Source organism: Musca domestica, unplaced genomic scaffold, assembly GCF_030504385.1.
Source record: "Musca domestica strain aabys unplaced genomic scaffold, Musca_domestica.polishedcontigs.V.1.1 12, whole genome shotgun sequence".
Taxonomy (NCBI): Eukaryota; Metazoa; Arthropoda; class Insecta; order Diptera; family Muscidae; genus Musca; species Musca domestica.
The window spans coordinates 4,468,825-4,540,913 of NW_026712155.1; the positions used below are offsets into that span (position 1 = coordinate 4,468,825).

The window sequence follows — 72,089 nt, forward strand, 5'->3', positions numbered from 1 at the left end:
TAAATAATCGAACATAGGCTGAGGGTATATATCTGGCGGCAATACCGACTGATACTTTTTAACTTGTTTTTTTTTCAATAGAATGAAAAAAACTCTAGAGGTCTTCCATTGAAGACATTCAGAGGATTTTTTTATAGGTCTTTCAAAACCTTTGGACATGAGGCATGTACATATCGATAGAAGCATATTAAAGGTGGTTAAAATAAATGGAAGGCTCTCTGAGATCTGAACTATAGGTAAAGTTAAATCTTAATGACTACTTATAAAAAAACACCTTCAGGATTCAAATGTAAATATGGAAAACATTTCTACCTTACTCATAAAGTTCCTGGCCTGTTCCTCGTAAAGAAGACCTTCATAGGTTAATATATTAATGGAGAAATGTTGAAGACCTTGCCTTCACAAGCCTTCTATAGAGATCGAAGATATTGACCTCTAAAATAGTCAGTTTATTTAGTCATTTCCATAAATTTCCATTTCCTAATCTCTTCGGTTGTGCACTCCTGACATGATTTTGCATTGCATATTTTTGTTTCTCATTTTCCATGATTTTTCTTCTATGCCAACTTGTCATATTTTCATAGCACCAGCAGTTTTGACACCGCCACCATTACCACCAGACAAGCCTTTAACTTGTTCGCTTGGTTTGTGGAAGACTCCTTTTGCCGCATGGATTATGGACTGACTGAACAACGAAGGATGAAGATTTTGGTTGTTAAGGTTCTCATCGTTTATGTAAGTGCAACTGCACACACACATACATACATAAATACACATTTGTCTGTGTATGCATGTGGGTGATTTTTGTGGAAACTAGAGAGGATTCTGGGTTGAGGTAACGTTTCATCGTTGCATATTATTTGTCAGTTTTTGAACTGTTAGTTTTCTTGTTGTTAACCATTTGCCATGACACTGATTGTACAAACGCACACACACACACACACACATGCATACAAATGCCAACGTGTGGACTTGGCCACAAAGTGTAGCAGGTTGTTTGTACTCCAATTTGGGATTTCTCCTTTCAGTCTGGCAATATCTGTCTGCCAGTTGTCTGTATGTTGTCCTCCCTGCCATTTCAGGCTTGAATGTTTCATCGTTTCTGTTTTTTTTTTTTTTGGTTTGTAGCTGAAGTCTCTATACCATGGTGGGTTCCCTTGCTCAAGATCTGGGCAAAATGCTGGCTGGTTGGCTGACTAGCTTTGGTCTGCTATGCTCGCTAGTCGCTTGAATTTGCAACATCTTGTACGGGTATTTTGTTTGGTTTCTGTTTTTTTTTTGCACCGAATTCACATGATCATGATATTTTAACTAAATGTTACTACATGACTGAACGAGCGTAGAGACCGACAGACAGCCAGAGTGAAAAATTTGAAGAAAAAAAAAAAAAACAACGACAAAATAGAAATGAATTAAACAAATTAGTTTTCAATGACAGTTGTATGAATTATGTGTGGTTTTAGCATAAATAAAGTTTGCTGTAAACATGTCCAGAGCGATGTAGTAAAGTAGTGTTGTAAGCGTAGCCTAAACGTTCCAACCAGAATCGTTTGCGGAGTTTGTTCCTTCTTTTTTTTCTCTGCTACAAATGTTGATTTTATAGTTGGATATGCAAAATTAATCAAATGTTGGTGGTGGTATGTTGAATTCAAAATTATACATGGGTTGAAATGGTATATGTCTGATATGTTCCACAAGATGTGAGTTGAGGGAGGCAAGATTTTGGAAATGGAAATTCCATATTACAAATGTGTCGTAAAATATAGAATTTATTCTTTGTTTTGTTTTTCAAAAGGATTTAATTTCATTTCTAATCCTCTGCTATTTCCAGTCATAACATCACCCATCTCTTCATTGTAGTCCTTATACCCTGCACCATTCTAACTCCTCCAAATATTAATGATGGACCCTACAAAATATATACAGGGTGAGATAAAAAACTGCAAAAAAGTCAAACGCCATAACTTATCCTTATGGAATGAAATCATAAAATGCCGGAAATAGCATCAAATTTAGAATAAGTTTAGATTTGTTAGAATTGGTCACTTTTGGCACGAATTATGGCCCTCAAACGGCCAATGAAACCCGAAACCCGCTGCCCGAATGTTGCGGTATTTTGGCGAATTCTCGGCGAAGCGCTTGCTTAAAGTGATCGACACTTTGGTATTTTTTAGTGCCAACCTTGCATTCCAAAATACTCCAGACACAATAGACCAACGGATTGGTATCCGGAGATTTTGCTGGACATTGTGCGCTGGAAATGAAGCCAGGAACCTCATTTTGTAAACATTCTTGGGTGATGCGTGCTGAGTGCCATGGTGCTGACTCCTGCTGGAATCGTCTGCGGCCAAAATGTTTGGGTGCCCAAGGCTTTAATATACCATCCAGAATATTTTCGCGATAATATGCGGAATTTATTCTGATGCCACGGTCGATAAATACGAGCGGAGAACGAGCATCGGCTGTTATGGCGGCCAACAACTCCACCAACATGGCCGGCGCTTGAGTTCTGGTAGCCAACCGAAGGAGGACATTTTCAGCTAACCTCTTTGGCACGATCAAACACGATCATTTTGTTTGTTTACAAACTGCTGGGCAACCAATGTTTTCTCATCGGAGCGGAGAAAACCAAATTCGGCAGTTCACCACTTTCGGCCAAGCGAAGCAACTCTTTAGCTGTTTTGAGTCTATTTTCTTTCTGCTGCGGTGTAAGTTCTTTCATTTTTTGGAATTTCAATGGCATTACCCCGAACTCATTTTTCAATATTTGTCGAATGGAATATTGCGATATAATAATAAGTCGCTCATTGAATTCATCCATTTAAATTTTTTATATAAATACTAAGCCTACCCTTATATAATACCATTTTTACATATCAATTCATATTTCCTCTTCCTCCATTTCGCATTCACCGATAGCCACCTGTAGCCGATCACATTAATTTAAATTGGCCATATTTACATGGTACCACAATCCATCAATTCAATCCATGAACACCGCCACATACCCTTGGTGTCCATGTCTACCACTGCCTGTCTGCCTGCCTGCCTTTTACTACGTATGAATGTTTGTTCGAATACGACATATTTAACGGATTGTAAAAACTTTGACAACTCGACGATTTATTTTAACAAGTTGGTAATAGTTTCATTTCTCGCCACAACAACAACAGCACGAACAAGAAACGTTAAAACAAAACCAAAATCGAATGCATAACTAGTTCATATTTCCATCTAAACAATAATAATTTCAATTAAATCACAAATTAAAATCAATGAACACAAATCGAGATTGAGGTTTGCCATAAAAAAAACAAAAAAACATTTTAAAGCGATTAGTTGCAAACGAACGAACGAAAATTCGTCGAAAAATCATGAAAATAATTACGAGTCCATACAAACAAAATTATTCGAATTAGTGAATGCTGGAAAATATTGAAAGGGTTATTTATTTAAAAAGAGAATTTATTATAAAGATTTGTTAAAAAAATTATTAGAGCTGATTTTTAAAAAAATGTCCAATTTTAATATTAAATTAATTTAGATTTTTTTTTTAAAATACCTTTGAAGGTCTATTGGAACAAATTAAAAATATATATTTTTGCAAAAATGGGAATTATTTACCAAGGGTTCGGAAAGAGCTGCCAATTTTTTACAATATCTTTCAATCAAATTCCAAAATTTTTTGAAATTATTTTTTGTTGAACTTTTATAGGGGGTGGAACCGATGGAGTGGGCCAATATTGTCAATTTCGTATCTTTCAAGAATCTGATATGAATGTTAGAACATCCCAAATTTGAACTGGGTTAGATAAAAAAACCGCAACAAAGTCAAACGCCATAATTTGTAATTTTTTTTTTATTTTATTGAATGAAAGCAAAAAATGTCGGAAATAGCATCAAATTTTAGAATAAGTTTAGATTTGTTAGAATTTGTCACCTTTGGCACGAATTATGGCCTTCAAACGGCCAATGAAACCGTCACACGGTGCGCGAATGTTGCTCTGCGGTATTTTGGCCCATTCCCGGCGAAGCGCTTGCTTGAGGTGATCGACACTTTTTTATTTTTTAGTGCCAACCTTGATTTCCAAAATACTCCAGACACAGTAGTCCAACGGGTTGGTATCCGGAGATTTTGCGCTGGAAATGAAGCGAAGAACCTCAATTTGTAACCATTCTTGGGTGGCGCGTGCTGAGTCCTGTTGGAATGTCCAAGGTCTGCGGCCAAAATTGCCAAAGGCTTTACTACACCCTCCAAAATATTTTAACTATAATATTCGCTGCGGTCGATAAATACGAGCGGAGCGACCATCGACTGTTATGGCGCCCCACATCATCACAATTGCCGGCGCTTGAGTTCTGGTGGCCAAACGAAGGTGCACATTTTCAGCTGACCTCTTTGCCAACAAACACGATCATTTTGTTTGTTTACAAACTGCGGGACAACGAATGTTTTTACATCGGAGAAAACCAAATTCGGCATCAGATATCGAAATTTTGAAATTTCGAAATATCGAATCAAAAAATTGTTTTCAAATTTACTTTTTTTTTTTAAATATTATTTAATAACCCTTTTTGACCAAACCCATGGAATAAAATCGAAAAAAAAAACGTTGTGATCTATTACAACAACCAAACATTTCCACCAACCTAACCCAGTGACTTACGATCATCGTCAAACAACAAATAACGCATTTATGGTCATAATGAAATCAATTTGACTTGCCTTTAAAGCGTATCATTACAAAATTGTCCATATTTCCTTGGCTAGATTTGGGGACGCACCGGCAAGCACATATGTATGTTACACATACGTATGTATTATCAAATGAATGTGTGCATAGCTGAATATGTGTTTGATACTGCAATAAGTTTGTTTAGACAAGTATGGCCACGGGTTATAATAACAACAATATTTGGAAAAGAGAAAAAACGAACTATGAAATATACAACTTCAAGTATCGGGAATTTTTACACCCAAAAAATATTCCTTTATAAAGTTTGTTTTTCTTTATCTTACCATATTTGTCTTAAGCGTATTCCAATCTCTTCCTTCTCTTCAAATTGTGTACATTGTTGTTATTTTTGCTGCTGCTGCTGCATTGTTATGATCGCATTCATGCTGATTGCAATGCGGCGTTAATTCGACTGCACCGCCTGAGTGATTTACGATATTCAGCGATGAAATCCCACCAAAGAAAAACAAAATGATCTCTGTGTGGCATGCCAACCTTCAATTGGGAATTACACACACACACCGTCGATGTTGCGCATCGGCTAATCGAACATTTTGTTTCTAAACAAATTGGGGAAATCATTTGAAGTTCGAGTAAACCAAAGAAACGTCTTGAAAGATGCAAGCAAGATATGTGAGAGAGTGTGTGTCCAATGTGTTCAGGCCATGTAAGATGCATTCGTAACAGTCTAACCAAATTGTTGCGTGTTAAAATTCCGTATGGTTTGGGGAGGAAGATATTGGAATATGAATGGAAAATCAATGCTAGACTTACTGACTCATTCGGGCGCAATAATTACGCCAAGATAAAAAAGGTGAAAATGTAAGGATTAGCTTATTGAAACATCTTAATGGAAACTCAAAGATTTTGTTTTATAATTTATTTTAGTCTTAGAAAATATTAGAAACAAAGGTATCATTAGAAAAAAATTTTGTCTAAATTAGGGAGATGTTCAGTAGTGCGAGAGAGGTTAGGTAACTCCAAATTAAAGTGGTCTTCTAATCCACCAAAAAAACGTAGTAGCCCAACCTACCTGTAGCATAAATGCTGTTTGATTTATTTAATATCAGCCCCATGTATTTATATATATATTTGCTCATCCTCATGGAACCCTAAATCAGTTTCCGATTTTTTTTACAAGTTCATAACTAGATGAAAACCAAAAACAATCGTAATACTTGTATTTCATTTATTTGGTTTTCATTGAAATTATTTTCGAAAACTTCTTGGTCAAATATAGTGATTTTTTTTAAACATCCAGTCAAGAATCAAACTTTGTTTTAATATTTTCAGAGACTTTCTGGCTAATAATCGCGGATTTTAATAACCATATTTTGCAACGACTTTCCAATGGTGGATTTTTTATACATATTTCTAAAGGATTTTGCTGGGCAAAAGTCGTCGATTTTTTAAGAAAATTTATCAATGATCTCTGAATCAAAAATTTTAGATTTTTAAGGGCATTTGTGTCGGGGAATCTTTTAACCGAAAATCGTGGATTTTTAAGAATTTTTATGGAGGGTTATATTTCGTATATTTTTTGTGGGGTATTATTGACCAAAAATCATGGATTAAAAAAATTGAACTTCTGACCATAATTCGGACTTTTTTAAAATAATTTCTTTCGAGGTCCTTCTGATCTGATTTAGGGGACCCCTTGTCTTCCTTTTTAGAGGACCCCCCGACGAAAATCGGAGATTTAGGGCTTTTTTTGAAGACATTCAGACCTAACATTCTCAAACTTTAAGTTCTCCTACCTCCTGACCGAAAACCGTGAATTTTTAAGAAAAATCTATTGAATTTCCTGAATATAATCGCAGATTTTGAATGAACATTTTTCGACGATCTCCCGACCGGAGATTTTTTTGTTGATTTTCTTAGATTTTTAAGGAATCTTAAGGAATTTCGAGGTTTTCTTACCAAAAATTATGAATTTTTAGGACCTAAAATTCTCAAATTTTATCATTGGTATGAACATTTTTCGAGGATCTCCTTAACGGAAGTCGTAGATTTTTTTAAGAAATTTTTTGGGACCCCCGGACCTAAAATCTTTTTTTCCAGGTCCTCCTGCGAAAAGTCATGAATTTTTAAGAAAAAAATGTCGGGGATGTACTGACCGAGAATTGCGATTTTTAAGAATATTCTTTGGAGGGAATTTTTGCCAAAATCATACATTTTTAACAAATTTTTCTCGATTACAAACTAACTGAAAATCGTGGATCGCTGAATATTTTTTTTTGAGGACTTTTTGAACTAATATGGTGGATTTGAAGATTTTCAAGGGAAAAAATCGTAGATTTTTTATGCATTTTTTCTAGGGCCTTGTGAAAGAATATTGTGATTTTTTAGGAAAATAGTGGAGTTTCGTCTAGGACCTCTTCTCTTTAAAGTGTAGACATTTTTTGGGGATTTTTTATTTTAATTTTTTTTTCACAAGTTTTCAACACATTGTTCGAGGGCCACCCGACAGACTATTGTAGATTTTTCGAGATGTGCTATTATTCGAAAAATAGTGTTTTTTTTTAAATATTTTTTCGAATGTATCCTGAACTAAAATTGTGAATTTTGTAGAATTTTTTTTTTTTCAGAGACTTCCTCACGAAAATCTTTGATTAAAAAAAATACGATAACACTTCGATGGAAAAAAGTTTTTTAAGAAAATTTTTTTGGGGACCTCCTGGCTGAAAGTCGTGTATTTTTTATGGGGGATCATTGACAAAAAAAATTGTGAGAATTGTCGAAGAATGCCGTACTGAAAATCGCACTTTTTTAAATAATTTCTTTCGAGGTTCTCCTGATGTAATTAGGAAACCCCTGTCCCCCTTTTTAGAGGATGCCCCGACGAAAATCGCAGACTTTTTTGGATTTTTTTTAACATTCTTAAATAAAATTCTCAAATTTTAAAATACTTTTTTCCCAGTAACTCCTAATTGAAAATCGTAATTTATTTAAAAAAAAATTCTTTCGAACTTCCTTTAGAAATCGTAGATTTTTTTTGAGAATAGTTTTAAGATTCTCTGGACAAAAAAAAACTACGTTATCGTATAGCTCCCATTAACTGTACCGGTTTTGTTATTGTTTTTGGCCAACATTTTTTCACGGATTTGTCCAAAAATTGGTATTTGTAGCTCATAACGGGATCTCACTCCTGTGGCACAACATGGTTTTTGCAGGTCCTCGTTTTCCTATAGCCTACATATAACGATACCTTCGGATATTCGATATTTGGACAACTTAGGCCACATTTTGTTTAAAATTTGGCATTTGAAGTTCGTAACGAGTTCTTGCGCTGGTGGCGGAACATTGTATATGTAGTTCAAGGTTTTTCTATTACGCCCACATAACGTTACCTTTGGATACGTCACCTATGGGATTTGTGTAAAAGTTCTTATTTGTAGTTCATAATGGTGTCCGAAAATTGTCCATATTGGTCCACGTTTTCCATATAACAGTACCCACCTTTATTTGTCAATTTAATGATCCTGGATCCATCATACAGAACTCCTACAAATGCGGTATTTAGGACTAGTATATATATATCAATACTTGTAGTAGAAATAAGTCTCTACACGTTCCTGTTTTAGTATGGGTTCCATAAATGCATTCTCCAATGGTACTTGCAGTTTAAAGTGGAAATCGTTTGAATCCAGATAATTTTATTCAACAATATTTTCTTTACCTAGTGTTGGAGGTTATTTAAAGTTCGACCAGGTCTACTTGTTACTTTTTATTTTTTAATGAAATTAATACTTTGCCATAAAAATATAAAAAAATAACTACCAAACGTCAAAAATACTCACTGCCAAATTACCAAATCACGATACTTTCCAAAAAATCACAATGCCACTTCATTTCTTTCTCTTCGCTTTTGGCAAAAATTTAGGTATTGATCGCATTAATCAAAGACAATACACGATTTGCAAATCATTTATCTACTGCGGCGGCTACTGCTGACTGACTGAGTGATCAGAGAAAAAAAAATCTTGAATTTCTCCCATTAACTTTAGAAATTATTAAACATTTTTTGCAGATTGTTGGTGCGTTCAGGTTGTTGGTGCTGCCATCCGCAATATTATCGAATTTCGCGTGTAATCGATTTTTTGCTTTTTGTTTTTGTTGTTTAATTCCAATAAACAAATTGTGAATGGATGTTTTGTGAGTTGTAGTTGTTATTGGGATTTTGTAGTTTCGAATCAACGTGTGCCATCATTTCCTGCTTTACAGTTGGCTGCTGTCCTAAGCTTCTTCAATATGTTTAAACGTTACGGAAGATAGTAGTTGTAAAAAATATTGGAAAAAAAACAAATTTCGATTTTAACATTGCAATTGCGTGTTGGTAACCCAAAACTACGTTACATTTAATTGACTACATTTGCTTTAACACAGACCGAAATGAACGAAATCCAATCGATGCTTATCAAGATGGCAAGATAACATACTGGAGCTGGGTAATCGAATCTCGGAGAGGGGTGGAGTCCAGGGGAAGTTCGGATGATGGGGAGGCCTTTTTTGGAGACAATTGTTCAATGGAAGCACTGGTCTTATAAGGACATCATCATAAGTCATTTAAAAAAGGAACTCACTATACAGGATGAGATGAAAATACTGCAACCAACTTCAGGCTGCTGTCATTTCTAAGCCACTCGTCCGACAGCTGTTAAAATTATTCCAGTGACAGCTCATTATATTGTTTACAAGCGTACAAAAGCATTTTGGTGAGAATTTTCCAATTTTCCAGAAAAAAGGTTATTCGTGATGGAATTTAAGCGTGATAGCGTGATTTCTTTATATTCGGCTGGAAAACCACAAGTGGCTATCGTTAGAGCACTCCAGCATTTAAATGTGAATAAATCTTTTGTGTCTCGGACCATCGCTCGTTACCGTGATACTGGTAGCGTAGCCCGACGTCAAGGAAGTGGACGGAAGAAAACAGCAACATCGGCATAAATGGTTCGAAATGTAAAAAAGAGACTTGATCGAAACCCGCTTCGCAGTGGCCGAAAAATGGATCGTGAGCTGAACATATCCCAATATTCTATTCGGAAAATATTAAAAAATGAGCTCGGGGTAAAGCCATTCAAATTCCAAAAAGTGCAATAACTTACACAGCAACAGAAAGAAAAAAGACTCAAAAGAGCTAAAGAGTTGCTTCGCTTGGCCGAAAGTGGTGAACTGCCGAATTTGGTTTTCTCCGAGGAAAAAGCATTCGTTGTCCAACAGTTTATAAACAAACAAAATGATCGTGTTTACTTGCCAAAGAGGTCAGCTGAAAATCTGCACCTTCGGTTGGTCACCAGAACTCAAGCGTCGGCCATGGTGATGGTGTGGGCCGCCATAACAGCCGATGGTTGCTCTCTGCTCGTATTAATCGACCGTGGCATCAGAATAAATGCCGAATATTATCGCGAAAATATTCTGGAGTGTGTATTAAAGCCTTGGGCTCGCAAACATTTTGGCCGCAGACCTTGGAAATTCCAACAGGACTCATCACCATCGCACTCAGCACGCGCCACCCAAGAATGGTTACCAAATGAGGTTCCTCGCTTCATTTCCAGTGCACAATGGCCACCAAAATCTCCGGATACCAATCCGTAGGACTATTGTGTCAGGAGTTATTTGGAAAGCAAGGTTGGCACTTAAAAATACCAAAGCTAGCGCTTCGCCGGGAATGGACCAAAATACCGCAGAGCAACATTGGGGCAGCGTGTGACGGTTTCATTGGCCGTTTGAAGGCCATAAATCGTGCCAAAGGTGACCAATTCGAACAAATCGAAACTTATTCTAAAATGTGATGCTACTTCCGACATTTTTTGCTGTCATTCAATGAAATTTAAAAATAATGTAAAAATTATGGCATTTCACTTTGTTGCAGTATTTTTATCTCACCCTGTAGATAGAAGATCGTCCAGTATTAATTAAATCTTAGTTGATTTTTTACGAATTAAGGTCACTGAAGCTTGTTTTACATATAAAAGATCCCTAAGATTCACCGACGTAGTCAGAAATGGAAAATGTGTTCATATTTTTGGAGCATTTGCTTGAAATTTTCATTTTTTGTCGGTTGGGCGCCACGAATCCAGAAATTTGTGACTACGTCTGTGTTCAGATGACTTCCATGGACACACGGATTTTTTTTCATAGCTGTGAGAAATAAATCAGGTTTTTCTCATAGCTGTGATAAATAAATCGTTTCGAAAAATTTTAAATAATGAGAAATGTAATCTGGAGAGAGAAAAATTATCCATCCTGACTTCTGAATAACAAAAAAAGGCCCCATCGTTTTCAAATTTAATTCTTTGGCCCATAATCTACTACTGTAACCAAACAACCACGAACCAAAAAACACAGAATGAAATGAGAAGTAGAAGATAAAAAAAAAACTGAACGAAAACAACGCAACGTTCTATTCAAATGATTTCTAGACAATAAATCAAAATTTGCTGTTAATAAAACATTGGCTAGAAATTCGAAAAATCAAAAAAAAAACTGACTGGCTGTCTATTGGGGGAAGAGAGGGTGCGGAAAATAAATCGAAAAGGTGTTCAGCAGCAAAAAAGAAAAAAATGAAGTAGAAAAGTAAGCTCTTACGATTCGTTACGCATTTACAGGATGACCCCATACCACACCTTTGGATGAAAAAAAAAACGAAACGAAATGAAATGTTAAGAAATAGCAATGGACGGCATGGATTTGGGAGCGTGCAGACAGTTGGGCCCCTACAAAATTTGTAAATAACGGGGCAGAATAGAAAAGCTAGAGTATAGAATGTAAATACTTTTTAGGAAAATACCCTACAGATGTCCAATTAAATATCACAATTTTTGACACATTTTATTGGACATCCAATTTAATGAAATTAAAAATATTTCAAATAACCAAATCGAAAATCATCTTTAATGTCATATAGGTACTTAATAAAACATGAAATTTGTAGTATAGCCATAAATACCGGCTGTAGCACACCCCTCCTCTTCGTGGCACCACACAGAAGTGTGAATAGAAAATTATGCTCGCACAAAAGTGTGAATCGGCACGGCAGTCAGCCAAAAACTTACAAACGAAATAAAAGGTTGGATTTTTGGTGTGTCTGTGTGTGAGTAACGAACGTAACAAATTGTGGGGTTAATTAAAAAAACATAAATCGTTTAGAAAAAGTTTAGATATTAAATGTCTGGCCCACCTCCTTCCCTTCTCTCTCTTTCTCTATCTTTCTATTGGTGTAAAAAATATTTAAGCTATGCGAAAAATATCGATTTACCCCAATAACCAAAAAAAAAAAAAAAATGTTTGCCTATTCAAATCAAACGGTGGCTTTGTGGTGGGTAAGCCGGTATGCAATTCCAGACAGATTTTAAATTTCTTTTGCCAATTTGATGGCATGAAAAATTTGTTTAAATGCTCATTTATTTAATTTATCATTTAATGTGGAAAACTTGTTCGTTGTGGACAGAGGTTGTTTTTTGTTGCTTGGGGAATTGGCCAGTGAGGCTTTCTCATTTCAAGTTGGAAGTTCAGGTTATAGGGAGGCCTTTTATAATGAGGTAATTGTTAAATGCAAGCACTGGTCTTATAAAGGCATAATCATAAGTCACTTGAAGAGGAACTCACTAATTTTTTTACGAAATAAGGTCACTGGAGGTTATTTTCTAAAACAGATCCCTTAGATTCACCGACGTAGTCAGAAATGGCAAATTTGTTGATATTTTTAGAGCATTTACTTGAAAATCTCATTTTTTGTCGTTTGTGCGCCACGAGATCGGACTACGTCGGTGTTCAGATAACTTCCCTGGACACACGGCTTTTTTCTCACAGCTGTAAGAAAAAAATCGTTTAGAAAAATTTGAAATAATGACAAATATAATGTGGAGGGCTTGTTTGTTGTTGCTTGGGGAATTGGTCAGTGAGGCTTTCTCGTTTCAAATTGTTAGTTTTTCAATTCAAATCATTAGTAAAATAATTCAGAACCGCTTTTTAGCCATCGCTAGAACGGTCATTCCTGCTGTACGTTATCCTGGGGGCTATTATCAACATTGCGGACCATTTTAGACGGTCATAAAATTGAAATATAGGAAGCAGCAAAAAATCAATTATTCCTTGTAGTGTCAATTGCCGACGGCGCCCAACGTGGGGCATATTTTATATTTAGGTGTGGATTTTTGGCAATCCTTCTAATCAGCTCTAGATGTAATAAAAATAAATAAAGCCAATATAACAAAGTTAAAAAGTATCAGTCGGTTTTGCCGACAGATGTATACCTGCTGCCAATCTTCGATTATTTAAATATGTTTTGACTTCTGTTATGGTTATTCAAGTTGTTGATCCTCTATGGAGTAGATTCAGGAACTATATTGATTACCTCCTTAACTTTATATGAAATATGTCATAATTTTTAGAAAATGTAAACATGTGCGTGAGGTACCAGGTTAAGTCGACCGAAGCATTCCATTTTCATACCTCATGTAACCATCTTCACACCAGACCTTGGGCTAATAAAAATATTGTGATATGCCTAATTTGAAGAGAACTGGATGCTTCTTTCGGATTTTATGATTGTTTTGGTTATTCAAAACATTCACCCTTTGTGGGGGAGGTACCAGAAGGAGTATTCCGATCTCTGCCATCATTATAACACACCTTGTGTTGATGGAAATATTCAGATGTGCCAAGTCTAAATGGAATCGGATGGTAATTTCGCATTTTATGAACATATATGATGGATATTCAAAATGTTGGCCTTTTATGGAGGAGGTACCAGAAGGAGTGGACCGATATGTTCCATCTTGGTACAAGATCTTGGGTTTATAAAAATATTGGGATGTGTGACATTTTAAGACAATCGGATTCTTTCATCATATTTTATAAGGGTTATAATTATTCAAAATTTTACCCTTTGAAGGAAAGGCACTTGATGGAGTGGATCGATATTATCCAATTTTGCACCTGACCTAGAACTGATGCAAATATTAGGATTTGCAAAGTTGGAGCAAAATCGGATTGATTGTTTCTCTTTCTGTGCAGGAACTATATTTTTTTAAAATGTCGATCGTTTGTGGGGAAGGTACCAGAAAGAGCGCACCGATATGTTCCATCTTAACCGTACTTTTACACCACATTTTATTAGAGTTGTAATTATTCAAAATTTTGACCGTTTGTGGGGAGTGGATGGAGTGGATGGAGTGGATCAAAATTGTCCATTTTCACCTTAACCTAGCACTGATGTAAATATAAGGATTTGCAAAGTTGGAGCAAAATAGGATTATCCTTTACCTTTCAATGTTCAACCAATTCGGGTTCTTAATATTAGCTAATATTGACCCCTATAACAGTACATTCCGATCTTCGATATTTCCAGCCAAATAAGCTGCAATTTGACATTCGGGATTTTCATCACAGCTATTATTCTCTGTATGAATTAGAAATTACTTTTGAGGGTGTATGCCAAATAAACAGAAGTTCGAACTCTCTGATATGGCGCCCAATCAGATGTGTATAAGGAGAAAACCTCATTTTTAATGAAACAAGATATGTTACAATTTAAGGTTTGAGCCCTTTGCATAAAAGAAAATATCGGGAAGATTATTAAGGCACAGCTAAAAAGAGAAGGTACGTATATATTTGGAGTCGATCTAACGATGTCCGTCCGTTTGTATGGCTAGCTGGTGCCCACGACAAAGTTTTTAATTCTATAAAATTGAATATGTCTGTAGTCTTCTACTAAATTCAAAATTCTTCTTCTTCATTAATAAAAAAAACTTTGCTTTTATAACATCAATAATAATGGTATTGAGCCTGACAATTTTCCATCCACAACAATCTTCACAATCGGTACAATACAACAGATTTCAACTAATTCAAAATAAAAATAAATATTTTTGATAAAAACCGCACAGCAAACCATCAAAATAAGTAATCCACTAATAAACAAACAGAAAATATTTACAAAAACAAATTCAAATTACCTTTTCATATTTTTTTACGATTTCAATTTAAATTGCTAATTTAAGATTTGATTTTATCTCAAGTCATTTATTTACTGCCGGCGAAAAAAAGAAACAAAGAAAAATATCTCAGTTTACCAATAAAATATATTGAATATATCGGAATACCAATTAAAAACGATTGTGAACTCGTATAAAACAAACGCCATTCAGAAAGAAGCTGAGCTCAGTGTTGTGACCGACAGAAAATGTCAAAGAAAAAAAATCAAAATCCAGAAAACACCCCAGAGTGGAAGCATCATCGACGGTCATTTAAAAAAAAATACAGTGTTACTTTTTTGTTTTATCTTTTTTATGATCTTTAATGATTGTTAAATATATTTGTTGTTATATTTTTTCATTGGATTTGTTGTTTTTTTTTTTTTTTTTTTGTTATTTATAGAGTGTGTGTTTCTGTTTTAGTTAAGTTTATAATATGAATAATAATTTTAAATTATAACGCTTTAGATTTTAATATTTTTATATTGGAGTGAGGTGAAATTTGTTTTGAAAAAATTAAATAACTAAGACCAAAAAAGTACTCAGAGTGTTTATGTGTGGTTATAGAATTTGATTTTAACCATTTTTATTGTTGATGATATCAAAATGTATTGAAATTTTATTATAAAAATAAAAAAAACAAAGTCCTAAAACATTATTTTATTTAATAATTGTGTGATTTTTACAAGTTCAAATCTAATTTAAAGCAAAAATAAAAAAAATATTAAACCATTTCGATGCTATTTCTTTCTAATTACAATGAATACTACAATATAAAGGGTGAGATGAAGAAACTGCAACCAACTTCAGACTGCTATCATTTCCAAGCCACTTGTCCGACAGCTGTTAAAATTATTCCAGTGACAGCTCATTATATTGTTTACAAGCGTACATAAGCATTTTGGTGAGAATTTCCCAGAAAAAAAGTTATTCGCGATGGAATTCAAGCGTGATAGTGTGATTTTTTTATATTTGGCTGGAAAACCACAAGTGGATATCGTTATAGGGCACTCCAGCATTTAAATGTGAATAAATCTTTTGTGTCTCGTACCATCGCTCGTTATCGTGATACGTAGCCCGGCGTCAAAGGAGAACGGACGGAAGAAAACAGCAACATCAGCAGAAATGGTTCGAAAAGTAAAGAAACGACTTCATCGAAACCCGCGTCGCAGTGGCCGAAAAATGGCTCGTGAGCTGAACATATCGAACTATTCCATTCGTGAAAAATAAGCTCGGGGTAAAGCCATTGAAATTCCAAAAATTGCAAGAACTTACACATCAATAGAAAGAAAATAGACTCTAAAGAGCTAAAGAGTTGCTTCGCTTGGCTGAAAGTGGTGAACTGCCGAACTTGGTTTTATCCGATGAGAATAGATTCGTTGTCCAGCAGTTTGCAAACAAACAAAATGATGGTGTTTACTTGCCAAAGAAGTTAGCTGAAAATGTGTACCTTCGGTTGGCCACCAGAACTCAAGCGCCGGCCATGGTGATGGAGTGGGCCGCTATAACCTCCGATGGTCGCTCTCCGCTCGTATTAATTGACCGTGACATCAGAATAAATGCCGAATATTATCGCGAAAATATTCTGGAGGGTGTATGAAAGCCTTGGGCACGCAAACATTTTGGCCGCAGACCTTGGACATTCCAACAGAACTCAGCACCATCCCACTCAGCACGCGCCACCCAAGAATGGTTACAAAATGAAGTTCCTCACGTCATTTTCAGCGCACAATGGCCACCAAAATCTCCGGATACCAATCCGTTGGACTATTGTGTCTGGAGAACTTTGGAAAGCAAGGTTGGCACTAAAACAAAACCAAAGTGTCGATCACCTCAAGCAAGTGGTTCGCCGGGAATGGGCCAAAATACCGCAGATCATCATTCTGCCAGCGTCTGACGGATTCATTGGCCGTTTGAAGGCCATAATTCGTGCCAAAGTGACCAATTCAAACAAATCTAAAGTTATTCTAAAATTTGATGTTATTTCCGACATTTTTGCTTTCATTCAATAAAATTTAAAAAAATGTAAAAAAATATGGCGTTTGACTTTGTTGCAGTTTTTTTATCTCACCCTGCATATACGTATATTTCACTTAATTGAAAACTTCAAAAATTAAACTAAATTTTAATACAACTTTACTTCTCATATAGTTTTATGATAACTCAAACAATCGACTTATCATAAAACCATATTAGATTTCAAATTTTATTGATTTTTTTTTTTGTTGCTTCTTAAGGAATTTTCAATATCTTATCTTCAGGTTCAATGGAAACATATGCATGTACAATAAATCGCATTGTTGATGAAACCAACTTTTAACAACCGAGCATTGAGTTTTTTCACCCAATTTGAAAATTTTATATTTTTTAAATTTAAATAAAAAGAATTTCGGTTTTTTTGTTTGTTTGTACTAATAAGCTTGGTTTAAATTTTTATTATTTTATGATAATTTTTATCGGTATAATTTTTACAAATTTTATGTAGAGCTCGTTTAAAACTAAAACAATGGTAAACTAAACTAATCAAATTTTTTAGGCATAAATGTATGTAACTAAATGTGTTATGGGTGAGGGATGAGGTGGTATGGGACATGAGGGGCTCGATAGAGACAAATGGAGGCATATTATGGAACTTATAGTTATTTATTTTGTGATTTGTTTAGGGAGGTGTATAATACAAATTCAATGAGTACAACATATCGTTACTTAGAGGGGAGATTTATTTTTGTTTTTAATATTTACAACTTAAATTTAATAACATTTTATTTGTAATATTTTAAATGTTCAGGTATTTAATTAAAGGTTGAATTTTTAATTTTATAAATTTTTAGTATTTTTGTCAATAAATTTTTTTATTAATTTTTGTTTTTTCGTTTTTGAGGAAATATTTGGCTTTAATTTACAAATATAAACTTAATAGGAATAGTAGCTGCTTTTTGCGATTTTTTTATGGGCGTTTAAAACATAAAGAAAGCACTAAAGAGTAAATTTGTGTGGATGTGTTAGAGAGCGGGATATCAGAAGAAATCAGGATTCTGTGAGTAACTCCATGCCTTTAACTGGCCTAGATATTAGAGGGAGCAAGAGAGAGAGAGAACTGTTCCATGTGTTTTTTGGCTTTGAAATCTGTTTTAAGCTTCTCTGAGATGCTTTTGGATTTGCTTAGCCTTCGATAAAACACAACAGCTTACCCTGTTTAGAGCTAAGCGCGGGTTGAGGGGGGGGGCTTAATGAAAAATTTTCCTAAAACACAAAGACCTACAATGTCCTAAGAATCTCTTTCATTTCAATGTTCAATAGGCTGTAGCGGCACCAGGATGCATTAGGTGATGGTGGTGATGATGATGTCCAAAATGATTGAGGGGATTCATGGCATCGGCACCGGCTGTTGGGGCGGCAGCATGATACCAGTCCGTGGCAGCATGATGTTGGGCCGCCGGATGATAGAGCAAATGATGATTGGGATGATGACCACCAACGGCCAACATTGAGGCGGCCGCAGCATTACCACTGGCCGAAGATGTCGGCGAACCGGCCATGCCCTGATGGTGATGATGATGTCCATGATGATGGCTACTGCCGGCGGCCGTCAGTGAGGGCGGTGGACCCAATGGTGGCGGTAGATACGCCGATGAAGCTGCCATCAGCTGCAAGGCCGAGGATTTACTTTCGTGATGATTTAAATGATGATGATGGTGATGATGTGACTGCTGTTGTTGTTGCTGCTGTTGCTGGCTAGCCAATGATGATTGTTGTTGCTGGTGATGTTGCTGATTGTGATGAGAACTGCTGTTTGTGCTACTGCTGCCACTCGATGAGGCTCCCAGGTGGACATTATGCATAGATGTTGTGCTGGGCTGACCGGGTTCAGATTTAATGGAATGCGGTGAGGATTTATTTAGACTGCCATTTCCGGATGAATTATCGCTGGTAAGACGGGCCGAAGGTGGTGTCTGGGCACCACCGGTCACTATGCTCGAAGAGGAGGACTCTTCGCCTTCACTGTCATAGCCATGGGATGGGGATTTTTCATCAATGTTACCATGAACCTGGAGAAAAGCAAGAGAAAAAATGTTGGGAATTAGTAAAAAGTTAAACAAAAAATATTTAAAAATTGTTGGAAAAACGTTGGGCGCCACTTTTGTTCACTTGAATGTTTATTTTATTTAGAAAAACATAAAAAAATGTTTTTGTTATTTATAAAAATTAAAAAAAATGTTTGAAAAACGTTGGGCGCCACTTTTGTTCGCTTGAATGTCTTTATTATTTTATTTAGAATAATTAAAAAAAAAAAACAAACAAAAATTGTTGAAGGAACGTTGGGTGCCACTTTTAATCACTTAAATATTTACTAAGTATTTCATTTAATAGAAATTAAAAAAAGGACCAAAATTGCTTTAGAAACTTTGGGCGCCTCTTTGCTTCATATAAATGCCATTATTTTATTTAGAAAAGTGAAAAAAACATTTCGAAGAATCGTTGGGCGCCACTTTTATTCACTTAAGTATTTACTAAGTATTTTATTTAGTAAAAGTTTAAAAAAAGAATCAAAATTGTTTTAGAAACGTTGGACGCAATTTTTGCTCATTTTAATATCATTATTATTTTATTTAGAAAAATTAAAGAAAAAACAAATAAAAATTGTTGAAGAAACGTTGTGCGCCACTTTTATTCACTTGCTTTAATATTTTATTTAGAAAAAAAAATTAAAAAAAACTAAATTTTTGAAGAGCCGCTTGGCGCCACTTTTGTTAATTTATTCATTATTTTATTTAGTAAAAAAATTATTTATTTTTTTTTTTTTGAAAAAATGTTGGGCGCCACTTTTGTAATTTTACAAAATATTTTTTTTTTGTTTTTTTTTTTTTTTTTTTTTGAAAACCTACCTTCATGTGCTTGCGCAGCGATGATGGATGAGTATAGGATTTATCACAGCCATTAATGCGGCAATTGTAGGGTTTATCCGATGTATGGACATGCGAATGCTTCTTACGATCCGATGAATTGGCAAAACGGCGATCACAGCCCTCATGTTCGCATTTGAAGGGTTTTTCACCTGGAAATAAATAAAAAAAGAACATAAATTAATATAAATTAATAAAAAAATAAATAACTCTTCTCGATTAGTTGCTTTTTTAAAGAGTTTGTCGCATGCCTGAGTAATTTGAACCCCCTCCTAAAAAACAAGAACATTTAAAATCCATAATGGCAACACTTCCATGTGATTAATGAGACAACAGTGTGAAGAAGAAAATAACAATGGCGCCTGAAACTCTAAACCCAATAAGGAAGAGCAAAAACAACAACAACTACAAATAACTGGGTGACATGGTGACTAGTAAAACAACTAAAAAAGGGTGTGCTCACAAGAATTTAAATAATTTTTCAATATCCAAAACTAAAAAAACACATAACATTGCGTCCTTTTGTCAAATAAATGACATTATTTATGTAGTACCAACTATTTTTTATGGAGCAGCAGCAGAAACAGAAGAAGAATAAAAAAAGGTGACTATTTATGTTATTTTTCGTAGCGCTTGTTTAATTTAATACGCTTTGCCACAATGTAAACAATAAACGCTGTCATTTAGAGATACAAAGGAGGTTGTAGTGTAACGAACAAAAAAAAAGAAACTAAAATAAAATGCCATAAATTATTGGAAAAAGGGCCCTTTGCTTTTACGAGAGTGTGTGTGTGTTTGTGACTTCCATTGTTTTGTTGGGATGAAAACAAAAGTCCGGCGTCCGGGACTGAGAGGGGAGAGAAAATATGGTTATTGAAATAGCAAAATATAATTTAACACCTGTAAAAGGTGTAACAGGTCAGCGATGGAGGATATTCCTTTTTTTATTTTTCTCCCAGAATGGTGGTGGTGAAACAAAGTTGGATAATAATTTATCGATTAAACAATACGACGGAAAATTGAAGGAGGCAAAGGCATGAAACTAAAATCAAAAGTCAAAGAGCGACAAAATTCTGAGAATCTATAAAAATATCATTTAATTACATTTGATTGAAGAAATAAAAGATGGAATCAGACCTTTATCAAAATCAAAGTGGAACAAAACAAAACCCCCATTCCGACAAGTGAATTTAGAGGCCATAAATTACACAAAATTTTCAAGGGGCGAGTTTTCATATTTATTTTTTATAATGTATAATAAAATATTATTTTTCTTTATTTAAATTAAAAATTTACTTCTCCCATAAAACATCAACTGTTCTACTTCAAAAAAAAAAAAAAAATAATAATAATAATATGTATGCGTGGCCTTTTTATTAAATTTCAACACTTGCGGATTATTTTGGTGGGGCATTTAATTTTTTTTCCATATTGTTTTGTTGTTGTCATCATTATTGGGGTACCCGTTGTGCTGTTCCCTTGTTGTATATCGTTTGACATTTTTAAAGTTTAAATCGGATTATGGCTGTTAAAATATTATTTATCAACAATCGATAACAATGGAAAGTTGTGGCTGGCATATCACAAAAAAATAAAAAATAAAAGCCTTAAGCTTCCAAGCACCAAAAATATTGAGATATAGACAAGCGTTGACATTGAAAATCTTTTAATTGAAAAATCTCAAAAAAAGAAGAAACATTTAAAATAAATTATGTGCAATTATCGAAAAAATTACAATGAGACCTTCGTAAAGTTGGCATTTTTCGATGCAGAAGCCACTAAATATATATTTCTCTTTTGGGTATCAAGGAATGGAATTCGAATTTCTGTAATTAGGAGAGCTATAAATGTATTTAATAAAAGACTTGACAATTGTAATCTTTTCTTTAAAAATAAGAAAAAAAATACAATTTCTCGCTATTTAAACGTTGGACGCCACTTTCAATTTAACAACGGTAAAAAAATATTTTTTAGAATTGTAAAGGAGTTGACCTTAATTAGACATTTAATGGGATATTTGGAATTAGAAAGGATTTGTCCTTATACAATATCTCGCAAAACGTTGGGCGCCAATTTTTATTGAATGTCATTAGACATTTAATGGGATATTTTGAAGTGGACGAAAATTATATGCCTTTAAAAGAGAAAAAAATACAACTTCTCGTTAAAAAACGTTGGGCGCCACTTTTAATTTAAAGCGATTTTATGTAAAGAAGTATTTAAAAGTCCTATTTCTTTAAGAAAATTGTAATTCCAACTTAGTGGAGATTTTGTAAAAAAATCAAATAATTTAATTTTTTTTATTTTTTTTTTTTGATAATTTTTGTTTTAATTAAATTTTATGAAAAAAAAAAAAAAATTCAAAAAATCAAATTTCTCCCCATAATTTCTCTTTTTCTCCAGCAGACAGACACCTCTAAATGTTTTCGTTTATTTCTTTTCCCCTCTATTTTAATTGTATTTATAATTAATTACACCAGACTCGCTCAAGAGCCCTTGGCAAATTAATTTTTAACGCTATTTAACTTGGGTGATGCATTCCAAAACGTTGTGTCCAAAATAAAAAGTAGAGGTAGACTAGCAATAACAACCACTACTATTTTGGCTCTTCAACCCAATGCCAAAGTATGAGAGAGGGAGAGGGTAGCTGAAATAATTTATGAGTCTTAGTTGAAATGACATTTGACATGTCATTGTTAAAAACACCAAAAAACAAAAAGAAATACAACAATGAAATGAGAATAGGGAGGGGCGTTGAAAATGGGCCTCGGCGAAACAATACAAATGGAGTTTGGGACAATAGAAGAATTTTCTTTTCTTTTTTGGGAGAGAGTGGAGAACCTAAGGGAAAATTAATGAGCTCCAATCAATCGGAGACAAATTGTTAACGTTTAATAGAAATCTAATAAGGTATTAGTGAAAATGTTTAAAATTTCAAGAGATGGGAGAGGAAATCCTAAAAATTTTGGCTGAAATTGTAAATTTTCTTTGAACAGAATTTTAGTTTCTGATAGAATGAAAATAATAAAATATGACATTGAAAATATAGAAAAAATTAGGGTTTTGTTAAAAAAGATTCCTGAGGAATACCAAAGCACGTTGGGCGCCACTTAATAATTAATTGCAAAACAATTTTTAATTTAGTTAGAAGAACAAGAATTTTAAACGATTAAAAACTATTCGGAAAATACTACTAAAATTTAACCATGTCTGTCCTTCGCCTTAGTTTACAATACAATTATTTCTCGCCTTTCTCCTTAGCTTACAATTCAATTATTTCTTCCCAAAAAACACCAACAATGGCACTATTATTTATTACTTTAAAATAACAGAATATTAATATATGCCAAATTGTTAGGAATTTTGAAATAGGAATAATATTGTCACTTTTAAAATAAATCAAAAAAAATTGCTGGAAGTTCAAAAAACAATATTAAAAACATTGGGCGCCACTTTACATTAAAAGTCATTAAAATTGTAATTTACTACTGAAGACATTAAAAGTCATTAATGGCCAATAATAAATATGACTCCGCTATACATTATTTTAAGTTAAATTATTTTTTATTGTTAAATAAATTGTTTTAAAATGCATATTGCGAAGTAACAAAATCACCCAGGTCTTAAACACAAATATTTTCCTTATATTTTCATTTATCAAAAAAAAAAAGAAAACTTTTTCAATTTTCTTACTATTTTTTTCGGGCTGCTTTATTGCTATGCGAGTGAAATGTGTTTTTTCGCATAGAATATGAAAAAAAAGGCAAAAGAAAGGAAGCAACGAAAAAAAAAATAATTTAATTTCCATTTAAAAAACTGTCAATTGCAGTTCGAAATCTTTTTTACTGGCATTTTCAACGCTCCACCTTCCTCCCGCAGCCATTACATAAAAATCACATGTTTTTTTCCAGTTCTACTCTGGCAAACTTTCAGTTAAACGCCATTGCCTGAATTACATATTCAAAGGGTCTTAAAAAATGGCAAAAGATATTAAGGCGTGTATTTTTTTCTTTCCTACTCTGCTGCTGGCTGGAAAACAAACATTTAAGGAATTTGAATATTTTTGTTCTTTGTATACAAGAAACAACAACAATGACGAGAAACACAAGAAAGTGTTTCATAGAACCCTCTGTGAAATTTAATTTTATTTTAAATCACACCCATTCAGGCCAAACTGCCGATGTTAGTAGTGGCAACAGTAGGACAATGATTTCCGTTTCCCAACCCAACCCCATCCCCAAAGGCAAATACAACACGCACATCACCAAATATAACAACAACAAAAAATGGTGGGCTTATTGTTGTATTTAGGCTTTAGGATTTTTACATAATTTTCGCATTATATTTGAATTTCGGTGTTTTTTTTTTTTTTTTGGCAACTGCCACGAAACTTTTATGGCCATTGCCAAAGGATTTTTTTTTATTAAATTTGGTATAAAACGAAAATTTAGAGCTTTGCAATTGTGGGTTTTTATATTTCTATGGCTTAGATATTTTTTTTTAATAATTTTGCATAATATTCATATTAAAGCAGGCGATTTTGAAAACCATCAAAACGGCAACACTGTTTCTTTGCTCCAAAAGATCAAAGAGAAGAGAGAGAGAGAGAGTGAATTTTTCGGGGGAATAGGGTTTACATTTGTGGAATTTCTGATGTGGGGGTGTTATGCGCCACATTTGTGGGGTATTTACTTTTCCAGCGTTTGTAGTCGAATTGTGAGTTTTTTCACGTTCCTGATTTTATGTCTGTGTTGGTGTGTGGGTGGTTGGGAGTCTCTAATGGGTGTTGTTATTCTAGCATGGCTTTATCACATTTAAATCTTTATTGGGGGATTGCCAGCCAGCCAGTCATCCATGCCATCCACCTCGGCATTGGTTGGGGGGTGAATTTGTCGTCTGAACGTATGTTCCAAGGGGGTGTTATTGAACATAAGTTTTTGTCCCCCCTCCGTTTGTGTTCGAATATATATGTATGTACATGCGTTTGAATGTATAATGCAATAAAGCAAGATATTTAAGCCTGTCAAAAACAAATGTACGACAATTTTCTCCCTCCGCTGCTCCGCTTTAGTAATATCACAACGTCATCAACCTTATACTAAAGTTAAAGGGAAAACAAAACAAAATATTTGAGTTGGAGCTTTTGTTGTTATTGAAATCAAATGGAGATTGTGGGTGAAGCAAAGCAGAAAGGGAAATGGGAAATCACATACATACATATGTATATTCCATTAATCTAAGGGAGATAATTTAAGGATATCAAAGAAAAAGATTTTTATTTTAATTTTTGTATTCTAAAAAAAATATTCAAATTTTTTAATTTATATGATTTTAAAGAATTCCAAAAATTCCAAAATTGTGGCTATTGATAATAAATTTGATTTGAATAAATTTAAATATTTGTATTCTAAAAAAATTCAAAATTTTTAATTTATATAATTTTAAAGAAGTCCTGAAATGTGGCTATTGAGAAAGAGAGAAATGAAATTTTCTTTGACTTAAATATAATGTAAAAAATTAAATTTTTTAGAAAGTATGAATAAAATTATATAATTTTATCTCTTCTAGGATTAAACTCCAGCCAAGAAACTGTTGCTGGAAGTTTTTTAAGTTTTTTAAATTCCTAATATTAAAAAAACTATTTGTAAATTTCGAAAACTTCCAACAACTATCTCTTAAGCGCCATTTAAATCTTGAGTAGGTATATAAAAATTATATAATTTTTATTGCTAATTTATACTGATTCACTGATACTCCCCATTTATACTGATTCACCAGCCGCAATGATTAATTAAATGCCAGCAATTTTAACTGAAACCATTTCTCTTAGAAAAGAATACAAGACAAAACTTGTTTCGTACCACACTTTGTTATAAAAATAACACTTTGCAATAAATAATTAACAGATTCTGGATTTGGTTATATTCAAACAAAGCCAGCCAGTCACACACACTCACCCATCATCATAAAAATAAAAAAAAAACAAAAGAGGACAAAATAAAGCGGAAACGTTTGAAAAGAAATTAAATATCCTCTCGTAAATATCATCACTGTCATAAATCATCATTAACAGTGAGAGAGTGAGTTCGCATCCTCCTCCTCCCCAAAACCCTCGTTGGCACAAAGACCCACAATACCCAGTTAAGTGTCAACACACAAAAATAATAAAAAAGAACTGAAAATGCGAAATGATGCGCAATTTTATTTGCCATCACCATCATCGCAGAGCAGCAGCTCAGCCATAAGCCATTGTGATGTTGGCTGGTGAAAAATCGTTATGCGGAAAACCTCCCCTTTTTTGTTGTGGCAAAATGTCACAACAAAAAAATGTATTTGTCATTTTTTGCTGCTACCGATGCTTCTTCGTTCGTTTGGCATTTGATGATAATACCTTTTGTATCTATTTCTAATATAAAATTGCATTGTTGTTGATCGTATGCCAGAATGTTGAACAGAAACGGAAAAAAACTGCAACAAAATGAAATATTTGTAAAGCAGTAGCTAAGGCAAATAAGGCCATCCAAATAGCAAAAAAAGGATCCTAGGCAGCAGAGGATTTATTATTTAATGGGATGGTGGTAATAAAGCCGGAAGAATAAAAGGAATATTTTTAAATCGAAATCCCTAACAGATAATTCTGCTACCCACAAGGGGAGATGGGAACTCATTACTAGCTCTCCTTCTCTCTCTCTCTCACTCTCTGAGTTATTTCCTTGTTTACACATTGTTAAAAAAATCAGCTGTTTACTAAATTAATAGAGTTGCCAAAACTATTGTAAATTATTTAAATTTATGTTTCAATTTTCGGTTACATTTCCCTTCACCTTCGAGGTATTCAAATGCGATTTAGGGGTGGTTTTGCTATCTCTGGTCATCCCTGATTGTATGGACCATAACTCATGTTGTTTCATCGCCTAAAAGCCTGCTGAAATATTTCATAATTTCTTTGTATTGTTCTCATTCATTGATCCATTGAATAATTGCCTCTTGAGGGTCAGTTGCCTCGATTGGGTCCTTTTTTGCCTTACAAAACTGCCAAAATATTTAAACATTTTGTGGTTTTTTGGGGGGAAATAGAAGAATGCATTTCACACATGACAGCATATTTGGGTATTGAGTGAAGATTTTAGAATATCTGTTGAAAAATAGGGTAATAAATTCCAAATGAGAGGAGATAAAAGGGAATTGCTTTACATTTTTGGGAAAATGGAAATTTTAAATATTTTTGAAATAAAAGGTGAAAATTAGGGGAGAACATTTTTGTGAAAATTCAAATTGAGGCGTCAATTCTTATTCTGTGAAATGTGAAATGGAAACTTCTTTAATGGAAATATATTTCAAATGAAATACTGTATTATTAAATATTTTTATAAAATGAGAATCCGAGAATTCAATTATAAATAAGAATTCAAAAATAAAAAATAAATAAAAAAAGTTTTTTTTTTTCAAATAAATATTGTAAAGAAAGAGATGATGTCAAATAAAAATTGTGAAGAAAGAGGTGATGTCTCTTTCTTTAAAATATTTATTTGACGTGAGATTATCTTAAAAAAGAGTCGGAAAAATTAAGTTTTTATTTAAAATTTACTTTTGTGAAGTGAAAACTGAAAATAACAACTTAATTTTTTCCGACCCTTGTCTAAGATAATTGTCCCTTTCTTTACAATATTTGTTTGACCTGATTTCGTATTCCAAGGTTTTTGTTTTAATTTCAATATTTTTATAATATACGAATTGGACCCCGTTGGATACATATTTGTCCTATTCAAATGTTAAATCAAAAAATCGTTAGAAAAAATATGTCAAATTGGAAATTTGAAAAGAAAATATTTTTTATTTTACATTTTCGTAATACAAGAATTCAGTCTAAGAATTTATGAAGTTTCTTTCTTATGTAAAATCCTTTGCCTTAAAATATCCTTTTTATTTAACATCATTGTCTCAACAACTGTCGCAAGCAGTTAAATTTTCCTTAGAAAATTTTCCAAAAGAATTGTGTATGTCACATATAAATATGTGTGTATGTTCCTGGCATTATGATTATGTCTGCACCATAAATTTACTCACTCTTCTTTAAATGTCACAATTGTGGGTATGTGTGGTACAATCATATATTCGAAAATACAGTCAAACGTTTAAAACTTGTGATTTAATCATCATAAGGTATACAGACTATTACAAATTAAATAAAAGAAAATTCAGGAACTTTAGAATCTAAAAATTCTTTGAAAACAGCAAAAAATATTGAAATAAGAATTTAGGAATAATTACACATTGGTAACTCTGTTCAAAAGCTTAAAGAGTGTCATAGACGAGAGATATGAAAAAGGTGAGAAACAAATCAAAAGCAAGTTGGGCGCCATTTTGTGAACTTGCCAGAGATGGAACCTAGAAATTGTAAGGAAAATATAATTTGCACACATAGAAGTGATTTAAAGGTCCTGTGTAAACCAAAAATAATATTTTTATAAAATATTCGCTTCATAACAACATATTTTTCAATAAAATAATGATGACATCATCATTATACACACACCTTTTTAATTTCATTCTCATATATCAATAACCAAATGAAATATCCAAAATATTGCTTTTTTTCATTTGTCAAGAGTTTATCAAAAAATCAAAATCTTGTTAATTTTGACAAGTTGAAAAGGAGGGAACAACGAAAAAAAAAAAACAAACCCATACCAGGCAACCACTCCAGACACGCCAGAAGTGACATAAAGATAAACGTAGAGCGATAAAGAAGAGTTAATTTCCAGTAAATTATTGTAGAATGTTCTGAAGGGATATTACACACTTTTATCGGTGATGAAGTCAGTGTTTTGAAAACAATCTTGATGACATTTTAATTTCTTTGCTACTTATTTTTTTTACGAAGGGCTCAATTGGAAGGCCTGCATGGAATGGCAAAGATCAATGAAAGCGATGAGCGATGGGCAAAGGACAATGACACAAGAGACAGAGAGGAGTGGTTGAGTCCCTAGATTAAAATCTTATCTCAAAACCATGTAAGAGGATTTAAACATTCAACACCTTGTTGACAATATTCATTGATGAAAATTTTGTGATGAAGAAAAGACAAAGATTACCAATCTCATCTGCTCTAGTTTCGGCTTTTGGTTGGCAAAATTTTCAGCTTTCCAACACTTGGCTGGCTTGGAGTTTTTGCTAATCCTCCTGACAAAATACCGACGGCATTTTTTTTTTTTGTTAAACGAAAACTGCCTGGCTCTGAAAACCAAAACCGAAAAAAAAGAAGAATGCAGATACCTTCTTTCATTGTTGTTAAGCAGCTCCTCTTACTTAGGGGATTTGTTGTTTTGTTGCTGCTGTAGAAAGACGAACAAACAAAACAAACTGAAAAAAAAATCTTTTGTCATTTCTTGCTTGGTTTGGCTTGGCTTGTTTGTTTGCTTGCGTGTTTCTCTTGAACTGGCTAATCTTTATGTTGCTGTTTTGGTTCGCTTCAATTCATATTGGTATGATTTCAGCGTTTTCAGTTGAATGTTCTTAGTTCCGTACGTCAATCCATCTTTTTTTTTTTTGGTTTTTGCCTTGCTTGCTCTTGATGATGATACATATTTTGTTACCTTCTCTTTGATTCCTTTTCTTATTTTTCGGATAATTTTACACACTTCATTTGCCTTAAGTAATGTATATCGCTGACAATAGGCTTAAAGACACTTCATAGACTTATTGTCTGTCTGTCTGTCTGTCTGCCGCGGTTTTTGGTGACGTTTTTCCTCATTCTTCTTGGGTTTGTTTTGTTTCCATTCTTCCTACTCGATATTATTTACGATTATTTATTCATTGTCATCTTTTTTGTCATCATTTGGTATTTTGTTGCCATTGTTGCATTGCATTTGTTGTTGGAGGTAATGATGATACCCTACTTTAAGTGTCATCTTAAATAACGCTAATAACCATATTCGTATGAAAAACCCATATTTTAAATCGTTTCAATATTGAAGTATAGAGAGATGGATATTTGCTGACAGGAAGAGATCAACAAAGAATGGAGGAGGAAATTTGAGTGAGTTGAAGGAAACACAAAGGGGGATGTGAAAGAGGAATTACAATTTAATAATTATTTACAGGTTGGAAATATCGATGAAAGGAAAATTTTGAAAATTGATTACAATGAGAATATGTTTACATCAGACTTGTTTGAGTAGAACCCTTTATTTAAGCTGTCTACTCCTTGAGCTTGTCAGAAAATACGCTGTTTTTAGCAAAAGTTGAGTTCAATTTGGGATTGTTTCCAAAATCGCTCAACTTAAGAAATTTAGAAAAATTCTAACTTCCCATCCCTGTGTTACTCAATGATAGTTCTCTTCAAATCTATTATCTCTTTGAATCAATATCTCTGATCAAGTTATCCGAGAGGCAAAATATTAACTGTTATAATTACTCATCTCTGAAAGTTTGAATGTATGACAGTTAAAGGGTTACCGCTATGCAAGTGTGAAAAAGGCAGGGAAATAATACCCCGGGAAATTAGGCCATCCTAAAAAGACTCTTTATTTAGGATTTACAGTTGGTTCTTGGAACCAATTCTCAAGCGTTTCCCCCCCAAAAATATTCCCACAATAGTTGCTACTGTTCTCCGGTGGTTTTTTGTGTGAATGTGAAATTTGAGACTTTTTTACTCTTGCAGCGGAGACAATATTGAATGCGAGTGGTGGTGTTGACTTGTTTTTGTTTTCATTTTCTAAACCACAAAAATAAAATTCTAAGCCAAAATAAACTGTTTGGCCAATTATTGCTGTTAGACAAAAAAGCAAATAAAAAGAAGGGAGCCGAGCAGAGTCTGAATATCTTGTGTTGGTATGTTTTTACATAAAATCTTTTCAGCATGTCACAAAACTGTCAAATCTGATTAGTGAGAAGAACGAACAAGTCTTCGCAGTTGTTGTTCTTTGGCGTAGCAACCGAAAACTGAAGCAAATGAAATGTGCTTTTTTGTTTATTTTATTAATTGACTTTTGGGCTGTAAAGTATTTGGATGTGGGCATGTGTCAACGGGAAAATATTTGGGTTAAAATAACTTTTTTCTGCCCTGCTTTGTTGTCGCCACAAAAGGCGTTCAAGCAGAAATGTTGAAAAAAAAATCTGTTGGGTCATGCAACATTTTAAAAAAAGCCAACAATCGAACACATGTTCTGTGAGGAAAAACAAATTTGCTTAAATTTCAAATTTGAGAAATTTTGATTCTCTACCAACAAAAAAATGAGCATTTGATTCTTTCAGACAATTTTTTTTGGTTATATCCTCAACAAAGATTAGTCAGGGATTTCTTAACTAAATTTGTTCTTTTCTTTTCAGTTTTCTTGTTCCTGCTCTCCTTCTTCATCTCCCATCATAAGCCAAAAAAAGATTCTTTTGAATTTATACAAGTTGACAGTTTAATTTTATGGTTTTTCTGTGGCTGATCTGTTTTATATGAGTTGGAGGTTTCTTGAGCGTTTTTTCTTTTTTTGGATTCATTTGATTATGATACCTTCTTTTTTTATAAAAAAAACGAACTGCCAAGACTTGGCTTAATCGTAAAGTTGCAAAAAGAATTTGAAATATGTTTCTGGGGATGGCAGGCAAAACAAAAAAAAAAAGGTAGCTAAAGGGCGTTACTGGGTGTTGTTGGTGTTGGCAGTCGCCGTGGCGTAAAGTGGCAAGGAATTTTTCGGTTTTGTATGCAAAAATTAATTTCAAATTATGACAGCTCAAGGTATTTTGTACAAGAATGCTTAAAAAATTCTGATCACAAAAAAAGAGTTCTAAGGAAAAATATAAAAATAAACACAAAAAATGTTGAACAAAAAATCTATGGCAGAAATATGAAAAAGAAGTTTCAAATATTTTTCAATGCAACCACCCCTGGCTTTGGTACTGATTGCAGCAGTAACGCCCTCTTTTTTAATCCTTTCGACAATCCCCGGCAATAAACCTAATTTTTGAATACATAAATGTAATAAGCCTGGGCCATAGAATATGTCTTCATAATCGGCTCAAACACGCAACCCATTGCCCGGGGTAACAGATAATAAACTATTGTCATTATTAAGCTGACAACTTTTGAACATCCATCTGGTTTTCCCTACCGAAAAACTAACAACCCTTAGGAATGAGAAAATGGCTACCATAGTTCGGAAACAAAAAAACCTGAAACAACCCTTTTTACTAAAAAATGAAACAAACAACCCACCATTACAATTATCTATTAAAATAAATGTAGTTCCTCAGCCTGTCTCCTCATATGCTTTGCTGCTAATACCTTGAAATTATAATGAGTCTACTTATCCCTTGGCTATTTGTTAAATATCCGAAAAAAACTATATTTTGACATTTGTAACATGTATGACTGGTTTTTACTCGTAACGTCTGTCAGTCGTTCCCATTTTTCATAACAAATTTGTATTCATTCATAATGAATGCAAGGTTTTGATGAATCAACGAGAGTATATGGGCGTTTGATGTCACCCTTATTTGGTTTTCCTAATTACAAAATGGAAAAATTGTTGGGTAAACAAATTTTTTAATAATTTACAGGGACAGAAAACCAAGCAAAATGGTCCTTCGACTTGAAGAATTTGAAGTAACATCAGAAAATATAAAAGAAATTGTATGAAACCCTAAAAACAATACGAAAATAATGTCCATAGACAGAAAATATGGTCCTTCGACCTGATCGAAAGTTACAATTTCTGTTCCAGTTTCAAATTTGAAGAAAAACGCCATTTGGTCCTTCGACTTGACAAAATAGGACAAAAAATTTACAAAATATTAAGGAAATTATTAGAAACTGCAACAAATTAATACGAAAATAAAGTTTATAGACAGAAAATATGGTCCTTCGACCTGATTCAAAGTCAAAATTTATGTTCCAATTTAAATTTTGAAGAGAAATTACATTTGGTCCTTCGACTTGACAAAATATAATGAAAATGTACAAATTATTAAAGAAATTGTTAGAAACTCCATTGAATTAAATGAAAAAAATGTTTTGAAGCAGAAAATGTGGCCCTTCGAATTGATTAAAAGGTAAAATTTATGTTCCACATATAAATTTGTAGAAAAATGGTAACTGGTCCTTCGACTTGACAAAATATGAATAAATTTTACAAAATATTAAAAAAAAAAATTAGAAAATCGATTAAATTATATGAAAAAAGTTTTAATGGAAAAATATGGTCTTCCGTTGATTAAAAGGTGAAATTTTAAGTTCCAGCTGTAGCAAAATGGAAATTTGTCCTTCACTGGACAAAGAATTATTTCAAAATAACGTTTTTAGATAGAAAATATGGTTCTTCTACTTGATTTCAAGTTTACATTTTCCAGTTTCAAATTTGTAGAAACCTGGAAATTGGTCCTTTGACTTGGCAAAATTTCGATATTACAAAAATTATTAGTTAAGACTATGGCAAAATGTGTTCAAAATTCTTGTTCTTGTTTTTTTAAATCACATTTTCTTTATCCACCTAATTATTATGTGCAGATTAGAGGAAACATGTTTAAATTTGTTTTATTTTTTTTACTACGCTTATGCATCATTACTTCCCTCTAATTTAACAAACAAACCCAAAACTTTACCTTTATATTAAAACCAATTCATTATGCATTATAAACTTCCCAAGTGTTTATCCTACAAACCACTTTACTTGGGTTACTATAATGGCTTTTTGTTACCACGAAACAAAAAAAAAAAAAAACAACCAACAAAATAATTGAAAAAAAGTTGAAAACTATAAAAAGAGACCAAGGCAACCTCAGCCATTATAATGTGTTAATGCAAGTAGTGAAAACACTGAACTGAGTTCTATGCAGTACAAAAAGTAAAAAGCTCATTACATCTTTGTTTTTGTTGCTTCGCTCTCCATGGCATCCTTTTAAAACAAGGGTCATTAAATGGTAGTTTACTCCTCTGGCTGGGAGTGCATTTAAACTTGTCTACACTTCAGATTATATTCTAACAAACAAAATAATAAAAAAAAAATAGAAGAGGCAAAAGAACAAACTAATTATGAAGCCAGTCACTGGCATTAGAGGGTAAAGATTGAGTGTTAACTGAGAAAGGAAATTCACGCCGTCATTTCCTGCCATGTTTTTTTTCTCACTCTCATCTATTACGATGGTGTTAATCAAGTGAAGTTAGTGGCAAGTTGTAATGAGTAAATGATGTAGATATTTTAAGTATTTATAAATTATTTTGCATGTTTTCTTTTGCAAATTGATTGATGACTTGATTTTCCTTTCAATTTATTTTCCTACCCAAAAGATATTTGTCAATATGGAATAATTACTCTTTAGACAATTGTTTTTGACATGCCTTAGAAATTGTTGTTGCATCAAAATTCTTTGTGACTCTTCTCTGGCATTGGCCTTTTTCTGCCATACAATGAAATTCTAAGAAGGATCAAATTGTGTTTGGTGCATGCCCAAACAACCAGACAATGTCTCTGCTGGGGTCACAAAAATACACAGGTATTTCGTTTTTCATCATAAATATTTTAGCCTTTCTTTGCAATTCGTTGTTTGCCATGAGTAAAATTTCAAAAAATCCGTCAATTTGTTACGCTGTTGGCCGTATTAGAATTGGTGTTATTTTTAGAGAGAATTTCAAACATACATTTAACACTGGTTATTTTTTATGAAAATTCAAATGAAGAAATTAATTCAAAAAATTTTAAATGAAATGGATTTTAATACAGGAATTAATCAGGTTTCCCTACAAATACCCAAAACATTAAGTTGAATGCCTAGGTAACCCTATTTGCTGCAACAAAGTTCTCTTTATTTAAATGAGAGTAATTAAAATAGAGCTTAGGCCAGGGGTGCTCAAGAAAAAATATCTCTGTTCAGTCAAATTTCTCTTTGCTTATTTAAATCAAGAACAAAACAGTGTTAAGTCATTATTTATACAAATATTTTTTATCCATTTGCTTTATAAACTATTTTGGCAAACATTCGTGTTTAAAAACAATTATATAGAAACGTAAAATATAAAGAAAAACAGAATTTTAATTTTCTCTTAAATTATCTCTTTTTTCTCTTCATGTTCTAGAACACGGTTTTGAGCACCACTGGCTTAGGCTAGTGTGACAGTTTTAAATGAAATGTTCTCAAATATGGCTGAATGTTCTGAGAGAAAGTTGTGCTCTACATTTCTCTCCTCTACATGGGGGATCGTTTTAGCAAGTTCCCGATAAACTTTAACTATTTTACTGGGTATTATTAAAAATTCCCACAGCAGAAAATTGTTCAAAATTAGAAACTCCAAATTACTTTTTGGTTGGTCATGGGAAATGAACCAAACCCAAATAGCTTTTTTTCGTAGGTACCATAACAAAATTAATTCCCAAACCAATTAAATATTTAATTGCCAATTTATGGCAAATTATTTTTAAATAAATTTCGAATACCTATCCAAAATACTAAAACAAAAATTAGAAAATTTCTCAATGATTCACATGTGTATATTGATTTCTGGCATTCAAAATGATATAAATGAGATTCTTTTTTTTTTTGGAAAATATTACCCAACATTTGATTTGATTATATTTTAAATTGAAATTAATTACTTTTTTCCGCCTTAATTCAAAAATATGTAAATTGTTTTTGTGGCGAAAAGAGAAGCGAAAAATCAAAAAAAAAAAGAAATTAACATAAATTCCAAAACAAATGGAGGGAGATAAATTGAGGTTAATTTTTTTTAGACACAACTAAAGCAAAAAATAAAAATTATTAAATTATTGACAATTTAAAATATTGAAATACAAAAAGCCCTTCACAACGACGACAATATTCATGGCCATAATTAAGTAATGGACGACTTTTAATGAAAACGTCAATAAACCAAAAAAAGGCTGCAATTTAAACCATTATCATCGGAGTGGAAAAATGCAGAGGCGTGTGGATTTCAAGCCAATATTAAAAGGCTAATATTTCAATATTTCCTTTTTGTATTTTTGTAAATATAAATGAATATATAAACATTTCAAAAATAATGCTGAACTAATTCTTCATTATCAAAAACAAAAAAAAAACAACTACTCGCTTTTCGCTCTGTACGGCAATCGTATTAGGTCAAAACTTGCAATATTCGAATTTAAGTCAAATTTAGAATATGGGTAAACTCAGTGGAAAAGTTAGAAGTTCAGATTTCAAAACAATCTTCTTTTTTCTCTTCATACAACTTCCATTACAGGACTCGAGCCTGATATTTTTGAATTTAAAATTGAAAGCAAAATAGATAATAATAATCAGGTTCGAGTTTCAAAATATTCAATCGTTTCGAAATGCTAGATATTAGGTTCGGGTCCTGCTACAGATACCACATATGGCAGGACCCGAACCTATATTCGAATTTATAATAGAAAACCAATAAAGACAACTGCAAGTGATTTGTGACAAAGTGTGAAGTTCAGATACCGAAATAATCAATCCTTTCTTTATATCCTTTTAAAAACCTTTTGCATTTCTCTCTACGCTCCTGCCTTTCAATTCCATTACACACTGCAAGCCATTAACCATTGTATGGCATTTAAATACTGCCGTTTTCGCTTTTTTGTGCATTTTATACCACTGGCCTTTTGTGTCCTCTCAATATCCTTTATATTTATTGTTAAGTGTTTATTAAATGCAAACTTTGCAAACAATTGAATTTGTGTGTGTGTGTTCTGGTAAAATTTTTCCGATCCAAAAGCCTACATGGAAATATTTGTAGCATGGTGATGGGAGTGTAAGTATTTGGGGTTTTCAGGTTGATAATAATTGTTTCGGCAGAGACACCTTGAATTGACTGTGTTCAACAACAACAAATAACAGCAACAACTACAGGATATGTTGTCGTCCATGTCCTTTCAAGTTCCTGTATGGAGAGAACGTGTGTGTGTCTATGAAACCGGAACCAAACCCTGTTTTTCTCACATGTATGACCATTGTATGGAACATACATGTATGTCCATACCATGCAGTTGTGTATGTGTTTGTGTGTATGTTTTTCCTTTTTTGCAGAGAAAAAGCCTTTCTGACAAGCAAGCAAAACAAATATGGCGTCACATATATGTTTTCATTTGGAAAAACAGGGAGGCAAGGACATAATCTGCAATCATGGCTTACCAAAACGGCGTCGACTGGGTTGTTGCTGTTATCGTTGTTGTTGGTGGTGTTGTTGTTCTTATTACGACAATTCGACTCGACACTCTCAACAAAACACCAATACTCCGTTGCTACTACCACTGCAAGTGACAGTTGAATTTTTTTTTTGTTCGCCTGTGTTCAGCTATAAATTTTTTGGCACTTCACTTGTTAGGCTGGCAAGGAGAAATGTTGAATATTGGAAAATGTCCGATGGAACTTAAAGGGAATTTGAGAAGTTGCAAGAAAATTAAATAAATATTTAACACATTTGTTATAAATTCTACGGCATATTTAATATTTATAAAAACGATGCATTGGAGTTTGACATTAAATCTGAACACATTTTTTATATATATTCTCTTAATGATCAGGGAAGGGGAACCGATTGATCCATTTCTAACTGATTTCTGATGATAGCAATTTAACTTTTGATGAAGAGAACGAAAACTAACTGCATAACTGGCCCTTATTTACGAATTCTCTTGTGGAGAGCTTATTTTCATTCTCAGCAGGGTTACCGTTGTACGATTTAAGACGAAATTTGTAACCATTTTTTGACGATATGGGACTTTTTGTGTAACCATAAAAAAATCTGGCCATGTTATCAGCTCTTAATTTATTAGATGATGAGACAGAGAAATGGCTCTCAAGAAAACTTATTTTTGTGCCACTTTTTAAAAATTCTTGGCTGTATCACTATCAGTGATTCACTTATCACCCAGTAATTGCCTTAGATATTATCTCTCATTTCTCTTGGCAATGCTCTGATCTTTTGTGAAAGTCCAATATAGCATAGCTGGGCAAAATAATGAAAGAGATATTCTTAAGAGAATATTGAAATAACTTTCCTGTTTTAAATTTTAATTAATTTAATAATTTTTTAGCAAAAATATAATTAAAATAAGCCCAAAAATTATTTTTATATGGGAACCGATACTCTGATTTATCTGAATTAAAACTCAATAATAATCCCAGAGTTGCCAAGATAACAAATTTGACAAAGATGGAAAAATTGCCACTATTATCCAGCCAAACAAAATTGGTCCCATTCGCATTGAAGTGATGCTTTCACTGCTTCTTTTTGAAGTAGTTCAAAAAGAGTTATAAAGAAGGCATTCTGTTTTTCAACTTTAAACCAGCTCCCACTTGCATCCATATCATTGAATTCATTTTTTTTTTACATTTTTGTTACCTGCCAATATTGTTCACAAAAATCTCAAAATTCAAAACTGGGTGTATCCCCCTAACCGAAATCGAAAAAAAATATTCATTCAAAAATTGCATATCATTGGAAAGTAATTAAAATGTTAACATACATATGGATGAAAAAAAAAACAACAAAAACAACAACATCTTTAGAATTGATGGCGGCGTCGGCAAATATAAATACAACATTTTAAGACATGATGATGGATTAATTTTGAGTAGAAAAAAAAATGAAAAAAAATTGGGAAGATCATTTACAAAGACCACTTGTATTGGAAAATAATATTAACAAGTATTATAGAGCTAATCAAGAAAAACTGATATTTATGATTGACGTTGACGTTGGTACAGGAGTTGGAGGAGAAGGATTACGCAGCAAAAAAAAATATAAATATGAATAAGTCAATGATTTTTTTTTTAAGTAATTAGAAGATAATCAAGTTCTGTTTTAAACAAATGTAAAGAAATACAAGTTAATTAAGAAATGTGTAAGGGAAAGAAATGGGAATATCAAAAAATAAAAATAAAAAACAGGAAAAAATAACGAAATGTGTTAACAAATATAATTCTCTTCATAAGGAGATTTTAATTATGGGATTTTTTATGACATTTATAAAACTTTGTATAGAATTTTTAAATTGGAAAATATTTTTTTACGATTTTTTTTTTAAATAAATTCTAAATCATAATTTTAGGTTTCTTTATAGGATATAGTTTTCAATAAAAAACGAAAAAATATTCCAAATTAAATGGAAATTTTTAATTCAAAGCATTAACTAAAAATTTGTTAAGAAATGGCTTGGAATAATTGGAATCTTCTCAATTAATTTCTTTTTACATTTATGGCAAGAAGTCGATGAAAAAAAACAATAATTTAAAGTTAAAAGTTAAAGAAAAGAATAGATTTCCAAAAAAATTTAATGGCGAAGTTTCAGATTTAAAGGAAACAATTTCATTTTTTTTTATTAAATAAATGCTAGGATTTATATTTTTTTTAAAAAGTTCTTATTTGTTTATGTAGAAGCTTTTTTACTTGTTTTATAAATTTTTTATTTATTTATTTATTTTTTTTCTAAAACAAAATATTGAAAAAGTATTTAAAATAAAAATATCCCTTATGGGAAAAATTTATAGGAATTTTGGGTTTTAATGCAACAAATATAAAATAATTACAAATTATATAAAGAGCTCAAAATTTAAGAAATAATAAAAAAATCCTTTCAGAAAAATGTCGGTTTCTTTACTATTTCTTATAATTTTGTTAATATTAAAACCAAGATGATTTGGATTTGGAAAATATAAATTTATTTTTTTGCAAATATTTATAGGAATTTTAGGTTTCAATGGACACCTATAATTTTTTTGTTATTTTAATCATTACTGTATATTTTTATTCTGAATGGGAAAAAAATTCACAAATAAATTATTTTGAATTGGAAATCTTTTGAAATGGAGATTTTTAGTTTTAAATTAAACAAGAAAAAGTCGTTCAATATTTTTTTGAGTTGAAAAAAACGTCTCTTTTTTCGTTTTGTGTTGAAAACTTCTCTTTTTTTGGATTTTTGGTGAAAATACCCTTTTCACTTATCTTCCACCCAAAAAATCCAAATATTTCGCTATTCTCCACCCACTAACTCAAGTCCTTTACAAAAATGTTTATTGATTTGTTTTATAATAAATATTTTACAACATTCCAAGTGCGAAGTGTTTTGTAAGGCCTCTGTTGCAGCTAACCAACCAACCACTTGAACATTTTACCACACATCTCTTTGACACTTTCATGCTGATTTGACACGTGTCAAAACTTCCGTCAACATTTGGTGTAATGTGAAAAAAATATCGACAAAGAGTACTTGGATGTGAGAGAGAGACGTGACACCATAAAATATTGAAATATAGGCAATCGAATAACATGGAAGGGGGCATTAAAGGTCAAAGGGGGATTTGGACTCCAAATTGATTTTTTTTTTCTGTTGTCAGGTCTGGGTCAATAAATGAAAGATGAAACAATGACCATTGTTGTCAAGGCAACTAAAGTATAAAATTTAATTTTAATTTTGTTTATTAAATTCCAAAATTTATGGAATTTTTCAAAATGTATTTTCGTTTTCAGATTTCAGACATTTCGTCATTATTGTTATTAATAAAATCTGGATTTTATTGCATGCGAACAACAGCTGTTTAATTTTGGAATGTTTAAAAATTATTGCCAGTAACTTGTAATTAAGATGTGAAGGCTGATATTTTGTAAAACGAGATCATATGGGTGACTCCATAATTTTTTTTAGAACAATCTTTTAAAATTTCAATAAAATAAAGAAACAATGAAATGACTAACTATTGAAAACTAATTCCATGTAAAGTGCAAATGAATCCCTGGATATTCTCACTCCTTCCCTAATCCTCTTCGGCACTCTAACATTCTCAGCATATTTGACTTTTCGAAAAAAGAGAGGAAAATCCTTTCTTTTCTTTTTTCCAAAGATTAACTTTCCTCTAAACCAGAATTTTTCTAAAGACTTGACAAAATCCGCCAAGAGTTAAGAGAACAAGTCTGCCAATAGAAAACAAACAAACATTTCTTTTAGGCGTGAACTTGGCTAATCTCTTTTGAGGAGATTTCTAAATCCTCACAGAGATTAAAGAAATTCGCCTTTGCAATCAAATCGAAACAGGTAGCAGGCCAACATTTGCAACACCAAATGCAAGGTGGTCATAACTTTATGACTTGACAACAACAACTACAAAAGTAGAGGAAAATCCTGCCAGAAGTCAGTGCAAACGCCTACAGCTTAAATGTCTTGTTTTCCGCGATGATCCCGGGAAAATCCCCGGATTTCAATATCCGTTTTATGATAATAAACAATAATAATAAAGCAAAACTTACCTGTATGCGTTCTCTTGTGGATCTTGAGATTTTCACTGCGTGCAAAGACTTTTCCGCATCCGGGATGTGGGCAGGCAAAGGGCTTTTCGCCGGTGTGCACCCGAATGTGATTGACCAATTTGTATTTGGCCTTGAAGGGGCGCCCGTTGCGCGAACAGCCAATCCAGTAACAAATATGGGTGGTACACTCGGGTCCGCCTACATGCTCCACCGTCAAGTGTGTGACAATTTCATGCATCGAGTGGAAAATCTTGTTGCAGGTCTTGCGATTGTTGGGCTGGCCCGGTTGGTCGGGATCTATCCACAGACATTGCATTTCCTGTTTAATGGCCGAGGCGGAGGTGGGTGGCTGGTGGCGCATGTAGCGCAGAAAGGCTCCCGCTCCGGCGGGATGCATACCCATGTGTTGGGCATGATGGGCTGCATGTACCGACGGAAAATTGGCATGATGTTGCGCATGGGCATAGGGATGGGTGGCATAGTCGGCCATGCCCATGCGCATTTGATGCGAGTGATGATGATGGGCCGCATGATGATGTGAGTGGAAGGGATGCTGGCCAAAGGAACCGGTCAAATCCGGATGATTGGCATGTGAGGCAGGAAAGGTGGGAAACAGCATGGAATCGGCGGCACTGGCACCTTGGCCCACAGCCTGGGCTGAGGCTGTGCCGGACATGTAATCCTGTTCGCTGCGACGGCCCAGCAAAAAGTCCCGTGAAGAATATGAACCCAGTTGGGTGTTGAACGGTCCATAGCCGCTGTTTTGATAGGCTGAAGTGGGTGATGACATGTCACTGGAAATGCCCGAAGACATGGCTGACGACATTAGGCCGCTGGTATCCAATTGCTGTTGGGGATCATCTTGGGGCGATTGCTGCTGTTGTTGTTGCTGCTGTTGCAACTGTTGATGGGCGGCCAGATCTGTTTGTTGTTGTTGGGTGGAGTTGGTGGGTGACATGCGAATGCCGTAGGTGGCCAAATGATGTTGGCTGGTGGTCGTGGGGTCAATGAAAGCGTTCATCATCATTTTGGGGGAGTTTGTTTTTTCTTTGTTTTCAAAATTCTTAAAGTATTTCGGAGATTTCTTTAGATTTTCACAAAATTTTACACAACTTATTTTCAATTCTTTTATTAAAAATTTTTGAATTTCACAATTTGTTTTCGGTTTTATACTATTTTTATCATATTTTTCACTTGGAATTTTTTTCAATATTTTCTTGTTTTAATTCAATATTTTTGTTTACAAACACTTGTGTTTTAGGGTAATCCGTTATCAATGGCCTTCGTTTGTTTTTTGCTAATAATAATTCCGTTAATATTTTGTTTTTTCGTTATTCACTTAAATCCATGGTTTTGGGAAAAATGTATTTTGTTTTGTTTATTGAATTCATTCGATGGAGTGAAATTTCATAAAAATTTGTTAACGCGTAACAGAGAACCACAGCATGCATGGGCAAGCGGTGATCATCGGCACAACTCTCGACTAAACTTAACGTTACAAGATGCGCAGCAGGACTGAACTGACTCCTGAAATATTTTACTCAACAACGATGTGAACACAGTCAGAATGTTGTGTATAACGACCCCTGCCTGGGTCGGTTGGATGGTTGGTGGTGGTGGTGGTGGTTGTTGCTGCGCTATATGGCTGTGTGTTGCCGTAAGGCTGCTGTGGTTGGTAGGCCAATGGTGGTGGTGGTGTGTGTTTTGTTGTTGTTATTGGTTTTACTTGCTGGGCTGACTGACTGCCTGCCTGCCTGTTTGGCCGCTGTTAATAACGCCAGCTAGCAAAGATGACGACGGCAACAAATAATGACGACGACGAGAGGTGACTACAAACAAACGAGCGAGCCACAACGCGAATGACGACGATGAAACAACAAAAACCCGGTGTGTTAGCGCTGTGTGTACCACAGGGAATCGTATGCCACATACCGAGGTGTTGCAGCATGTTAACTCACAAAAACAAAACAAATTGAAACGCCACCAATGGGAGGGAGAAAGAGAGAGTTAGAGATACTCAAAAATGTAAATTTACTACTCACATGAAACAAGAGTAAAGAGCGCCAATATACATAAATGGTAAACGGTACAATTTTGTTAATGGTGAGTTTGAGAATCTGAGGTGAGTATCAAACCTTACGGAGAGAAAGAGAAGGCATGTGGCTCAGAGAAATATAAATGGCTGCTTTGAAGGGGAGCAATGCATACGCTAGAAAGAGAGTTATGAGAAACTGGGCTCTTTAAATCCAATTGGAATTATGGTGAGTTCTAACACACACGCGAGAAAGAGTAGGCATATGGAATGAGTAACCTTTATCTCTTTTCAATTTCCCCTCTTTTGTTTGATAATTTTTAAATATGAAGTTTGTTAACAGTTCATTGTTGTTGTTTCTTTATAATTACTTTGAGGGGTTTTTCACAATGGTGGTTTGTTAACACATAACCACACAAACTTGATTAACGGAAACTGGTTTCCTTCCTTTTTTTTTGGTTAATGTGAATGGAACATAAACACTCCCACCCATTTGATAATACAACAACACAGATTTTTTGTTTTCGATTGGGGATCTTTTGGGGAAATGCTGCTTTGAAAAGAGGGCGTGTTTACGCATGATCACAACATCAATTATTTACAATTTGATTATTGGTTAAACTTGCAGCTATTTGTTTTATTATTTTTTGTTGGCGGGTACGTAGCCCAGCTACATGAAATTAATAATTAATGACTTGACAATTAACAACTTTAATTTATGGCTGATAAATTTCTATATTAATTAAAAATAAACGCCGAAATGTGTTCAAATTTATTTAATCAGTTTTGTTTTTTTTTTGTTAATTTCTAAGGATTGTTTTGTAGTTGTTGTTGTGAAAAATTTCTAATCACTTTTAATGAAAAACGATTTTTATACGTAGGAAATTAATTTTACATTTTATTTCGTTATTTATTTCATTTAAAAATGTTTGCGAAATTTTTTAAAACACAAATACAAATTTCTTCTATTTAATTTTTTTACACGTGTGTGATATAATGGGCTTGGGTATTAAGTGGTCATATTTTATACAAATTTTCAAATTAGGTGTTACTTGTAGGTACATATAGTTTAACAAGGTAAAATAATAAATATATTAACATAAAGTGCAAAAAAAATATACTTTTATAAAAAATACCCCCTTAAAAATTTTGCAATTAATACCTGCCAACTGATCATATTTTACAATTAATTCAAAATTAGGCTATAATTGCTGGCATGATAGAAAATGTATTTATCTGTAATGGCATACATTTGAGGAACAGCCAAAATTGCTGAGCTACTACTTCCAATAGCTATAGCGATATATAAACAACATAAAAACAATTAATGCAGTTTCTCATTTAAATCTTCCTCTTTTATTCATCGGATTTGATAATTTCAAAAAATTGATAATCGATATTGTTTTGGTAATTATAAAAAGGTAGCGGCGTATATATATAGAAAGACATTTCGAAACTATTTGGACACAGAATTAACTTTCCGATGTAAAATATATAATAAAATAAATCACTGGAGATTTGCCATGAAGAAGAGAGTCATGGCCTCCAAGCTTCGTAAGTCCCTGTAACTAGCTATTATTGGTTTTCATGCTAGAAATCAAAGATTCCAATATTCTTGACATATATATCATAGCAATCCCGAAATTAGATGGAAATACTTTTAAAATAGGCACTAAAAATTCTTGAACAAAAAATTCACGAACCTTTTTCGAAAGTCCTACTAATAAACGATTTTTATAATTCTTTTTTTAATTTTTAAGTTTGTATTTCCCAACATTCTTATCTTCTGTGAATGGACAGGCCAGACGCAAGATCCAAACGCAGTTGGAAAATGTTATTTTATTACATAGATTAGGACTATTTAAATGAATCCATGAGTCAGTATAACCACACATACAAAACCTCAGCCTCAGTGTTTTGCAGAATTTTTTATATAAAATTCTCATTTGTTTCTACTAAGAAGTTCCTGAAAAAATATTCATACAAAACTCATAAATTGTAATAGAAAGAAATATCCGGGCCTTGGTCACAAAACCAAAAAATATCTAAGATTTTTAAAACTTAAAAAAAACTCAGAAAATTTTGTTCCGGAAGACAATGTACAAAATATTTTGTTCAGGGTGAAATAAATTAACTGCAACTAAGTCAAACGCTATAATTTTTATTTTTTTTTAAATTCTATTGAATTAAAGCAAAAATGGTCGGTAATAGCATCAAATTTTAGAATAAGTTTAGATTTGTTCGAATTGGTCACCATTGGCACGAATTATAACCTTCAAACGGCCAATGAAATCGTCTCACACTGCCCGAATGTTGCTCAGCGGTATTTTGTCCAATTCCCGGCGAAGCGTTTGCTTGAGGTGATCGACACTTTGATATTTTTTAGTGCCAACCTTGCTTTCCAAAATACTCCAGACAAAATAGTCATACGGATTGGTATCCGGAGATTTCGGTGGCCATTGTGCGCTGGAAATGAAGCGAGGAACCTCATTTTGCAACCATTCTTGAGTGGCGCGTGCTGAGTGCGATGGTGCTGAGTCCTGTTGGAATGTCCAATGTTTGCATGCCCAAGGCTTTTATACACCCTCCAAAATATTTTTGCGATAATATTCGGCATTTATTCTGATGCCACAATCGACAATATTCGGCATTTACTCTGATGCCACGGCAGTTTACCACCTTCGGCCAAGCGAAGCAACTCCTTAGCTCTTTTGAGTCTATTTTCTTCCTGTTGCGGTGTAAGTTCTTGTAAGTTCTTGGCTTTACCCTGAACTCATTTTTCAATATTTGCCGAATGGAATATTGCGATGTGTTCAGCTCCCGAGTCATTTTTCGGCCACTGCGACGCGGGTTTCGATAAAGTCGCTTCTTTACTTTTTGAACCATTTCTGCTGAAGTTGCTGTTTTCTTCCGTCCACTTTCTTGACGCTACCAGTATCATGGAAACGAGCGATGGTACGAGACGCAGAAGATTTATTCTCATTTAAATGCTGGAGTGCTCTAACGATAGCCACTTGTGGTTTTCCAGCCAAATATGAAGAAATCACACTATCGCGCTTGAATTCCATCACGAATAACTTTTTTTCTGGAAAATCTCATTAAAATACTTTTGCATAAATTCTCATTAAACTGCTGGAATAATTTTAACAGCTGTCGGACGAGTGGTTTAGAAGTGACATCAGTCTGAAGTTGATTGCAGTTTTTTCATCTCACCCTGTATATATGGGAGCTATAGCTATACCTGAACAAATTTTCAACAAATTTGCAGTACGTCTTTCTAGGATGAATTCAGTTGGAATTGCCAAAATTCAATTCATTTGGGTCGATATTAGCCATTTATTGCACAATAAATCTGTTATCGGATAAAGGAGCTAATCCTATTCTGATCAGATCTCGATAAAATTTGATAGAGGTATTTTTGATCTCAATAAGTTACGCATGTGAGGGATCTGAACCCCCAAACCGGATGAGACAGCTAAAGCTATATCTGAACCAAATTTCCCCAAATTTGATGTACTTGCTTCTGGACTGAAATTGGTCGGATGTGCCAAAATTCAGGTCATTTGGACTGATATTGGCAATATGTACAATTACCCCCAAATCGGTTGGAGATATATATATGGGGTTCGTCCTTGGGCCATACAAATATAGTTTGGAATATTTCATCTCAATCGAATAATAAATGATAACTGCTTTTTGTTCAAAGGAAAAAAAAAACATGGACAGACGGACTGACATGCATAAATCGACTCAGAAAGTGATTCTATGAAGATCCTCAAAAGTAACTATGGGTCTATCTAGCTTCCTTCTCCATGTTACAAACAAACGCACAAAAACATAATAACCTTACCACTATGTGCTGTAGGGTATAAAAATATGAATCTCATCCGAGAAAACCACAAAAATAACCACAATTTCTGATCAGGAAGCCCTGGAAAAATATTAAAAGAAATACGATTTTTGGCCAAAATGCTCTTAGTACTGTGTTCGAAACTGCAGGATTATTACCAGAAATCGTTGCAAAATATACAAAAATCCAACATTCGTAATAAAGAAGTCCTCAAAATTATTTTTAAAAAAAATCACGATTATTGGTCCGGAACTTCATACAAACATTTAAAAGAGATTCAAACCCAGTGTGTTATGCCATCAAAAATCATAATTTTATTCACAACAAAGGCATATCTTTTAAAAAGTTTTTTTCAATTTTCGATTTCATGAATGGGGCCTTTTCCATAATCTGACCTTAAAATATTCGAATCATTCCAATTTATGTAATTTTTATTCCTTTTTAGTACTTCCATAAAACGTTATTTTAATTAATTTATATTTTTTGCATTGATTCCCTTTACGATAACATTAAATTTACTTCCGAAAAAATAAAAATCATTAGTGGATATTAAATCACTTGATAAGCGATCGTTTCGTTTATGATTTTCTCCATCAAAATTCTGATGTTCAATGTTCAAATATCGCAAGATTTATTACAATAATATTGCAAACATTTACGAAAGCCCTTTTCCAGGTCCATCGGGATTGGTTCTCGCTCATAATAATCAATAAAATCGAAAATCATTTTCATCTATTACAAAGTTCGTTAGCAATTCCAACCTAAATCTTCTCATTCGAATGGCTAATGGAACATCTGTTTATATTCCCAGGATTTCCATTCTCCCCCTGCTGGAATGGGCGCTTTGACCTTTTGTTACAGCATTGCTCCGGTGTTGATGTTTAAATAAAAATCATTTGGTATTTTTTTCCCTTTTTCTCTTCTTGTAACCCCTAGCCACACTGACATGACGACTTGGTTGTCGTTTGTGGGCCGATTACATTTCGTTTTGTTTGTTTTTCTACTCAACTGGGCGTTGGAGGTGTTAACAATTTTCTATCGATTAGTATCAAACTGAGATCGATTTTGGGCTGTTCCGCTCTTCTCGCACTTCCATAATCCAATATTAATTGAATTTTGACTTTGAAATCATATTTCTCAATTTTTGATTTCCAAGGAATTTGAGAACTCTGGGAACATTGTGTTAGGGGGTAAAAGTTGGAAACAAAGATGTCTTTACGTACGATGGAGATCAGATCGATCTTGGTACGAAAAAGGAGGAGGAGAGGTCAAGTCCTTAAGAATTTTTACGACAATGAAATGTAATATTTTTGACCTTAGAGGAATAATGTCAGTCATTAGGCTATTACTACAAATCGCAAGAATATCATGACCCCAAAATCATACATATTTAGAAATTTTTTACTCCTTATGGTAGAATGAAATGAAATTCTCCATTTCAAATATTCTCACGAACGCCACATGCGCTTACTGCAAAAAAATGCCATTCGTGATTTTTTTCTCTCCCATAAACTTCCTTCGATGGCTACCAAACAACGTCAGTTAGCCAGCCAGCCATTCATGCTGCTGAATGTTGGCATTCATGTCAATTGAATTGCAATTGGATGTCGATAAATTTGAAATTGTTTTGAAAATGAACACATTTTGCAGGAAAACATAAAACTGCAAGAACAACAACAACAGGCTGAAGGAAACGGACAATGCAATTAAAGCAGTGCCACACACACGGCAAATTAAAGACAAGGCACCAACTAGAGTTGGGGGGCTATCTATGGGAGAAACGAGAACACCACAGAACATCAACTATCGCAGATTTATTTTCAATTTTTTTCAATTTTTTGTTTTGCTTTCTTTTTTATTCTGCTTCGTTTTCATATTAAACAGAGGCCCCATAACTGTCATCGAACTGACAGCTTATTTGAAAATGATCAAAGCAAGATGGCGATAAAACCAACCAGGAATCTAAACTTTTTCGCAATGATATACTGGCAGAAATGGGGGGCATATTGGAGAGGGTATTGATTTGCAGGACGGTGAGGCTGCTGACTGTAGATATAGATAAAGGAATGTTCAGTAATATTATGGTTGAGAGCAGGACTCTAATAATTCGCAAAAAAAATTTGATGCAGAAGTGCTTCTTTTTCTATGCGTTAGATAAACTTGGACCAAGGCTAGGATTTTTTTTCAAGGACCTCATGACCAAAAGGAAAGGACTTCCTGGCAAAAACTGGCGGATTTTAATGAAAAAAAAAAATTACCAAGTATCAGAGACTTTTTGTTTCCAAGTGACATTTGGATAAGGAACCGTGATTTTTAAATGCGTTTAAATGATGATTTTGGCAATAATCGAAATGTCTTGACTTCGTGACCATCAATAATTTTCGAGAGACTTCTGGCCAATTATCGTGGATTTTTTAGAATTTTATTTGAAACTATTTTCAAATGATTCATATTCAAGATTGGCAGATTCTTAAAAAACAAATTTTCAAAGGACTACTTGAACAATGAACTAATTAATTTTTTGAAATATTTTCAGAAAAATTAATTGACGGACTTCTAGAAAGTCTAATTAACAAAATATTTTCATAGGACTTCCTTGACAATAATCATAGTTTTTTTTAAATATTTCCACAACAATAATATTTTTTTCATATTTTTAAAGGACTTAATGCCGTTAATCTTGAATTTTTCTAAATATTTTCGAAGGTCAAGATTTTTTAGTAATATTCTCCAAAAGACTTCATGGTCAAGAATAGTGGATTGGAAAAATATTTTTTAAGGATAAGAATCGTGGATTTTTAGAAATATTTCCAATGGACTTCCTTGTCAGAAATGATGAGTTTTAAAAACAGATTTTCGAAAAACTTCTGGCCAAAAAATAGCATTTTTTTAAAGCACTCATATTCAAGTAATTTTTTAATATTTTGACAAAAGACAAACAATTGTGAATTTTGTGAAAATATTTCCAAAGGATTTTTTGTTCTTGAAAATCAGATTTTGTAAAATATTTTTAAAATCGTTTCTAAAAAATAATTATGGATTCTTCTGAAATATTTTCGAAGGACTTTATGTCTAAGATTCATAGATTTTTTAAAAATATTTTTAAAGGACTTCGTATTTAAAATTCGTGTATTACTTTAAGTGAACAAAATAGTAAATGTAGACAGAAGTTCTTTTCACAGAAGAACTCATCCTCCAGGTCTCATAAATGACCTGGAGGACCTCTCATGGAAGACCTGGATGTAATCTGAAGATCTTGGAAATTTTCTTATAGAGGAACTAAGAGTATTCTCCTCAAATACTTGAAAGTCTCCTCCTAGAAAACCTCTCATTCCATCAGAATACTTGGTGGTCTTCCATTAGAAGACTTGATGGTTTTCCAGTAGAAGACTTGATGGTCTTTCAATAGAAGACCGGAGGACTTCCAAGAGAAAACCTGGAGACCTTCCAATAGAAAACCTGTGGGTCTCCAATGGAACACCCGGTGGTCCTCATATAGAAAACTTGAAGATCTTCTCGATTATTTAAAAGGATATTTAGTCAATATTTGGGAATTTTTAAAAATCTTTTAAATCGCACTCGGGAACAATAGCCGTGAATTTTTTAAAATATTTTAAAATGTCTTCATGTCCAAGATTCAGTCGAGATTTAAATCTTTTCAAAGGGCTTTATGTCAAAGATTCGTATTTTTTAAAAATATTTCGAAAGGATAATTATGGATTTTTTTTAAATATTTTAAAAGGACTTTCTGACCAATAATTGGCTATGTTTGATGTATTTTAAAAGGACTCATGTTCCAAAATTAAAGGACTTCGTGCCAAAAATTCATAGACATTTTATTGATTTCCGAGAAATTCCTGGCTAATAATAGAGGACTTCTTTAAAAACATTTACAAACAATTTATTGATCAGAATCACATTTTTTTCATTTCCAAAGGAGAATCATGGAGTCCTGCGAAATTATTGTAGATTAAAAAACAAAAGATTTCAAAGGACTTCCTGAACAAAAACATGAATGTTTTTAATATTTTCAAAAGATTTCATAGATGATAATCGGGTTTTTTGGACAAGTTGTTTAAAAGACCTTAAAAAACTTGGTGAAAAAATGTCGTGGATTTGCTTCCATATCCAAGATTCATATATTTAAAAAAAACAATATTTTTAAAGGACTTCGGATTTTAAAATTCGTGTGTTTTTGATATTTCCACTTTGAATCTATTTCCTGGTCAAAAATTTAGATTTTTTAAAATATTTTGAAAAACATTTTTTAATTATTTTAAAAGGACTATATGTGCAATCTTGTCCAAAATGTATAGGTTTTTATTATTTCAGAGGACTTTTCGGCTAATATTCGTGGATTTTTTTCAAATATTTCAAAAGATTTCCGGGCCCAGTATCATAATTCTTTTAATATTTTCAAATGAGATATATTTATAAAAAAAATTTCAAATTAAATTTCAAGATTCAAGGACTTCTTGTCCAAAAGTTATAGAGTTTTTATTTATTTCTGAGTCGGAAGGCTAATAATCGTGGGCTTTTTTTATATATACAAAAGAAGATTCATTTATAAATGTATTTTCGAAGGACTTTCAAATTTGTAAATTTGGTACAGTCGTTTAAAATACCTTAATGTCCAAGATTAAATAAAAAAACTTCAAGACCCAATTCCGTGGATTCGTTTGATTTCTTAAAAATATGTATAAAAGACCTTCTTGCCATTTATCGTTGAGTTCTTTCCTGTGGAGGTTCCTCTGGGTCAATAAAAAACCTTCTTGCCAACTGTCGTTGAAAGAACTCAGCCATTTTTTTTTTTTTTTTTTTTTGAAAAAAAAAAAAAAGTCCCCAGCAATGATTTTTTAAGCATATGTTTTAAAGGACCTTCAAATCGCGACTTTCTTTCAGACAATCAGGTATTTTTAATACTTTTTCACGGGGGACGTTTTAAGATAATACTTTTAAGGACCTCGCGAAGAAAACTGATGGATTCTTACAAATAACTCCCTGGCAATAATCTTAGATTTGTAAGGAATTTGTTTCGTAAAAGAATTTTCCATTATCTATTTCCCTCCTTAGAAATCGTGGAATTTATATGATTCCAGAATCACCTATCTAAGAAATTGTCGATTTTTTATGAAAAGTATTTTTTAAGGAATACGAGGCAGAAATTCGTCGAACAAACCCTTTTCACAATGACAACACAAAATATACCAAACATCGGCAACTAAATAATTTTTCCATTTCTCAAAAAAATTATCCCATTTAGAATGTTCCCTATATGGATACAAGCATGACAAAGAAAGTTCCCTCATCTGCATTTTAGCCATAAAATGTTGAAGTTTATGATGACCATAACGATGATTAAGTCATATATCATTTAAGTTGGTTCTTTTCAAAACTGAGAAGAAGAAAAATATTAAAAAAAACACACACACACAAACGCCACTCTTAAATTGAATAAAATTTAGCGCCAGAGGTCATTTGCGAACGTTAGTTGCGCCAAAATGTCTTGTTTGCAGTCAATCGCCAAAATGCTGAACTCAGCTCAGCATTGCATGTTGGCCAAGTGGGCAACCGGTTAACCACAAAAAAAAAAAACATATTCAACATACAAACAAACATATGCAAGTCATGAATCGTGCATTGGCTATTTTGAATATTCTCATTTTATTGGTTGTTGGTTTTTAGTCCGTTTTGGCCGTCTGGGCCGGTAATGAATGTTTTTTTCCTGTGGCACTCTTTTTTCGGGCGAATGGTGACAAAATGCCATTTGCCATGCAAAACTTCACACCATTCCCAAAAAAAGTCGAACATGAGGATATACGTTTCTTAGCAACTAAAAGACAAAGAATGCATCCAATGTTTTTACACTCGAGGAAAATGCAAAATGGTCATAAAACAGAACATAAATATGTCAGAAAAATCTCCACCTTCGTCTGTGAGGAATGCATATTTCTTAAAACACATGGTGTTAAAATTTAGCTTGTGCTTCGAAAATACAGGGAGAGATGAAAAACTGCTACCAATTTCAGACTGCTGTCATTTCTAAGCCACTCTTCCGACAGCTGTTAAAATTATTCCAGTGACAGCTCATTATTATTTTCCAGAAAAAAAAAGTTATTCGTTACGGAATTCAAGCGTGATAGTGTCTTTATATTTGGCTGGAAAACCACAAGTAGCTATCGTTGGAGCACTCTAGCATTTAAAAGTGAATAAATCTTTTGTGTCTCGTACCATCGCTCGTTACCGTGATACTGGTAGCGTAGCCCGACGTCAAGTAAGTGTACGGAAGAAAATAGCAACTTCATCAGAAATGGTCGCAGTGGCCGAAAAATGGCTCGTGAGCTGAACAAATCGCAATATTCCATTCGGTAAATATTAAAAAAGTCTCGGGGTAAAGCCATTGAAATTCGAAAAAGTGCAAGAACTTACACCGCAACAGAAAGAAAATAGACTCAGAAGAGCTAAAGAGTTGCTTCGCTTGGCTGAAAGTGGTGAACTGTCAAATTGGGTTTTCTCCGATGAGAAAACATTCCTTGTCTAGCAGTTTGTAAACAAAGAAAATTATCGTGCCAAAGAGGTCAGCTGAAAATGTGCACCTTCGGTTGGCCACCAGAACTCAAGCGCCGGCCATGGCGATGGTTTGGGCCGCCATAACAGCCGATGGTCGCTTTCCGCTCGTATTAATCGACCGTAGCATCAGAATAAATGGCGAATATTATCGCGAAAATATTCTGGAGGATGTATTAAAGCCTTGGGTACGCAAACATTTTGGCCGCAGACCTTGGACATTCCAACAGGACTCAGCACCATCGCACTTAGCACGCGCCACCCAAGAATAGTCTCTTCATTTCCAGCGCACAATGGCCACCAAAATCTCCGGATACCATTCCGTTGGACTATTGAGTCTGGAGTCTTTTGGAAAGCAAGGTTGACACTAAAAAATATCAAAGTGTCGATCAATTCTAGCAAGCGCTTTGCCGGGAATGGGCCAAAATAGCGCAGAGCAAAATTCGGGCAGCGTGTGACGGTTTCATTGACCGTTTGAAGGCCATAATTCGTGCCAAAGGTGACCAATTCGAACAAATCTAAACTTATTCTAAAATTTGATGCTATTTCCGTCATTTCTTGCTTTCATTCAGAAAAGTTTAAAAAAAATGTAAAAATTATGGCGTTTGACTTTTTTATTTTATTCAATAAAATTTAAAAAATAAAATTTTAATTATGGCGTTTGACTTTGTTGCAGTTTTTTTTTTATCTCACCCTGTATGTTATGCCAAAAACGCATGGTGTAAACATTTGGCGTGTGCTTCGAAAATATATGAATCCTAATGCAACTTTAAGCCATATTTAATAAGTGTCTTTTGTATGTAATGCCGGGCGATGTGGGCTGAGGAACTTATTTCTTTAAAATTACATTCAAACATGTATTCAAATCGTATTTTTTTTCTGTTGGAGCTTTTGAAAATATTCACTCACTCATACATATCTCAAACATTTTTATGCTCCACTAACTGTCAGAGGAGACTGCTATCTGGTCGTTTTTACCGTTTATTTATTCATTTGATGACGTTGAGAAAGAAAATAAATTCCAAAAACACGAAAGGGTGGGGATATCTGGTTAGTATTTTGATGTATAGGATGCATGCATTTTTCTTGTTTTGATATTCAAAACATATTGAAATAAGTGGGAGGGTCCCGGGTTAATGACATAGATATGTAAATACTTTGGGGTTAACATTTGTCGTACAAATACAAGCACATATGTATTTGTCAACAGATTAATGAGGTGGCCCATCAAATTTAAATTCCAAAATTGTTCTTTTAATTTTCCTTTAAATTGCTTGACCATAGAATGACTCCAAAAAATAGAAACCCGCACACATACATTACTAGTTTGGTATTAAAATCAAAATGTTTTTTTTGGCGATTTTTCTGAATGCAACGAAAGCCATGAAGAATGCCAGCAAATACAAAAAGTGGCTAATCTTATAAACAAAAATAAACCAAAGAAAGAAAAAATCACAAAAAAACAGCAACAACTCAACATTACAAACCGCCTCAAGAGCCCACTCAGCGTGTGGCAAGTGCTTCTTGCTGTCGAATTGGCCAAATATGATTTTAGTTCGTGGGTAAAATGTTCGAAATCGCTTGCAGCGCTCGTGACACGCCTTACTTACAAGTACAAACAACAACTACAAGAGCTCTGCCCGCTCTCTACTCGTGGACATACCATACAATGCAGCAGGGCAACAAAAATGTGCCAAAAAATTGTACAGTGCGGATAATTGGGATAAGATGGTTTTGGGAAATATATTCATTGGTCAAATTTGAGACGGGAGAGGACATTTTGGGAGATATTGGAAAATATTTTGGAATTGGAGAAGAAGACTTTTTTGCCTTTTTTACAAGAAAACATCAGGGTTTTCTATAGGAGAAGGCCACAGAGTCTTCAATACGAGAAGACCTCAAGGTCTCCTATACGAGAAGACCTCAAGGTCTTCTAGACGAAAAGGCCTCAGGGGCTTCTATACGGAAGACCTGAAGGTCTTCTATACGACAAGAACTCAGGTTCTTCTATACGAGAAGGCCTCAGGGTCTTCTATACGAGAAGACCACAAGGTGTTCTATACGAGAAGAACTCAAGGTGTTCTATAGGAGAAGACCTCAAGGTGTTCTATAGGAGAAGACCTCAAGGTATTCTATACGAGAAGACCTCAAGGTGTTCTATACGAGAAGACCTCAAGGTCTTCTATACGAGAAGACCTCAAGGTCTTCTATACGAGAAGACCTCAAGGTCTTCTATACGAGAAGACCTCAAGGTCTTCTATACGAGAAGACCTCAAGGTGTTCTATACGAGAAGACCTCAAGGTCTTCTATACGAGAAGACCTCAAGGTCTTCTATACGAAAAGACCTCAAGGTCTTCTATACGAGAAGACCTCAAGGTCTTCTATACGAGAAGACCTCAAGGTCTTCTATACGAGAAGACCTCAAGGTCTTCTATACGAGAAGACCTCAAGGTCTTCTATACGAGAAGACCTCAAGGTCTTCTATACGAGAAGACCTCAAGGTCTTCTATACGAGAAGACCTCAAGGTCTTCTATACGAAAAGGCCTCAGGGTCTTCTATACAACAAGACCGTCTGGTCTTCCCGTCTTCTATACAAGAACACCTTCTGGTCTTCTATATAAGAAGACTTTCTCGTCTTCTATAAAAGACGACCTACTGGTCTTCTATAAAAAAAGACTTCTGGTCTTCTATACAAAAAGACCTCCTGCGCTTCTATACAAGAAGACCTCCTCATCTTCTATACAAGAAGACCTTCTCGTCTTCTATACAAGAAGACCTTCTCGTCTTCTATACAAGAAGACCTTCTGGTCTTTTATTAAAGAAGACCTACTGGTATTCTATAAAAGAAGACCTTCTGGTCTTCTATAAAAGAAGACCTTCTGGTCTTCTATACAAGAAGACCTTCTGATCTTCTATACAAGAAGACCTTCTGATCTTCTATACAAGAAAACCTTCTCGTCTTCTATACAAGAAGACCTTCTCGTCTTCTATACAAGAATACCTTCTGGTCTTCTATTAAAGAAGACCTACTGGTCTTCTATAAGAAGAAGACCTTCTTATGATCTTCTATACAAGAAGACCTTCTCGTCTTCTATACAAGAAGACCTTCTGGTCTCCTATAAAGAAAGACCTTCTGGTCTCCTATAAAGAAAGACCTTCTGGTCTCCTATAAAAGAAGACCTTCTGGTCTTCTATGCAAGAAGATCTTCTGGTCTTCTATACGAGAAGACCTTGTAGTGCACCTATTCGATTTCCGCACACTATGCCTGGCCCGAGCAATGATATATTTGTTGCTGTTGATTTTCAAGTGAGAAAAAAAGGAGAAAACGATTTTATTGAAAATTTGCAAAATGTTGTTATCGCCTGTTGTCGAATGTTGTTGGTTGGTCGGTTGGCTAGCTGGCTGACTGGTTGACGCGATGGCTGACTTGTCGGCCTGTGGACAGGCGTTTACGGGCCAACGTTTAGGGGGACGCCACACAGTGTGGTTCATTCGTTCGATTGTTCGTTCATTCGGTTGATTGGTACGTACCAAAAACGCAACAGGCTTCTTTCGGCTGTTCAATATTTTCTGTGTAACCGGCAATGCCACCATCACCGTTCACCAGTTTTTTTCTGTCAATAATAGAAGCAGCAACAACAAAGACAACAACTGAGCAGCAGCGGCTATGACATTTCTAAAACATTTCGACTTTTAGACAATTTGACAGTTCGTTCGTTCGTTCGGTTGTTTTTTGCTCATGATTTTGCCTTTTTACGATGTAATTGAGCAGTAGTTAAGGACAATAACTAAATTTTCCAATGACCCGCCGTGACATTTCCCAAGAAAAATGGTTAACGCCTCACAGCAGAAACTAACAGCGAGAGGGAGAGCAGAGCATAACGGAACGCATTATTATGCCAACACCATGGACAAAGGAGAATATTTTGCAAAATTTGTTATCAATTTTCACGGTTCTAAGGGGCGAGGAAAATTAGCCGAATTCTGAAGAAGAAAAAAAAAACGAAATAAAATGTGATGTCTTCATCAAGAGGATGCATTTTCAAGGAACTCACAGAATGTTGGACCAATGTTTTGATTTTGAGAATTCTGGGGTGTAATTGAAGTTGTTTCTATTGTTTTCTACCAAAATAAACACCAGAATTATTTGATTTTGGAATTTTCATTCAATAAACTGCAATATTTGCATAAGCTAATATAAGGTATTATTTCCTCCTTTCTTTCCATCATCATCATCATCCATTTTTCAGAACGGTAGCTATGTTTTTGCTTCGTGTTCAACGAAAAAAAATTGGGCATGCCTTTTAATGGCCAGACTATTAGCGTGCCTGAGTAGATATGATCAAAGCAGATTAATTTTGCAATTCTTGCTGAATTACACCATTTCTAGGGCAAAATATGTAAATTTATTTTGGAAAAGAACTTTGAAGATATGATTAAAGGAGAGATATCAAAAGAGAAGTACTGACATATCTCCGTGAAAGATTTTATATTGCCTTAATGGGAAGTTTGGAGAAAATCACATTCTTATCTCCACAAACATAGCTTAAATATTGGGATATGCAGGGTGTGATGAAAAAAATGCAACCAACTTCAGACTGCTGTCATTTCTAAGCCACTCGTCCGAAAGCTGTTAAAATTATTCCAGTGATAGCTCATTATATTGTTTACAAGCGTACAAAAGTATTTTGGTGAGAATTTTCCAGAAAAAAAGTTATTCGTGATGGAATTTAAGCGCGATAGTGTGATTTCTTAATATTTGGCTGGAAAACCACAAGTGGCTATCTTTAGAGCACTCCAGCATTTAAATGTGAATAAACCTTTTGTGTCTCGTACCATCGCTCGATACCGTGCGATACTGGTAGCGTAGCCCGACATATGTCAAGGAAGTGGACGGAAGAAAACAGCAACATCAGCCGAAATGAATCGAAAAGTAAAGAAGTGCTTTGATCGAAACCCGCGTCGCAGTGGCCGAAAAAGTGTGACTCGTAAGCTGAACATGTCGCAATGTTCCATTCGGCAAATATTGAAAAATGAACTCGGGGTAAAGCCATTGAAATTCCAAAAAGTGCAAGAACTTACACCGCAACAGAAAGAAAATAGACTCAAAAGGGCTAAAGAGTTGTTTCGCTTGGCCGAAAGTGGTGAACTGTTGAATTTGGTTTCCCGCGATGAGAAAATATTCATTGTCCAGCAGTTTGTAAACAAACAAAATGATCGTCTTTACTTGCCAAAGAGGTCAGCTGAAAATGTGCACCTTCGGTTGGCCACCATAACTCAATAAAGTGCCGGCCACCATAACTCAAGCGCCGCCATAACAGCCGATTGTCGCTCTCCACTATTAGTCGACCATGGCATCAGAATAAATGTCGAATATTATCGCGAAAATATTCTGGAGGGTGTTTAAGGCCTTGGGCACGCAAACATTTTGACCCCAGACCTTGGACATTCCAACAGGACTCAGCACCATCGCACTCAGTACGCCAACCACCTAAAAATGTTTGCAAAATGAGGTTCTTCGCTTCATTTCCAGCGCACAATGGCCACCAAAATCTCCGGATATCAATCCGTTGTTTCTGGAGTATTTTGGAAAGCAAGGTTGGTACTAAAAAATAAAAAAAATGTCGATCACCTCAAGCAAGCGCTTCGCCGGAATGGGCCAATATAACGCAGAGCAACATTCGGGCAGCTTGTGGTGGTTTCATTGGCCGTTTAAAGGCCATAATTCGTCCAAAGGTGACCAATTCGAAAAAATCTAAACATATTCTTAAATTTGATGTTATTTCCGAATTTTTTGCTTTCATTTAATAAAATTAAAAAAAAATAAAAATATGGCGTTTGATTTTGTTGCAGTTTTTTTTATCTCACCCTGTATAGGGATACAATTCCTAAATTTAATATTTAGATTACTGATGGCATCTGTGTGTGAGGTATAGCTGGGGTTTGAAAATGTGTCCTTTATTTGTACGAAAAGTACTGAATGTTTTAAAATTTGGTATTGGGTTAAGGAATAGAGCTGAAATCCTCAAATTTGATATTGAGGTCTCTGATGTTACGCTGGTATTGAGACATGGAGGCGGTTTTTGGAAATGTGTACTACAATTGTTCTAATTTTGAAACACTGTTGGTGTCTAGAATTTGGTACGATATATGAAGTTTTAGTTAAAAAATTTTGCCAAACTAACCATTTTGAGTACTAAAAAGGAACGAATCTAAAATTATAAACTGGATTTTTCGGGAACGAAGTAGCGGGCACGTGTTAATCCAACTATGAAATTTATTTTCTGCAAAATCGACTAATTTATATATGTAACCCTCTTTAGGTAAAAGAGCGAAATATGGATTTTTAACCCTGGAAATGATATCTTTTTGCTACTAACACCTCAAAAATAGTATCAATATGCATTTCTACATGCAATGTTGTTTGGAGCTTTTAACTAAATATTCCGGAGTTTTCAACTAAGCACCATGGATGAAATATGAGAATGAGATAGGAACTAACTATTTTCTCTTGTGAAATTATCACAATTCCAGCTCCATGGGCGTCGTCTAGTTGATAAAGGGTCAGATATTAATTGATTGAGTATTTTTTCACTTAAATAACTTGAATCTAACAGTTAATTTGATCCTCTTCGTGTATCAAATCAATTTTAAAATACCCCTCATCAAATTTCCTTTGGAAACGTTGTTTAGAGATACGTGCATTTTATCGAAAAAAAAAACTGAAACATAGAATTTGCTCATTACTCGCTTGCACTGCAACCGTTCGCCGAGAGCTTCTGTTGTATTTCGCTATGAAACGTCACTCAGCCATAGTCATTTCCGATGATAGTTGGGGCTGTTGCTCTGCTTGTAATAGCTTGACTGGCGATGGAAAACAGGGAGCGGTGATGCTGCTGTTTTTTTTTTTTTTTTTTTTTTTTTGGACCATCAACTGCCACTGTGGACCATTTGTGTGGATATGTTGCAGAGTTGCAGTTGTCGATGAGATGACGATGACGACGATGATGCGCTCCTCCTGGCGTGCATGTTTACATTGACCGACTGCTGTGCATCTAAGCGTGCTGTCGAGTTATTTATTTTCCTTTTGGACTGTTTATCTGTTTATATAAATATTGTTTTGAGATAATATTTTGGTGTGTTTAGAATGAAGAAAATTGTTTTAATTTGGAAGGGGCTTATTTTACATTGTAAAACTTTAGTTTTTTGGGAGAGATTTTGATTTTTTTAATAGAGTTCTAAGTTGTGAAGAATAAACTCCCATAAACTCGTCAGTTCTTGTTTCAGAAATCGTCTTAAATATGCAAAACGTAAATCTATTAGAAAAGCAATTACTTGACTTAATATTCTGAAACTTTAAATAGGGTCTTTACATAGGACCAATTTCAATTTACCACAAATCCTATTCAGATTCATTTTTCATCTGAAGCACTCCTGAAAACCAAACAAAAACGGATGCAATATAGCACTCATGGTGTATTTAGTTCAAGGTAACCTAATTTTAAATAAGGATATCCAGCTCTGCATTTTCTGTAATTTGGCTATGTTCCCATCTATGATATATTCATAAATCATAAACAGGGTGAGATAAAAAACTGTAAAAAAGTAAAACACCATAATTTTTAATTTTTTTTTTTTTAAATTTCATTGAATGAAAGCAAAAAATGTCGGAAATAGCATCAAATTTTAGAATTCCTTTAGATTTGTTCGAATTGGTCAACTTTGACACGAATTATGACCTTCAAACGGACAATGAAACCGTCACACGCTGCCCAAATGTTACTCTGCGGTATTTTGGCCAATTCCCGGCGAAGCGCTTGCTTGAAGTCATCCACACTTTGGTATATTTTAGTGCCAACCTTGCTTTCCACAATACTCCAGACACAATGGTCCAACGAATTGGTATCCGGAGATTTTGGTGGCCATTGTGCGATGGAAATGAAACGAGGAACCTCATTTTCTAACCATTCTTGGGTGGCGCTGAGTCCTGTTGGAATGTCTAAGGTCTGCGGCCAAAATATTTGGGTGCCCAAGGCTTTCATACACCCTCCAAAATATATTTTCGCTATAATATTCGGCACCGGTCGATTAATACGAGCGGTGAGCGACCATCGGCTGTTATGCCGGCCCACACCATCACTATGGCCGACGCTTGAGTTCTGGTGGCCAATCGAAGTTGTACATTTTTAGCTGACCTCTTTGGCAAGTAAACACGATCATTTTGTTGAACAAATACGAGCGGAGAGCGACCATCGGTTGTTATGGCGGCCCACACCATCACCATGGCCGCCGCTTGAGTTCTGGTGGCGAACCGAAGGCGCACATTTTCAGCTGACCTCTTTGACATTTTGTTTGTTTACAAACTGCTGGACAACGAATGTTGTCTCATCGGAGAAAACCAAATTCGGTAGTTCACCACTTTCGGCCAAGCGAAGCAACTCTTTAGCTCTTTTGAGTCTATTTTCTTTCTGTTGCGGTGTAAGTTCTTGCACTTTTTGGAATTTCAATGGCTCTACCCCGAACTCATTTTTTCAATATTTGCCAAATGGAATATTGCCATATGTTCAGCTCACGAGACATTTTTCGGCCACAGCGACGCGGGTTTCGATCAAGTCGCTTCTTTACTTTTCGAACCATTTCTGCTGATGTTGCTGTTTTCTACCGTCCACTTCCTTGACATATGTCGGGCTACGCTACCAGTATCACGGTACGAGACACAAAAGATTTATTCACATTCAAATGCTGGAGTGCACTAACGATAGCCACTTGTGATTTTCCAGCCAAATATAAAGAAATCACACTATCACGCTTGAGTTCCGTCACGAATAACTTTTTTCTGGAAAATTGGAAAATTCTCACCAAAATGCTTTTGTACCCTTGTAAACAATGTTATTATCTGCCACTGGAATAATTGTAATAGCTGTCGGACGAGTGGCTTTGAAATGACAACAGTCTGAAGTTGGTTGCAGTTTTTTCATCTCACCCTGTGATTTTTGAGTACACTTTTGGACAATGAGAACTTTTTAAAAATAATTATTTTGAAAAATTGGTACCACATGATTGCACAGTTTCTCATGTTTGTTCTTATTTCTTGGATCGGAATCAATCAGCATTTATTTCAAATTTATATTTTTTTGATTTTAGTTATTATCAAAAAATTCGATTTTATGCCTTCAAATCATACTTTATTCTCAAAATACTTAAATTATTCCGAAACATTCATTTTACCAAGATCTACAAAATCATTTCGTCTGACCTTAAAACACACACCAAGGTGAACTATAAAAATTCCCCTTAAAAATGGTCCCATAAAATTTGTACAAATATGACTGACATGACTGTCACATATTAGTCGAAATGGCAAAAACCAATCGACCATTGCAACAATCCCTCCAGCCATTGCAACAGAACCCGGTAATAAAAATTAAATGAAGAACAAAACCTCTGAAAAATGCATTTTTCCAGCAACGTGACAAGGTCAAAGAGTTCCTGGCTAAACTATTTTGCATGCCATAAAAATGTCAGAGACAACTAAATTTTGTTGGAAAAACAACATTCCAAGTTCGAGGCGAACAATAGTGGCGGATGGCATGGCAAGGAAATGCGTAGCGTTTTTATGACATCTATTAAACATATCCTGGCCAAGGTATGCACACACCAGAGTATCCTTTTTCCGTGTCCGTGTTGATGTTCTAGGAAAATTGCAACACCATATCCATGCAATAAACAAAACGACAAAAACAACAACACCAACTTCGCATCCTCTCACAAGGTCAGCTTGTCATAAAAAGGCGTGTTAATATCATAAAATTGAAATTTATGACAGAGGATCATTGAAAATGCTTCGTCCGTCTGTGTGTGGGTGTGTGTGTGCGTATGTTTGACATGAAACTTTCGTAGCTACCTGTGTCGAGCCGGACAAAGTCAAGATGTTTGGTAAACATGCTCCTGCTTCATCTTCCGTATTTATGATGATGATGACGATGATGTCCTTAGCTTGAGGCTGTTGGCCAAACATAGTTTAATGGCCATCAATGTCTAACTGTCCCGCCTTACACGACCTACCAGAAATCAAAAAGTGACGAACAATGTCGAAGCTTGTGAATATGTTTTTACAATCGCATAAATGTGTGCGTTTTTATTTGGGTTCTGTAAGGCAAAGGGGTTTTGTTGATTTATGATTGTCCTCGGGTTTATGGTGTGGCAGATGAGGATAATTTTCGTTTTGGATTTTTTAACATACCAAAATAACATATTGTATTTTTTTACAATATATCAAACACATGCTTGCAAAATATTGAAACAAAAATAGTTTCTAATAGATAAACTTCTGTAAAATATGAGTATGGGTCTCCAATTTGGTACAACCTCTACTTACGGATAACTTTGAACTTGAAGTATTTTAAAGGTTTTAGATCAGGGTCGAGCAAAATTAGGTCCGACAAAAATACATGTGTTAGGGAAAAGAGATTATTCACAAGAGTGTGTGAGAGATATCAAAACATATGAACTCTTTTTTAAGCTTGTCCTGTACATTCGGGTCGTATGGGCAGGGCTGCTCAAGAACAGAATTTTTGATTTCATTACAATTTTCCATTTTCCGGACATGAGTCCCAGGTTCACAGATACATGAGAGAGAAGTATATGGGAGATTAATGTCCAATTGTCGACTCCGTGCATGGATAGACACCTATGATCTAAATCAGGATCAAATGGACGGTAAAAAATTGAATTGTTGATTTGAATTTTGTGGTCAATGGTTAGAAATATTCAGAATTGTCTTATATTGGAAAAGGAAACATTCATGAGAATTTTTCCCATACTCTCATTGTGTAACGAATATCTTCGTCACCTACTTAAATCGTCAATTAGTTGTAATTTGTCGTTTAAGGTTCTAAAAGGATATTTATTAACCGTCTCTGAAGAAAAAAATTCCATTTAGATCCCCCATAAATAGCTAGCTTCTGGTATTAGATATTTTGAATTTTTCAGCAGTAATTTTCATCAGAGCTGATTGCAATTTGACTACTCATTAAATAAAAATTTGATACTCAAGAATATTTTGAATATCGGATCACATTTTGGCATTAGCCCTACATAACCGTAACGAATGATTTTAGTGTTTTTAAGATAATGTCCCCTCGATTCAGTCGACTGTACTGGAATTTTACATTTGATATCTCAGAGGTTTGATTTGCTCGATTATACTGGTGAGCGATAATTCCGTTTGCAACAAAGTCAAATTAATAATTTTTAATTTTACTGAACGAAACAAAAAATGTCGAAAATAGCATCAAATTTTAGAAAAAGTTTAGATTTGTTCGAATTGGTCACCTTTGGCACGAATTATGGCCTTCAAAAGGCCAATGAAACGATCACCGTCACACGCTGTCCAAATGTTGCTCTGCGGTATTTTGGCCCATTCCCAGTGAAGCGCTTGCTTGAGGTGATCCACACTTTGGTATTTTTCAGTTCCAACCTTACTTTCCAAAATACTCCAGGTACAATAGTCCAATGGATTTGTGCCCGAAGATTTTTGTGGCCATTGTGCGCTGGAAATTAAGCGAGGAAACCTTATTTTGTGACCATTTTTGGGTGGCGCGTGCTGAGTGCAATGGTACCGAGTCCTGTTAGTGTCCAAGGTCTGCAGCCAAAATATTTGCGTGCCCGAAGGCTTTAATACAGCCTCCAGAATATTTTCGCGATAATATTCGGCATTTATTCTGATGCCACGGTCGATTAATACGAGCGGAGAGCGACCATCGGCTGTTATGGCGGCCCATACCATCACCATGGCCGGAGCTTGAGTTCTGGTGGCCAACCGAAAGTGCACATTTTCAGTTGACCTCCTTGGCAAGTAAAAACGATAATTTTGTTTATTTAGAAACTGCTAGACAACGAATGTTGTCTCATCGGAGAAAACCAAATTCTGTAGTTCACCACTTTCGGTCAAGCGAAGCAACTCTTTAGCTCCTTTGAGTCTATTTTCTTTCTGTTGCGGTGTAAGTTCTTGCACGTTTTAGAATTTCAATGGCTTTACCCCGAGCTCATTTTTCAATATTTGCCGATTGGAATATTGCGATATGTTCAGCTTACGAGCCATTTTTCGGCCACCGGGACGCGTGTTTCGATCAAATCGCTTCTTTATATTTTGAACCATTTATGCTGATGTTGCTTTTTTCTTCCGTCTACTTCCTTGACGTCGGGCTACGCTAGCAGTATTACGGTAACGAGCGATGATACGAGACACAAAACATTTATTCACATTTAAATGCTGGAGTGCTCTAACGATAGCCACCTGTGGTTTTCCAGCCAAATATAAAGAAATCAAACTATCACGCTTTAATTCCATCACGAATAACTTTTTTTCTGGAAAATTCTCACCAATAATGAGCTGTCACTGGAATAACTTTAACAGCTGTCGGACGAGTGGCTTAGAAAGTTGGTGGCTTAGTCTGAAGTTGGTTGCAGTTTTTTCATCTCACCCTGTACAGTAACGATTCTCGACCATAAATTATGGTTTTGAAAAACATTTTAAGGACTTTCCACCAATAATATTAAAAAAGTTAAAAAGTGCAGTATTTTTTCATGGATTTTCTGCCAAATGTTGTAGATTTCATTCTCGGTCAGGAATCCTAATTCTTTTATACTTCAGGGACTCCAATGAGTACAGATTTAAACTTATTTATATATATGGGAGGTATATCCAAATCTGATTTTCACCAAATTTTTCGGAGGCATTTGTACCTCTCGTTCCAATTAACATTGACTTCGAGAAGGCTTTACTAAATTTGAATCACTTCCTTCTAGGTTTAAATCGGTCGTATGTGCCAAAATCCTCTCCGTTTGGACTGATATAAATCATTTTGTGCAAAATACACTTGGAATCGTATGAAGATATATATCGACGCTATATCCAAATCTCTATAGAATTTTGCAGAGGTATTTGCTGGGGTCTATCTTAAAATCATATTTTGTGAAGTACATATTACGAATATGAAGTCTTAAACACCAACTCGAATGCATCGGTTGTGTGGAAGCTATAACTATATCTGAAACGATTTTTATTAAATTTGGAGTACCTGCTTCGATCGAATGTGCCGAAATATTTTGTACCAATATTACACATATAGTGCACAATACAATTTAAATCGGTGGAAGATATATATGAGAGCTATATCTAATTGTTGGTCGATTATCAGCAATATCAATAGCCAAATTCGTCAGACAATGGATTTGTAAAAAATTTAATTTCAATCGGACAACAAATACCAAAAAATACATGGACCGACGGACGGACATACATAAATCGATTCAGAATGTGATTCTATGAAAATCATCAAAAGTTACTATGGCTCTGTTTTGTTTCCTTCTGCATGTTACAAACAAATACACATAGACCTAATACCCTGTAGGGTGGCGTAGGCAATAAATATCAATCCAAATTTTCTGGTCAAAAATTGTGGAATTTTTCAAAATATTTTTAAAGACTTCCCTTCGATAGATAATTCCTAAATTTTTCAAAAATTGAGGTTATAAAGAATTTTTTCCGAAGCTTTCTGACCAAAAATCATGGATTTTTTAACATTCTCTGTCAAAAATTAGAAATATTCAACGAATTCTTGCCAAGAAAAAAAGGAATTTGTAAGAATTCTGTCTAAGTCTCCAGTTTCAAAATCTTGAATCTATAAGATTTTTAAAAATTTCAGGCGTAAAAATGGTTGATTTTTTTAAGAAAATTTTTGAGTTTTTTAGAATCATGGATTTTTAAGAATGTTAACTGTGATTTGTTTTATGGTCGTGTTTAAACGAGGTTCAATTCCATAAAACTAAAATCTTGTTTTGGAAAATTCCTAAAAGGTTTAAATTTCAGGTTGCTGTTATATGGAATTCTGCCCACCTCATTCTGACCCCAATAATGAAGTTCATGCAAATTAACCAAAATCAGACAATGGTATTTCTTTTCCAGGAGTTCGATTAGATTTCATGAAAAACTACAATCAATTTTCAATGAAACCTGATACATGAACGTGAAATTCATTGAATTCGCTTGCATTCATTTCCAATAACCAATTTTTATCTTTTCGATCTTATAGATGTTGGCCAAAAGCGATGCTACAAAATAAATAACATCACCATTTGAAAATTCACACTCCCATAAAATTAGGTCACCCTACAACAAATAACACAAAACAAAAGGATGCAACCAACCAACCAAGCATTACCTTGGCACATCCGCAATCCAAGACCGAATATTTAGGACAAATTATAGGAACCGGAACAAAATGTTAATTTACAATCGGATGGTCGGCCAAGGAAGGCTACAAAACACAACAAATTACTAAATTACTGAGCAGCAGGAGAAAAGGTAAAAAGTTGTCACCTCTCAAGCCCTCCTAGACGGATGACAAGAGTCATAAAACACCCACACTCACGCACACACACAGACACACACCTTCGGATACAAAACAATTACCCAGAGTTTTCACAAATAAAATGATTTAATTAAAAAGAAAAAAAGGAAAACAACAACAAAGGTGAGTTTTACACAGGAACTTGGGTTTGGGCCGAGGTGAGGGCGATACCCAACCAACCAGCCACCAGCATGTTTACCAAGAAGTGGTCAAGATGTAAAATGCCCGGTCTATTGTAATGGTAAGTAGGTAGGCGTTGGATAGCTAGGTAACTAGCTGAGTCCAGTCGAGCTGAGGTGATGAAGGTGGCTGTGATGATTGGTTTCGTAGGAAGGTCAAGCCAAGTCAAAAAGTAAACACCCCTCCGCAAAAGGCACGGCCATCCGAAATGCTTTGACTTCACACTAAACGGCCGGTAATTCACCTTCAGTCTCGAGGTGCCTTTAGCGTTTCTTCTTTTTTTTTTTTTTACTGGAAATGCTGGAGGATGAAACATTTAGACGCAGTTGTAAAGTAATTAAGTTAAAATGTGTAAAACGAAAATGAATTGTTTGAAATTTTTACAAATAAGCGTAGAATTGTTGGTTTCTTGTCTTTCGAGGAAATTAAAACATAATTTATTGCCCATCGTAGGAAGAAGGGAGGGAGCAAGGGAGATAGGTTGAAAGAGGTCTAGTTCATTTTCTCATGTTGTCTTAAAAATGACTTTCTGGGCCACAAACGGATAAATGTTTTAGGATTCAAGGTAAAAGGTCAAATTGCCAAGTGTTTTGGGAGAAGACGAAAGGGCTAAATGGAGTTTGTTCGGGAAACCTCAGCAACACCCACCTTTAAAGTGTGAGAAGAATGATTTTTGTGTAATTGCTTTGTTAGTTTGCGGAGATGGATTATCTTAATTGTTTTCGAGTAATTGAATTCTCTGCATTTAATTGGAAGATAATAAATTGAATCTTGATAATAGGAGAAACATCTAGATATAATTATTTTGATTTTTAAGAAGTTTTTTTGTGTATTGAGCAGGATTATTGACCAGATTTCTCATGAGGTTGGCGATAATCATTCCAAATTTAAATACAACTCTCATATGTGTAAAATTAGACCAAAACGGATGGATTTTGGCACAAAAGACCGAATTCAATCTAGAAGCGTGTATGTCAAGTTTGGTTATAATTGGTACGAGAGGTCACATACATATTCTACAAATTAAGTGGTTTTCTTGTCGACTGGGGTAGCTCAGCCAGATTCCCCACAAAAAGAGTTGAATTCTTCCATTCCTGTTTTATTCATTTAAATACTAAATTACAAGCTACTCGTGCTTAAATGCGATAATACGGAGTTAATAAGTAAGTTGGCGAACTGGCTTCAGATATACTCCGGAATTCAATATATAGCAGTTCAGGGGCAATTTATAATCGGGAATTCCATTTTTACGACGTTCGGGAATATTTTTAAAGATGTTGATACCCGTGTGTTGTGACGAAGTGTAAGCGAATCTTCGGCTTTAATACGATATAAGTATATCGGCAAATGATGAGTGGTCATCGGATGTTGACGATTTGTGAGTAATCGAAGATTACGAGGTTCGGGTTGTAGAAGATTTGAAGGATTTTAATCGGGAGCTCTTATGAATGAACGTTGGATGTTCGGGGATAACGTTTATGATCTTTGGGTCTTTGAGGATTGGAAGGTAATCGGGAAGGCTGATGAATGTGCTTTGGGTGTTAGGGGATTGTGATGATGACGCGATAGCGGAACGTCTGATGAATGGACATCGGGGATCGCGATGTTCGGGTTACAGAGGATCCGTGGATAATCGGGAATTCTGGTGAACGGTCGTCGGGCACAATGAAGATGACGTTCGGGTTGTAGATCATTTCGGGACCTCTGATGAATGATCGTCGAGGATCACGATTTTTGACTTGGTCGGGTTTCCGGGGATTACGATAATGATCATCGGGTTGTTGTGGATTGAAAGGTAATCGGGAACTCTGATGAATGAGCTGCGGGTGTTAGGGAATTGTGATCATGACGTGATAATCAGGACCTCTGATGAATCATCGGGGAACACGATGTTCGGGTTAGAGAGGATCCGCAAATAATCGGGAATTTTGGTAAACAATCATCGGGCATAATGACGATGACATTCGGGTTGTAGATCATTTCGGGACCTCTGATGAATGATCGTCGGGGATCACGATGTTTGGGTTCGGGCTGTAGACGATTTGAAGATAATCGGGAACTCTGATAAAATGGAATCTGGTGTCTGGGGATTACGATGAAGATGATCGTGTGTAGACAATTTAAAAATAATCGGGAATTGTGATGAATGGTCGTCGGGAATCACTATATTTGGGTTACATGGGATCCAAGGATAATCAGGAATTCTGATGAACGGTCGTCGGGAAACAAGATGATGATGATCGGGTTGTATTTGAAGAAAATCGGGAATTCTGATATTCGGAATTTGGATGTCCGGAGATTTCGATAAAGCTGATCGGGCTTAGAACGATGAAGGTGATCGGTTTAACAAGTAAAAAAGTAGCTAAGTTCGGCCCTGCCGAATTTTGAAGAAACTTGAAAATTTTCAAAAAAAAAAAAAAAAAAAAATAATCCGAAAACTACCACTTAAATGAAAACCGTTATATGGGGACTATAGCAAGGCTTGGTCCTGCTGCGAAATATTTTGTCATAGAAATTTGAAATAATTCCGGTAAATAAAGTCGCTAAAAACATGAAAATACCGAATGTCGGGAGGTACCGTTGAATGGGGGCCATACGAAAAAGTGGACCGTCATAGTCCATTTACGAACTTAACAAAATTTTAACCTTCTATATCAGACAAACAAACATACAGACGGACATTACTAAATCGTCTTAGAATTTTACGCTGATCCCGAATATATATACTTTGTAGGGTATATTATGAATATTTCGAGGAGCTACAAACGGAATGACAAAGTTAATATACCCTCCATAGAAAGGTGGTGGGTATAACCAATTTTGCGAAATTAAATGGAAAATATGAATTCAAAAAGTACTTGATATTGAGAACGGCGAGACCCATTTTTCAAACAGAGTATTCCGAAAGCAATTCAAAACACTCTATAAATTTTCAAGCCTCTGCATTAAATCTTTCGAAATATATCTCAAGACATTGAGATCCTTGTTACCTCTAATTTCTTTTTAGGCAGAAAGTGTCTTGAGAGGAAATATTCGAGACAAAATTTCACCATAAATCTCAGAATAAAGTTTTTAAGAATTTTAGATTCGAAATTTATATACAGCAAGTGAAAATTATGTATTTACGTTTTTTTCACTGCTAATTTAACAAGTTTCCATTCTAAGTCAAAACCTCCCATAATACGCAATTTTTGGGGAAACTGTCAAAAGCAGAATTATTCTAGATCGAATTTCATTGTGAGTCTCTGAACAAAAGAAACTTATATACTTAATATATACCAAAAAATATATCATCAATTTTAGTTCAATAAAAAAAATCCAAGTATTTTTTACGTTCTGGTCATATAGGCCAAAACTTTCCTTAAACCCATTTCAATGCTTTTAAAGTTCTGATAGGGATTCCTTACAACATAATTATTCATTAAAGAAGCTCCAACATGAATTATAACTCATCAAAACGAACATTTGGCTGATCAATCTTGCTAAGCAACGAAAAAAAAAACCGAAAAACGCAAATCAGCGAAATTGGTATTCATTCATTTCTTGGTTCATTCCGAGGACAGACAACAAAAAGCCAGACCTGAGACAGACAGACAGACAGAAGATATTAAAATTAAATGTAAAAATTCTGAGGCTACAGAAAATATTTGCATCTGGTGTTCGTTCAGACAGCAGCATGAATTGGAAAGAAAAAGAAGAAGAAGAAGAAAAAAAGCATTGCAACATCAAAACATATTGATCGTTATCAAAAGATTATAGATACTCAGCAGAGGCCAAACTTATGGGCCATTCTGGTAATAAGGGCTTTGTCAAGGATGTTGTTCTACATGGCAACGAGGACGATGATGATGGTGATGCTGAGGCTGAAGCTGATGAAGACAGAGAGATTTGTTGGAGACGATAAAGAAAAAGCTTAACAAACATACGGGTATGTTTGTCCGCATGTCTGTCAGCAAAGCATGTTAGAGCAAAGGCAGCAGTGTGACCAAGCCATAGAATGTCCGGACATTTTTCCACTGTACAACACACCAAAACCAACAAAAAAAATGAGACATGGTATGGGAACTCTTGGTGTCTCCAAAAAAACCAAAGACGACTTAAGAAGCCACATTTCGCCTGGCAGACAGACAACGACTGGCTGGCAGTGTAAAAAGTAGTTAATTTTTCTTAAGCCTTTGGCCAGAAGACTCA

General features: G+C 34.4%; 1 protein-coding gene across 1 annotated transcript; it reads right to left on the reverse strand.

Annotated features, from left to right (window-relative positions):
- Window positions 1-17,415: 17,415 nt before the first annotated feature.
- Window positions 17,416-42,705, reverse strand: LOC101894095 (pair-rule protein odd-paired). Its single transcript, XM_059118104.1, has 3 exons — window positions 40,853-42,705; window positions 19,600-19,769; window positions 17,416-18,762 (listed from the first exon to the last, which is right to left on the reverse strand). The coding sequence occupies exons 1-3, from the start codon at window positions 41,877-41,879 to the stop codon at window positions 18,007-18,009; spliced, it is 1,953 nt and encodes a 650-aa protein (XP_058974087.1). The 5' UTR covers window positions 41,880-42,705; the 3' UTR covers window positions 17,416-18,006.
- Window positions 42,706-72,089: the final 29,384 nt, after the last annotated feature.

Coding starts and splice junctions, on each gene's coding strand:
- LOC101894095 (XM_059118104.1), bottom strand. CDS start 41,879: ATGATGATGAACGCTTTCATTGACCCCACGACCACCAGCCAACATCAT. Junction 19,770..40,852: donor CCACAAGAGAACGCATACAG/GTAAGTTTTGCT, acceptor ATTTATTTCCAG/GTGAAAAACCCTTCAAATGC. Junction 18,763..19,599: donor CGCTGCGCAAGCACATGAAG/GTAGGTTTTCAA, acceptor GCTTTTCTCCAG/GTTCATGGTAACATTGATGA.